The sequence below is a fragment of the Rutidosis leptorrhynchoides genome, chromosome 7, assembly GCF_046630445.1.
Source record: "Rutidosis leptorrhynchoides isolate AG116_Rl617_1_P2 chromosome 7, CSIRO_AGI_Rlap_v1, whole genome shotgun sequence".
Classification (NCBI taxonomy): Eukaryota; Viridiplantae; Streptophyta; class Magnoliopsida; order Asterales; family Asteraceae; genus Rutidosis; species Rutidosis leptorrhynchoides.
The window spans coordinates 304,644,211-304,716,299 of record NC_092339.1 but is presented as its reverse complement, the minus strand read 5'-3'; the positions used below and the strand labels follow the sequence as shown (position 1 = coordinate 304,716,299).

General features: G+C 31.6%; 1 non-coding gene across 1 annotated transcript; it reads right to left on the bottom strand.

Annotated features, from left to right (window-relative positions):
• Window positions 1-58,108: 58,108 nt before the first annotated feature.
• On the bottom strand, window positions 58,109-58,215 carry LOC139860772 (small nucleolar RNA R71). The gene has a single exon (XR_011763393.1). It is a non-coding gene; the product is annotated as a small nucleolar RNA R71 (small nucleolar RNA).
• Window positions 58,216-72,089: the final 13,874 nt, after the last annotated feature.

Below are 72,089 nucleotides of genomic sequence, written 5' to 3'. Positions count from 1 at the left end.
TACGGCACCTATATTGTCATTGCCTGAAGGGAATGATGATTTTGTGATTTATTGTGATGCATCAAAGCAAGGTCTCGGTTGTGTATTAATGCAACGAACGAAGGTGATTGCTTATGCGTCTAGACAATTGAAGATTCACGAACAAAATTATACGACGCATGATTTGGAATTAGGCGCGGTTGTTTTTGCATTAAAGACTTGGAGGCACTACTTATATGGGGTCAAAAGTATTATATATACCGACCACAAAAGTCTTCAACACATATTTAATCAGAAACAACTGAATATGAGGCAGCGTAGGTGGATTGAATTGTTGAATGATTACGACTTTGAGATTCGTTACCACCCGGGGAAGGCAAATGTGGTAGCCGATGCCTTGAGCAGGAAGGACAGAGAACCCATTCGAGTAAAATCTATGAATATAATGATTCATAATAACCTTACTACTCAAATAAAGGAGGCGCAACAAGGAGTTTTAAAAGAGGGAAATTTAAAGGATGAAATACCCAAAGGATCGGAGAAGCATCTTAATATTCGGGAAGACGGAACCCGGTATAGGGCTGAAAGGATTTGGGTACCAAAATTTGGAGATATGAGAGAAATGGTACTTAGAGAAGCTCATAAAACCAGATACTCAATACATTCTGGAACGGGGAAGATGTACAAGGATCTCAAGAAACATTTTTGGTGGCCGGGTATGAAAGCCGATGTTGCTAAATACGTAGGAGAATGTTTGACGTGTTCTAAGGTCAAAGCTGAGCATCAGAAACCATCAGGTCTACTTCAACAACCCGAAATCCCGGAATGGAAATGGGAAAACATTACCATGGATTTCATCACTAAATTGCCAAGGACTGCAAGTGGTTTTGATACTATTTGGGTAATAGTTGATCGTCTCACCAAATCAGCACACTTCTTGCCAATAAGAGAGGATGACAAGATGGAGAAGTTAGCACGACTGTATTTGAAGGAAGTCATCTCCAGACATGGAATACCAATCTCTATTATCTCTGATAGGGATGGCAGATTTATTTCAAGATTCTGGCAGACATTACAGCAAGCATTAGGAACTCGTCTAGACATGAGTACTGCCTATCATCCACAAACTGATGGGCAGAGCGAAAGTACGATACAAACGCTTGAAGACATGCTACGAGCATGTGTTATTGATTTCGGAAATAGTTGGGATCGACATCTACCATTAGCAGAATTTTCCTACAACAACAGCTACCATTCAAGCATTGAGATGGCGCCGTTTGAAGCACTTTATGGTAGAAAGTGCAGGTCTCCGATTTGTTGGAGTGAAGTGGGGGATAGACAGATTACGGGTCCGGAGATTATACAAGAAACTACCGAGAAGATCATCCAAATTCAACAACGGTTGAAAACCGCCCAAAGTCGACAAAAGAGCTACGCTGACATTAAAAGAAAAGATATAGAATTTGAAATTGGAGAGATGGTCATGCTTAAAGTTGCACCTTGGAAAGGCGTTGTTCGATTTGGTAAACGAGGGAAATTAAATCCAAGGTATATTGGACCATTCAAGATTATTGATCGTGTCGGACCAGTAGCTTACCGACTTGAGTTACCTCAACAACTCGCGGCTGTACATAACACTTTCCACGTCTCGAATTTGAAGAAATGTTTTGCTAAAGAAGATCTCACTATTCCGTTAGATGAAATCCAAATCAACGAAAAACTTCAATTCATCGAAGAACCCGTCGAAATAATGGATCGTGAGGTTAAAAGACTTAAGCAAAACAAGATACCAATTGTTAAGGTTCGATGGAATGCTCGTAGAGGACCCGAGTTCACCTGGGAGCGTGAAGATCAGATGAAGAAGAAATACCCGCATCTATTTCCAGAAGATTCGTCAACACCTTCAACAGCTTAAAATTTCGGGACGAAATTTATTTAACGGGTAGGTACTGTAGTGACCCGAACTTTTCCATGTTTATATATATTAATTGAGATTGATATTTACATGACTAAATGTTTCCAACTTGTTAAGCAATCAAACTTGTTAAGACTTGATTAATTGAAATAGGTTTCATATAGACAATTGACCACCCAAGTTGACCGGTGATTCACGAACGTTAAAACTTGTAAAAACTATATGATGACATATATATGGTTATATATATAGTTAACATGATATTATGATATGTAAACATATCATTAAGTATATTAACAATGAACTACATATGTAAAAACAAGACTACTAACTTAATGATTTTGAAACGAGACATATATGTAACGATTATCGTTGTAACGACATTTAATGTATATATATCATATTAAGAGATATTCGTACATCATAATATCATGATAATATAATAATTTAAAATCTCTTTTGATATTATAAACATTGGGTTAACAACATTTAACAAGATCGTTAACCTAAAGGTTTCAAAACAACATTTACATGTAACGACTAACGATGACTTAACGACTCAGTTAAAATGTATATACATGTAGTGTTTTAATATGTATTCATACACTTTTGAAAGACTTCAAGACACTTATCAAAATACTTCTACTTAACAAAAATGCTTACAATTACATCCTCGTTCAGTTTCATCAACAATTCTACTCGTATGCACCCGTATTCGTACTCGTACAATACACAGCTTTTAGATGTATGTACTATTGGTATATACACTCCAATGATCAGCTCTTAGCAGACCATGTGAGTCACCTAACACATGTGGGAACCATCATTTGGCAACTAGCATGAAATATCTCATAAAATTACAAAAATATGAGTAATCATTCATGACTTATTTACATGAAAACAAAATTACATATCCTTTATATCTAATCCATACACCAACGACCAAAAACACCTACAAACACTTTCATTCTTCAATTTTCTTCATCTAATTGATCTTTCTCAAGTTCTATCTTCAAGTTCTAAGTGTTCTTCATAAATTCCAAAAGTTCTAGTTTCATAAAATCAAGAATACTTTCAAGATTGCTAGCTCACTTCCAATCTTGTAAGGTGATCATCCAACCTCAAGAAATCTTTGTTTCTTACAGTAGGTTATCATTCTAATACAAGGTAATAATCATATTCAAACTTTGGTTCAATTTCTATAACTATAACAATCTTATTTCAAGTGATGATCTTACTTGAACTTGTTTTCGTGTCATGATTTTGCTTCAAGAACTTTGAGCCATCCAAGGATCCATTGAAGCTAGATCCATTTTTTCTCTTTTCCAGTAGGTTCATCCAAGGAACTTAAGGTAGTAATGATGTTCATAACATCATTCGATTCATACATATAAAGCTATCTTATTCGAAGGTTTAAACTTGTAATCACTAGAACATAGTTTAGTTAATTCTAAACTTGTTCGCAAACAAAAGTTAATCCTTCTAACTTGACTTTTAAAATCAACTAAACACATGTTCTATATCTATATGATATGCTAACTTAATGATTTAAAACCTGGAAACACGAAAAACACCGTAAAACCGGATTTACGCCGTCGTAGTAACACCGCGGGCTGTTTTGGGTTAGTTAATTAAAAACTATGATAAACTTTGATTTAAAAGTTGTTATTCTGAGAAAATGATTTTTATTATGAACATGAAACTATATCCAAAAATTATGGTTAAACTCAAAGTGGAAGTATGTTTTCTAAAATGGTCATCTAGACGTCGTTCTTTCGACTGAAATGACTACCTTTACAAAAACGACTTGTAACTTATTTTTCCGACTATAAACCTATACATTTTCTGTTTAGATTCATAAAATAGAGTTCAATATGAAATCATAGCAATTTGATTCACTCAAAACGGATTTAAAATGAAGAAGTTATGGGTAAAACAAGATTGGATAATTTTTCTCATTTTAGCTACGTGAAAATTGGTAACAAATCTATTCCAACCATAACTTAATCAACTTGTATTGTATATTATGTAATCTTGAGATACCATAGACACGTATACAATGTTTCGACCTATCATGTCGACACATCTATATATATTTCGGAACAACCATAGACACTCTATATGTGAATGTTGGAGTTAGCTATACAGGGTTGAGGTTGATTCCAAAATATATATAGTTTGAGTTGTGATCAATACTGAGATACGTATACACTGGGTCGTGGATTGATTCAAGATAATATTTATCGATTTATTTCTGTACATCTAACTGTGGACAACTAGTTGTAGGTTACTAACGAGGACAGCTGACTTAATAAACTTAAAACATCAAAATATATTAAAAGTGTTGTAAATATATTTTGAACATACTTTGATATATATGTATATATTGTTATAGGTTCGTGAATCAACCAGTGGCCAAGTCTTACTTCCCGACGAAGTAAAAATCTGTGAAAGTGAGTTATAGTCCCACTTTTAAAATCTAATATTTTTGGGATGAGAATACATGCAGGTTTTATAAATGATTTACAAAATAGACACAAGTACGTGAAACTACATTCTATGGTTGAATTATCGAAATTGAATATGCCCCTTTTTATTAAGTCTGGTAATCTAAGAATTAGGGAACAGACACCCTAATTGACGCGAATCCTAAAGATAGATCTATTGGGCCTAACAAACCCCATCCAACGTACCGGATGCTTTAGTACTTCGAAATTTATATCATATCCGAAGGGTGTCCCGGAATGATGGGGATATTCTTATATATGCATCTTGTTATTGTCGGTTACCAGGTGTTCACCATATGAATGATTTTTATCTCTATGTATGGGATGTGTATTGAAATATGAAATCTTGTGGTCTATTGTTACGATTTGATATATATAGGTTAAACCTATAACTCACCAACATTTTTGTTGACGTTTAAAGCATGTTTATTCTCAGGTGAATATTAAGAGCTTCCGCTATTGCATACTAAAATAAGGACAAGATTTGGAGTCCATGTTTGTATGATATTGTGTAAAAACTGCATTCAAGAAACTGATTTTGATGTAACATATTTGTATTGTAAACCATTATGTAATGGTCGTGTATAAACAGGATATTTTAGATTATCATTATTTGATAATCTACGTAAAGCTTTTTAAACCTTTATTTATGAAATAAAGGTTATGGTTTGTTTTAAAAATGAATGCAGTCTTTGAAAAACGTCTCATATAGAGGTCAAAACCTCGCAACGAAATCAATTAATATGGAACGTTTTTAATCAATAAGAACGGGACATTTCAACCGATATGAAAGTTAGAAGTATATCGAGAATCAGAACTGGATGGAGCATATTGATGAATACTTTAAAATATGAGTTGAGGGGGAAAGAATAGAAGGTGATGAAACATGACTAGGAACTTAGAAATCAATAGATTTAACTTACATAATGGCGGAATAAGTGAATCAAACCCTCTAGTGAATAGGTTAAGTTTTTTTTTTGATTAATTTAGTCAAACCACAACTAAATCAAGTGTGATTAGATCAACACCTAGAGCTATTATTCACCACCTGGGTGATTTGGACTGAGAGAGAATCGAAGGAGCTCACTAGATCTGAGTGTGTGTAACAAATGAGAGGCTTAACCTAAAATGAAGAACATAAGACTTTATATACCCCTGCTGTTGACTCACCCATACGATTCATTCATCACACGTACGAGTTGGCTTCATCAGCCGTACGGGTGATCACTCACTCGTGTCTTCTCATTTAGGTTGTAATTGTGACTTAGCTCAGCATCAACCGTGCGTATGAGCCTGTCAGCCGTACTAGTGAGGCTTCACTCGTACATCTGACTAAGTCTAACATAGTCAAACATCTAAATCTCGTTCCTGCAGTTCCTGTAACCACATACAAACACGGATAGGATAATAACGAGCAATCATGGTGGCCTGTAAACTGTTGTACCTGCAATGGACGTGGGTAGATGTCTAGGGAGTTGCATAAAATGCATCAACAGAAGGTGTGAGTAGTAAGGAAACGAAGGAGGTGAATTTATAAGAAAATCTCGATGTGAGTTGTAAGGAAACGAAGGAGGTGAATTTATAAGAAAATCTCCTACAGAACAATTAAAATGGACTATCGCATTTAAAGCGGATCCTAATTCCCTTGATTACCGGAGAGTCAAATCTTATTAAGAAGATTTTCTTCAAATCCCTTGAAATCTGGGAATCAATCATATCTACGTCAAATGATAAGATGAATCTACACTTACTCATTTCACTCTTATATGTTAGCTTCATTCGTACTCTTCATATAAATAGATTGTTTATCCAAATTATTCGCTGATGATAAAACTCTAATTTTCAGCCCGTATGCATCATGAAAACATACTTATTATCATTCACGACCTTTCCACTCAAATTTCGGGACGAAATTTTTTTTAACGGGTAGGTACTGTGACAACCCGGAAATTTCCAACCAAATTTAAACTTTAATCTTTATATGTTTCCGACACGATAAGCAATATTTGTTAAGTTAAATTGCAAGAATTTTAAACTATGTTCATACATTCATTCAACCTCGACCAAGTTCCAACGATTCACGAACCATTAAACGAATATGATTATATATGTATATGTGTATATATATTATAACTTGAAACGTAAACAAAATATTAGATTAAATACTTTATATGATTGTATCTGTTTCAAAATGTTTATCAATGGAATTAGAAGATAAGATCAAATGATTGAATTATCAGATATATTGAATTATGATTACAAGTCTCTGTTGAATTGCCCACGTTGATTTGAGAAATCTTTCCATTTTAACAATATTCGGAAAATGGTAAAGTGATTTATAAATAAGAACAAATTGTCAATCATTGAGAACTAGACAAAGGATAGTGGAAGATTGAATCTCATAAAGACTCGATTGATCTATTTAGTTTCAAACGTACAAAAACGTTTTCAGTTTAAAAAGAACTTTATTATTAAAACGTATATAACTTTTATAAATATCTAGAACCACTTTTGACAACTCATTACTTAACTAGTATGATAAAGATAACGATATTTATATTTTATTTTATTAAATATATATAACGATTTAAATTAATATTATATAAATTTATACGCGTATTATACGTACATAGTTTTATACTTTTACTATACTTAAACTTTACCTTTACTTTATTTTTACTTTACTTTAACTTTAATAATTTACTTTAATAATTCATACTTTAATAATTCACTTTAATAATTCATTCTTTAATAATTCACTTTAATAATTCATACTTTAATAATTCACTTTAATAATTCATACTTTAATAATTCACTTTAATAATTCATACATTAATAATTCACTTTAATAATTCAAAAATCTATTATAAATAGAATTCAATAGGTTTCATTATTTCATAGAAACTTGAAAATATTTTTCTCTAAACTCTCTCAATCGATTTACATATATATATTTACTCCCTATTATTTCAAGATATTATTAGTATATATAAAATATTACGACGGAGTGTTGTCCGAGTGATTTCGAAATTGTTTTTAGAGTAGGATAGGATTAAGGAAATTATGGGTTATAGCTATGGAGGTGATTGAGTATGGTTCATGGGTATGCTCGTGAGGTCAATATAGTGTTTATCATTTCTGTTGCGTATGCGTACCTTTCCTGCAATATTGAATCTCAATATTGATACTTGAGTACTCATAATTTAACTTTTACATACTAATAGTGTATCCCCGACTAGTGCTCGAGTATTTAGGATTATGCATGCTTGTACTTTTGATATTGCCCTTAGACAGGTTAGGTTGAATATTGAATTAGTTACACTTGCGGTTGAGATAAGGTATAAGATATGCATGTCCTTGGAAAGCTAGCGAAAAATTAAGAACTTTTCCTTTAGATATCGAATGGTTTCAATGAACGGATTAGAAGTTATAATCAATTGAATTTTCGATATTTTTATTAAAAATGATTATTATTATCGTCGTTTTTATCGTCGTTCTAGTTTTATCTTATTATTATAATTATTATTATCTTTATCAATAAAAGGGATTTATCATTAAAAATTGTTATTTTTTATTATTATTACTATCGTTATTATCGTTAAAGTTATAATTAGTATTATTATTATTATCCAATTATTATTATTATTATTATTATTATTATTATTATTATTATTATTATTATTAGTATTATTATTATTATTATTATCATTATTAATATATATATATATCATTATTTAAAAATGGTTATTGTTATTGTTATTATTATTACTATATTATCATTAAGATAATTATTAGTATTATCGTTAATAATGTTATAGTAACTATCATTATTAATATTAGTGTAATTAAAACAAATATTTGTAACACCTAATTATTTTGATTACTATTATTATCATTATTATGAACACGATATAAAAGACGATTAAAAGCTATTAAACGAAATGATTAGGAAATAATGAGTAAGAGTATCATGATGAAATTAAAATATTATAAGATATTGATTTAGATAAAATTGTCGTTCTTATTATTTTTATCATTACTATTATTATTAAAAGTATCGTTAGTATTAAAACTATCATTTTAACAAAAATTATCATTTTAATAGAAATGTCATTGTTACTATAAAATATCATTATTATTATTATTTTAAATAGAATTATTATTTTTAAGATAATATTAAAAATTATCATAAATATTAAAGTTATCATAATTAGAATTATCGTTTTATCATAATGTCATCTTAGTAATTATAAATATTGATATTTTTATAATAATAATTATTATATTATTACAAAATAATACAACTTTTACTTACTATCATTATAGATATTATTTTATCAAATAAATATGTGATACAAACATATTTTACTACGTGTAATAACTTACTTTAATAATACCTATCATATTATCTTTATGATATTAAATGAACCCTATAAATTTTATTACTTAATATATATAAAAGTATATTTTATTATATAAATTTAATATAAAATTTTAATTATTAATAAATAAATTATATTATTTACTCTAATAAATCTTTTAAAAATATTTAAAAATATAAAACGACGATATTTAAACTATATATTAATCATGTATAGATTTTTGGAAATTATTTTGAGTTAAATTTACTTTTGTTGACTTTTGCATATTAGTCTCGAGCATTAGGATTGTGGTACACAATGACTTGACCTAATTTGTTAGACAAATATTGACCAACACATAAATATATATAATTAATTTAGGTTCGTGAATCCGAGGCCAACCTTGCACTTGGTCAATGACGTTATATGTATTTTTACTACGAAATACAGTATGGTGAGTTTCATTTGCTCCCTTTTTAAATGCTTTTGCAATATATATTTTTGGGACTGAGAATACATGCGGTGCTTTATAAATGTTTGACGATATAGACACAAGTAATTGAAACTACATTCCATGGTTGAATTATCGAAATCGAATATGCCCCTTTTTATTAAAGTCTGGTAATCTAAGAATTAGGGAACAGACACCTTAATTGACGCGAATCCTAAAGATAGATCTATTGGGCCTAACAAACCCCATCCAAAGTACCGGATGCTTTAATACTTCGAAATTTATATCATGTCTGAAGGAGGATCCCGGAATGATAGGGGATATTCTTATATGTATCTAGTTAATGTCGGTTACCAGGTGTTCACCATATGAATGATTATTTTTGTCTCTATGCATGGGACGTATATTTATGAGAACTGGAAATGAAATTCTTGTGGTCTATTAAAATGATGGAAATAAATGATTATGATAAACTAATGAACTCACCAACCTTTTGGTTGACACTTTAAAGCATGTTTATTCTCAGGTGTTAAAGAAATCTTTCGCTGTGCATTTGCTCATTTTAAAGATATTACTTGGAGTCTTTCATAGCATATTTTGAAGAACGTTGCATTCTAGTCATTGAGTTCATCAAAGATTATTATTAAATCAATTTATAGTTGGATAGTGGATATTATGAAATGGTATGCATGCCTGTCAATTTTCGATGTAAAGAAAGTTTGTCTTTTAAAAACGAATGCAATGTTTGTAAAATGTATCATATAGAGGTCAAATACCTCGCAATGTAATCAACTATTGTGAATCGTTTATAATGTATATGAACGGGTCCTTTCAATGTAACGACCCTGGATTTTCCAACGTTTATCTATTAATAATTATAATTATTAATACTTGTGATTAAATGAATGTATGTTATTACATTTACATGTTGCCATGATTGCCCGTACTTGACTTTAAATGCCCGAAACGTCTTTGTGACACGCGTACATTACCCGAATAATATTTTTGAATATTATTTACATTCATGATTAAGTTTTATTAATCATTTTAATTAACTAAGATTACTAGTTAATTACTTGGGCCTTTATTAGTGTTAATGGACTTTTACTTGGATTAACTTGTTAATTACATACATAATTGGACTTTTAATTGTACATGGGCTTAGAAGCCCACCCTACTTCTTTTATGGACATGTTAGCCCACTCTACAACCTTATTGGATTAACTAGCCCACTAACACATGTAAGTATTATTTAGAACTAAACTAGATGGCTTAACTTGTATAGAATCTAGTTACTACATAATCCCCATGCATGCACCCATTTTAACCAACTTTAAAGGCTTTAACATACAAGTGACTAGTGTGCAAACTTCTTCCTCCTTATTCCCTCTAGGCCGTCGGACTTTGTTGGCTTTTAGAGGAGTTTCATCTTTTTTTTTTTACTACTTCATTACTTGTATTCTCACACACATTTCACTTCAAACTTACATCTTACTTTTCTCTCATATTTTCTCTCATCTTTCCTCTACATTTTGTAAGTAACAAGAACATTTTCTCTCTTCTTTCCTTGTCTTAAAACCGAAACCTTTTACGTATACAACGTCATCATTCACTTGTTTAATCACTTGTTGTTACTTAATCATTTACTTTGCTAGTTGTTGTTATTACTTACATGTTGTTAAGAACCAAACTATTTAGTTTGATTCTTCATTCTATCTTGTATTTACAAGAACACACAAGAACATAAACTTACTAGTTTATGATTCTACATTTATTATTTCAAAAATTGTAAGTTCATGTGTTAAGATCATACTTGAAGCTCATGAAGTAAACTTTAAAGTTTACTTTCTTAAAGATCAAGACTTAGGCTTGAATCTTTAAAGTATGAAAACCATGAACTTATTAACTTGTTTACTTAGTTTATTTCTTTATATTATGTGAAGACCCGTCCTAATCCATCCGGACGAAGTCCATATCGTTCATAAACAATTCCCAACAGTTGATTACATCGCGAGGTACTTGACCTCTATATGATACATTTTACAAACATTGCATTCGTTTTTAAAAGACAAACTTTCATTTACATCGACAGTTGACAGACATGCATACCATTTCATAATATATCCAAATATAATTGACTTAATAATAATCTTGATGAACTCAACGACTCGAATGCAACGTCTTTTGAAATATGTCATGAATGACTCCAAGTAATATCTTTAAAATGAGCAATTGTACAGCGGAAGACTTCTTTCATACCTGAGAATAAACATGCTTTAAAGTGTCAACCAAAAGGTTGGTGAGTTCATTAGTTTAACATAAATAATCATTTCATAATTTTAATAGACCACAAGATTTCATATTTCCATTTATCATAAACATACGTCCCATGCATAGAGATAAAACTATCATTCATATGGATTGAACACCTGGTAACCGACATTCACAATATACATATAAGAATATCCCCATCATTCCGGGATCCTCCTTCGGACATGATATAAATTTTGAAGTACTAAAGCATCTGGTACTTTGGATGGGGCTCGTTGGGCCCGATAGATCTATCTTTAGGATTCGCGTCAATTAGGGTGTCTGTTCCCTAATTCTTAGATTACCAGACTTAATAAAAAGGGGCATATTCGATTTCGATAATTCAACCATAGAATGTAGTTTCACGTACTTGTGTCTATTTTGTAAATTATTTATAAAACCTGCATGTATTCTCAGCCCAAAAATATATATTGCAAAAGCATTTAAAAAGGGACCAAATGAAACTCACTCATATAAATATTGTAAAACAGTTAATAAAGCATTTGCATGTATTCTCAGCCCAAAAACATAAAGAGTAAAAGGGGCAAATGAAACTCACGCATATAAATATTGTAAAATAGTTATTAAAATATTGCATGTATTCTCAGCCCAAAAATATATATAAAAAGGGAATAATGAAACTCACCTAATGTATTTTGTAGTAAAAATACATACGACGACATTGAACAACTAAACAATGCAGGGTTGGCCTCGGATTCACGAATCTATATCATTCATATATGTATTAAAACATATTCTTGTACTCGAATAAATATATATTATTATTAGTAATATAATTGTTATATTTATTACTTTATAAGTTTCATTATTTATTTATATGTTTTCACTATCGTACATAAAAATTTTAATATAATTAAGTTGTGTATATAAAAGATATCTTTATATACATAAACTTCAATCTTTATACATACATTCTTATCCATACCTTTTAAACTTTTATTTGCCTAATTATAATTAGTTTATTAATAATAGTATAGATAGTACTGATAATAATAAAAATGATAGTTTTTAAGGATTACAAAAATATAATTTTTGTATAACTAATATAAATGATAATAACTTTTAGTGGTAACAATACCTATAATGAAAATTCATAATAATAATAATATAAATGATATTGTTTACAATAATAATGATATGGGCAGTAATAATACAATAATAGTAGCACTAATAATAATATTATTAGTAATGATAATACAAGTAATTTTTAAGATTTTAACAAAATCTATACTTATTGATTTCTATATAAATAACAATAATAGTAATAACAATATTAACGAATAACGATACATTTAATCGTAATCATGTTAATAATAATGATAATACATAAGAATGATAAGATTATGACGATAATAATTTTAGTAATAACATTAACATTAATAATAATAATAGTCATGTTTATAATGATAATTATGATAATAACAATAAATGATAACTACTACTTATTTTTGTAAAAATAGTAATAATAATTTTGATAATTGTAATGGTAACACTAACAATCATCAATAATAACAATAACAATAATAATAATAATAATAATAATAATAATAATAATAATAATAATAATAATAATAATAATAATAATAATAATAATAATAATAATAATAATAATAATAATAATAATAATAATAATAATAAAATAATAATACTAGTTGTATTAACAATAATAATAATTTTTGTTCTAATATTACAATTTAAAATATTTGATGATACCTATAATAATAATAATAATCATAATCACAATAATAATAGTAATAAAAATGAAGGAGAATGTATACCCTTTAGAAAAGTTTTTCCAAAAAAAAAATATCCCTGGACCGGGCTCGAACCCGTGACCTCCAGCTCACACGAACCAACACTTAACCACTCGTCCGAAACTTTTTTTACTGATTTAAACCCCCTCAGATTTAATATAACCCGTAATTAGTTATTTTGTTCATCTTCTTCATCAAAACATTAATTGATCCACAACATTATACACTCGCTAATATTTACAGAATTGATTCAAGACTTTTTAACCAATACGAAAAAACAACTAATTGTGATAATTTTGAAATAACAAAACAAAAAAATTTAAACAGAATCTGGCTACTGTTCGAAACAGTGAAGAACAAAAAAAAAATATAATCTTGATTTTTAACGCGTTTTTAAACAAACACTCCAACACGAATTGTTTTTCAATAGACTTCTATAACCTAACTGACTTCTCAATTAATCCTCAAACATAACAGAAAGATCGAATTTTTCTCAAGAACATGAAGTTTGACTTTTGCAAATAAAGTTTGACTCAAAAATTGAAGCTTGATACAAAGAGTTGGGAGCTAAGATTCTACAGAAAGTTTTATTGGATGATTCCTAACAAGACTACATATAAGGATTTTAGAATTTCATTTGCAATCGAATTATGAATAAAAAGCTGAAGGTACAGAACAGGGACGGTTTTTATGGAGTTTTTAGTTTTATAAATCAAATTTACAGTAGATAAATATATAGCATAAGTTATGGATGAAAGCTGTAACAATAATCGATCACCTTTGTTGTTTAATTACAATGATATCGACATATAACCAAATATAGACAAGAAGTACAGATATATTTTCAATCAGAGAGAAAAAAAAATATAAAGTAGATTGGTATCTTAACAACTAATTTGGAGTTTATCTGTTATTGAGAGCTGGTACGATTCACCAACTATCTACAGAATGAAAGTGAAAGGGAACTGAATTGGGTCCTTAATTACAAGTATGAATTATATAAATTTTTTTTATTAATATTTATAATCATATTAATTATAATCTAAATAAATTTAAAAATAATAATAATAATAATAATAATAATTAATAATAAATAATAATGATACTAATAATCATATAAATGATAATAATTATATTATTAATAATAATTATATGTTGTATTATTTTCTATGATATTAATAATAATATTGATGAAGATAATACGATAATGTAACAATAAATAATAATCATAATAATACTAATAATTACATGTAACAAGTTTCATATTATAATTTGAATAATACTTATAGTAATAACAATGATAAGAGTAATAATAATGATCAATCACAATAATAATAATTTTAGTGAAACTGATAATAATAATAATATTATTATTAATGATAATTCTAATAATAATAATATAACAACTCGTACATATCAACTGTATATATATATATATATGTATCTCACAAGATATTCGATAATATTAATAGTTTAAATATTACTATTAATAATAACATTAATAATAATAATGAACGTAGTGCTAGTTGTATCCATATATGTATAATTATATGTATGGATTCATTATAATATATGTGTAATTATATTTGTATCTATATGTATAAATTTTTAATATTAACTTATTTATTCTAAATATTATTTTTCATTAAGAATCCACTTAACTATATTATATTTAAACATAATTATATTTATATTTATATTTTTACATATATATACAGGTTATCTACACACAATTGTTCATGAATCATCGGGAATAGTCAAAGGTTAAATGATATATGAAACAGTTCAAACTTTTTGAGACTTAACATTACAGACTTTTGCTTATCGTCTCGAAAACATATAAAGATTAAAGTTTAAATTTGGTCGAAAATTCCAGGGTCATCACAGTACCTACCCGTTAAAGAAATTTCGTCCCGAAATTTGAGTGAGATCGTCATGGTTAACAATAAAAATGTTTTCTTGATGAAAATTGAGTTGATAAATAGAGTTTTATCATCATCGAGTAATATGGATAAAACATTTCATTTTTACGAAGGGTACGAATGAATCTATCATGAAAGAGTGAAATGAGTAAATGTAGATTCGTCATATCTTTTGACGTAGACAGGATTGAATTTAGAAAATAATGTGCGTCTTAACTATTGACGTTGTATTGGTTGAATTCCGGAATTCAAGGGATTTAAAGATACTCTTCAAAATCTAAAAGATTTGATTCTTCGGCGAGTAAGAAAATTAGGCTTCTTTAATTAAATGCGGAGATCTGCCTTGATTTTTTTTTTCTATCAGATATGTTGCTATAAATTAACTTCTTCCGTTCCGTTACTTTTACCATTCCTATACCCAATTCCCAAATTCAAAACTTTATAAAAAATGCTTAATCCGGCTATGATCCTTGTCCTTTTTCTTACTATCTTAACATTCATTCTCCTTTTCCAACTTCCACCTGAAGAATCTGTTTATTTCTATTATGCTCTAGGGATTATTGTATTTATAATCCTCCCGTGTCTTTATATTGCTATACGTACTGATATACACGGTTTGTAATTTCGGTGTTGTCATTGGGATTTATATTCTCCCTTATATTTTAAAGCTCTATGCTTTTGTTTTTCTCTTCCCGACTTCAAGTCAAGCGAATAATGGTCCATAATTCGTAGATATAGTGTTTCAAATGATTATAATGTTCTAAGCAGGAAGGAACGTGATAGCGTGATTTGATTTTCAAATTTATCAACATCACGGAAGATAGAACCATCAAGAATACAGTTTCTTGATTTGTTCAGGAGTTAAGTAGAATGAAAGAGTTATATAACATGGCACATGATGACGTTATGATCAGTGAATCATCACGTTCCAATAGAAGCTCAGCATAACTTACTGTAATATAATCACGTTGATCAAGTGTCATTATATTATACTAACTCATGCATCAGTTCCCACCACTACTTCAATAACATTCATATTTTAAGCTCGAATGTTTACAGAATATAGAAACTGATAGTTTCTATATGATGTAACACTGATAGCACGAAGAGATTAATGATTTCAGATAAGAATAGTTATGAAAATATCTTCAGAAATATGAAGGATATTTATAATGAAAGATACGATGATATCTTGGAATTTCTAACATCGATGGATGATGAAGAAGATTTATCCGTAAAGGTTTAGATTCGGAAGCAAGGTATTTATTATAGATTTCATTAGAAACGGAATCATTTGGATTCTTTGAAGTCAAACTTATTCTTTGCGATTTGCCCACGGCGTCCTTCATAGTTTCGCATAATCTGCTTTTCGGTACTAAATTTTCTATTGAATGTTTCCAATATAATGATACACAGGAAGCATGAAGAGGTATATAATTTCGGACGAGAATATTTATGAAAATATCCTCAGAAATATCGAAGATATTGATGATGATATTTTGGAATTTCTAAGTTCGATGGTTGATGGAGAAAGATTTTTAGCAAAATTTTAACATGACTTCGGAGCAAGATATTCTCTAAAGATTTCAACGGATCTAGATTTATCTGGGTTCTATGAATTTAGGGTATGTTACTTGTATTTCTCCTTGGTTTCCTTTATGGTTAGCTTAATCCGCTTTTCAGTTCCAACTTTTCTGAGCTTTTCCAACATACTAATCTTTATCATTAAACTTTCTATGATTATGGTCGTTTACGGTTATCTACAGTTTCTGCTGCTTCATTCAGCTTTTTCAACATTCAGAGTATTGATTTGTGACTGAGTGCTTTTCAGAATTTCAGAATGAGAGATCATAATTCTAAGAGATAAATGTCATATATATAACTGTTGATGTAGATATGCTGTGAGTTTTCAAAGTACTGATTACTGATTCCCGGTAATTGTTATGGCAGTTCTCGTTATAAGATGCGGACGAGTATATGATAGAGTTTCAATGAATAAATATAATGATTTATCAGAGAGATTTACGCCAAAAAGCAACGAGGTTGCTGGTACGTCTGCTGGTAATATGGTGGAATATAAAAGAATTCTCCAGTATCAAAAGGGTAATTGTATATATCAGGATTATAGTAAGGCTACTTCGAATAAAAAGTCTAAGTTGACTTGCTGGAGCTGTGACAAAATTGGCTACTTTAAAAAGGAATCGCAAAGTTATTTTTGCTAATAAATGTCAAAGGATCTGACGCGGCTACATGTTAAAATTTTACTCAGTTGCCGAGAGTTTCTCAGGTGCATAATTATATGCATAAATCTTTCTTTCCGTAGATGAAGTGCGGTTGATTCATCCTATCGATTGAGGTGTTTTCAAAAATCATGAAAGGTTTGAACGTAGATTTGTAATTGTCAAGATACAAATGAGGTTTAAGATGAAATCAAGTGGAAAATTTGAAGAATTGTTTAGTTTCATATGTTATAGTCAGTATTTTAATTCATTTTAATTGTCGAATGTTATCAGTCTACAGTCGGTAGTCCACAGTTGACAGTCCAATAATTCATTTTTCATATATAATATTCGAATTAATTAATACGTGTCGTGACCCGTATACGTCTCAGACTCGATCACAACTCAAAGTATATATATTATTATAGAATCAACCTCAACCCTGTATAGAGAACTCGATCATTACTACATATAGAGTATCTATGGTGATTCCAAATAATATATATAGATGCGTCGATATGATATGTCAAAACCTTGTATACGTGTCCCGATATTTAAAGGGCGTAAAATAAATACAGAAATTAAATGACGATAAATAAAATGCGTAAATTAAATAACAGAAATTAAATAACGATATATAAAATTGCGAGAATTAAAATTGCGATAAAATAAATTGAGATAATTAAATTGCAATAAATAAAATGTAATATGGAATTAACAGTTAGCTAGGAACAGTTAGCTAGGATTTTGTTAGCGTGGTTTCTTAACAAAATTTCATATTGTCAATTTGTCTGTTTCTAATCAATTTTTATTGTGTCCATTATTTCTTCATTATGCCACTTGTTGGATTCTAATAGATCAAAATCCAAATATGAAATTGGATGAATATAGTTATTCTGTTGAGAACGGATTTGTATATCGTGGATGTAAGTAGGATAGTAAACGACTGTTGAATCAGCTTCGAAGAATGTACAGTGTAATTTATTATTGTGAAATCTAAATATTCTTCGGGTATTACCTACCCGTTAAAATATTTTCACAATTAACACTTTGTACGAAAGAATTTTTAATTACAATCTTTATGAAAACATATATACATATATATTTTCTTCAGATGTAATCATGGATTCATTGAGTTAATATGATATTAAACTCATTTGGTTTACCGTTAGAACTAGAATACATAATCTCTAAAACATTTAGAGATCACTTAATCGCCATGAAGAACGAAGATAATCGATGTAGAGCGATACGTAAAACGATGATTATGCTTGAGGTATAGATTGTGACGTGTGATGATGTTGTTGTTGTTGGTTCTAGTTATGTTGCTGGTGCTGCTGATGATGATACTGTTGGTGCCGGTGATGTTGCTGAAGCTGGTACATTTTGCACCATATTCTCCGAATTGATTATTCGAGCGCGAAGTTCGTTGAATTATTACTCCAGGATGATTGTCAGTTGGAACGAGCGGATGAATAAGGTTCAGAATTGTGGATAGAATATAATCTTGTCGAGTTACCCTGGAAATGAGACTGAAAATGGTGTCTCGAACAGGTTCGCCGGTAAACGCTTCAGGTTCTTTGTCAAGAGGTGATTTCGGTTGGTGGAAGGGATTGCCTTCTGCGCGTTTCCATTAATTAAGTCGACTACGAACCCATCAGATGAATTGATAATTTCTGATTGGTCCATTCATGCCGATGACGCTGTTTTCGGAGCTTAGGTGAAACTTCATGTCGGAATAGTTGTCTGAATATCTATCGGAATAGCTATCGAAATCCGAGGAACTGGAACTGGTTGCAGGATTCATCTCGTACGATCAGATGAAGGATTTTTGATAAGAAATAAATTATAGGATGTAGATTAGTACCCTGTTAATACATAATTTACATATGCATATAATACTAGAATCCCATAAGTTACGGAGGAAACTACTGAATATGTTAGGCAAAGTTTACAGTAACAGATATGCTAAGATATGAATTAGTAGATACGCTAAGATATGAATTTGTCTATACACTATTCATGCAATCAATGCAGTAAGATGTGTCTAGACTAGGAATGATAAGCAGGTAATTTTCTAAGGATGATAAGCAGATGATTTTCGACAAAAATGATAAGCAAAATTTTGACATGCAGACACGGTCGAAGTGCAGACTCACTAATGCATCCTAACGACTTATCAGTTATACACACTAATGCAGACCTGGTTCACTAAGACCACCGTTCTGATACCAACTGTGAAGACCCATCCTAATCCATCCGGACGAAGTCCATATCGTTCATAAACAATTCCCAACAGTTGATTACATCGCGAGGTACTTGACCTCTATATGATACATTTTACAAACATTGCATTCTTTTTTAAAAGATAAACTTTCATTTACATCGATAGTTGACAGACATGCATACCATTTCATAATATATCCAAATATAATTGACTTAATAATAATCTTGATGAACTCAACGACTCGAATGCAACGTCTTTTGAAATATGTCATGAATGACTCCAAGTAATATCTTTAAAATGAGCAATTGTACAGCGGAAGACTTCTTTCATACCTGAGAATAAACATGCTTTAAAGTGTCAACCAAAAGGTTGGTGAGTTCATTAGTTTAACATAAATAATCATTTCATAATTTTAATAGACCACAAGATTTCATATTTCCATTTATCATAAACATACGTCCCATGCATAGAGATAAAACTATCATTCATATGGATTGAACACCTGGTAACCGACATTCACAATATACATATAAGAATATCCCCATCATTCCGGGATCCTCCTTCGGACATGATATAAATTTCGAAGTACTAAAGCATCAGGTACTTTGGATGGGGCTCGTTGGGCCTGATAGATCTATCTTTAGGATTCGCGTCAATTAGGGTGTCTGTTCCCTAATTCTTGGATTACCAGACTTAATAAAAAGGAGCATATTCGATTTCGATAATTCAACCATCGAATGTAGTTTCACGTACTTGTGTCTATTTTGTAAATTATTTATAAAACCTGCATGTATTCTCAGCCCAAAAATATATATTGCAAAAGCATTTAAAAAGGGAGCAAATGAAACTCACTCATATAAATATTGTAAAACAGTTAATAAAGCATTTGCATGTATTCTCAGCCCAAAAACATAAAGAGTAAAAGGGGCAAATGAAACTCACGCATATAAATATTGTAAAATAGTTATTAAAACATTGCATGTATTCTCAGCCTAAAAATATATATAAAAAGGGGATTAATGAAACTCACCTAATATATTTTGTAGTAAAAATACATACGACGACATTGAACAACTAAACAATGCAGGGTTGGCCTCGGATTCACGAACCTATATCATTCATATATGTATTAAAACATATTTTTGTACTCGAATAAATATATATTATTATTAGTAATATAATTGTTATATTTATTACTTTATAAGTTTCATTATTTATTTATATGTTTTCACTATCGTACATAAAAATTTTAATATAATTAAGTTGTGTATATAAAAGATATCTTTATATACATAAACTTCAATCTTTATACATACATTCTTATCCATACCTTTTAAACTTTTATTTTCCTAATTATAATTAGTTTATTAATAATAGTATAGATAGTACTGATAATAATAAAAATGATAGTTTTTAAGGATTAAAAAAATATAATTTTTGTATAACTAATATAAATGATAATAACTTTTAGTGGTAACAATACCTATAATGAAAATTCATAATAATAATAATATAAATGATATTGTTTACAATAATAATGATACGGGCAGTAATAATACAATAATAGTAGCACTAATAATAATATTATTAGTAATGATAATACAAGTAATTTTTAAGATTTTAACAAAATCTATACTTATTGATTTCTATATAAATAACAATAATAGTAATAACAATATTAACGAATAACGATACATTTAATCGTAATCATGTTAATAATAATGATAATACATAAGAATGATAAGATTATGACGATAATAATTTTAGTAATAACATTAATAATAATAATAATAGTCATGTTTATAATGATAATTATGATAATAACAATAAATGATAACTACTACTTATTTTTGTAAAAATAATAATAATAATTTTGATAATTGTAATGGTAACACTAACAATCATCAATAATAACAATAACAATAATAATAATAATAATAATAATAATAATAATAATAATAATAATAATAATAATAATAATAATAATAATAATAATAATAAAATAATAATAATACTAGTTGTATTAACAATAATAATAATTTTTGTTCTAATATTACAATTTACAATATTTGATGATACCCATAATAATAATAATAATCATAATCACAATAATAAAAGTAATAAAAATGAAGGAGAATGTATACCCTTTAGAAAAGTTTTTCCAAAAAAAAAAATAGCCCTGGACCGGGCTCGAACTCGTGACCTCCAGCTCACACGAACCAACACTTAACCACTCGTCCGAAACCTTTTTTACTGATTTAAACCCCCTCAGATTTAATATAACCCGTAATTAGTTATTTTGTTCATCTTCTTCATCAAAACATTAATTGATCCACAACATTATACACTCTCTAATATTTACAGAATTGATTCAAGACTTTTTAACCAATACGAAAAAACAACTAATTGTGATAATTTTGAAATTACAAAACAAAAAAATTTAAACAGAATCTGGCTGCTGTTCGAAATAGCGAAGAACAAAAAAAAATATAATCTTGATTTTTAACGCGTTTTTGAACAAACACTCCAGCACGAATTGTTTTTCAATAGACTTCTATAACCTAACTGACTTCTCAATTAATCCTCAAACATAACAGAAAGATCGAATTTTTCTCAAGAACATGAAGTTTGACTTTTGCAAATAAAGTTTGACTCAAAAATTGAAGCTTGATACAAAGAGTTGGGAGCTAAGATTCTACAGAAAGTTTTATTGGATGATTCCTAACAAGACTACATATAAGGATTTTAGAATTTCATTTGTAATCGAATTATGAATAAAAAGCTGAAGGTACAGAACAGGGACGGTTTTTATGGAGTTTTTAGTTTTATAAATCAAATTTACAGTAGATAAATATATAGCATAAGTTATGGATGAAAGCTGTAACAATAATCGATCACCTTTATTTTTTAATTACAATGATATCGACATATAACCAAATATAGACAAGAAGTACAGATATATTTTCAATCAGAGAGAAAAAAATATAAAGTAGATTGGTATCTTAACAACTAATTTGGAGTTTATCTGTTATTGAGAGCTGGTACGATTCACCAACTATCTACAGAATGAAAGTGAAAGGGAACTGAATTGGGTCCTTAATTACAAGTATGAATTATATAAATTTTTTTTTATTAATATTTATAATCATATTAATTATAATCTAAATAAATTTAAAAATAATAATAATAATAATAATAATAATTAATAATAAATAATAATGATACTAATAATCATATAAATGATAATAATTATATTATTAATAATAATTATATGTTGTATTATTTTCTATGATATTAATAATAATATTGATGAAGATAATACGATAATGTAACAATAAATAATAATCATAATAATACTAATAATTACATGTAACAAGTTTCATATTATAATTTGAATAATACTTATAGTAATAACAATGATAAGAGTAATAATAATGATCAGTCACAATAATAATAATTTTAGTGAAATTGATAATAATAATAATATTATTATTAATGATAATTCTAATAATAATAATATAACAACTCGTACATATCAACTGTATATATATATATATATATATATGTATCTCACAAGAGATTCGATAATATTAATAGTTTAAATATTACTATTAATAATAACATTAATAATAATAATGAACGTAGTGCTAGTTGTATCTATATATGTATAATTATATGTATGGATTCATTATAATATATGTGTAATTATATTTGTATCTATATGTATAAATTTTTAATATTAACTTATTTATTCTAAATATTATGTTTCATTAAGAATCCACTTAACTATATTATATTTAAACATAATTATATTTATATTTATATTTTTACATATATACAGGTTATCTACACACAATTGTTCATGAATCATCGGGAATAGTCAAAGGTTAAATGATATATGAAACAGTTCAAACTTTTTGAGACTTAACATTACAGACTTTTGCTTATCGTCTCGGAAACATATAAAGATTAAAGTTTAAATTTGATCGGAAATTCCCGGGTCATCACATATTATGCACTTTAATTTCATGTTTGTTGGTTTAAATGGTTAAGTATTACAAGTTAGTCTTGATCTCATTAATCTTGAACTAAAAGTTAACTTTGAAAGTTCTAGAACATGTAAGTAAGCTTTCTTTATTTATAACTTGGTACACTTATGTTAGATCTAGACTTTTGGGTCTACGATCTTCAAGATCAAACTAAGAACTATGTTCTACATCTTAAGATCTTGATTAGTTAGTTTATTTTCAAGTTTATAGTTCTACATTACTTTTACATTTCATGTATGTGTTGAATCTAAGACTTTGATGTAACTTTAGTTCATCAAAACACTTGCAACACTTAAGTGAGTTGTGTTTCATGTCTTAGACTTACACTTGGGTTATGATGGTCAAACCTTGGTGAAAATGATGCAAACACATCAATGAGTTGTACACTTGAAGCTATATGCATCAAGGATGAGAACCATGATAAGCATCGAGCACCAATAACCACCGGAACCTACTGACGCTACTGTTTTACTATTTCTGTGTCTGATCAGTACGACCTGGGCTACTGTAATTATGATTTTCAGATATCTATGTTCGAGTAGATAACTTTTCATATAGGACTCGTCTTAATCCGAGTTACGGTTTAGGATTTATGGCCCTCCGATCGTAACTATGTCCATTTAATGTTGTGCTGAAAATTCTGACCTACTCGCACTTAGACCGTCGCCACGGTCAAACGAAGACGAGATTGCTTATGTAATTTTTACCACAACTTAAGGACTCATATATGGAGCCATGTCCACTAGTCTCACCTTATTTCAGTAGGTATAGAGGCCGTGGTGACTGACCGAACTCAGCCTTTGTTTTAAACTCTTTTCATGAACGAAACTTACTTTACACCTTTTGTTTGATGATGAATGATGATGACCTTTAAGACCTTATTTACATACTTTTAAACCTGTTCGGACGATTTACTAACTTAGTACTATTTGACTTAGGTTGAGGACTTTCCGCACCTACACACTTGCTTATTTCCCGCGTCATACTTTACCGCTACTTTATCATTGTGAGTTATAGCATTCCCTTTTTACTTTAACTTATTTTGGGAACAGAGAATACATGCGGTTTTATGTTTTACATACTAGGCACGAGTACTTAAACTTATATATGTGTGGGTTATACAACGGCATAAACATTCCCTTTAGCTCGGTAACGTTTAATCATTGGTTTTTGAACCGTGAGCGCGAATCTTAGATATGGATCCATATGGTTTGACATCCCCACTCGGGCTAGTAGCGCTAGCATTTAACGAGTGTTTAATACTTCGTAAACATACGCACTTGCCAAGTGTACTTTCAGGGGGTATAAATGTTAAGTTAGTTACCAAGTGCCCACGGTTAACATATACTTTATCATACTGTTTTGAAACGCTCTTTGTAGCACTGAAATCTCATGGCCTACCTTACATACTGTTATACTTAAACTATAGCTCACCAACCTTTGTGTTGACGTTTTTAAGCATGTTTTTCTCAGGTGCTTAAGGTTATTTGCTCCCGCTGTCGTGCTAGTCTTGCCGTAGACACCTGCTGCTCTAGTGTTATCACCGCATGAACTGTTTATCTTGCATTCAAACTTTAATACATTTGAAACTATGTTTTGTAACGACCTAAGGGTCACATACATTTATTCATGCTTGCTATTCGTAGAAGTATACTGTTGGTGTAAAACTTTTGATGTCGATTATGACGTCATCTTTCTATCGTGAATGCAACTTCTTTTATTGCAGCATACAGTACTTAACCTTGTAATGATCCTGTTGTTGATGATTCGTGCACGATGGTTTTTTACGGGGCATCACAGACACATTGCTAAAGATTGTACGGTGCTTATGCCTGGTACTACTACTCCTGCTGCAAGTGGTGGTAATAATGCTGGTAATAATGATGGTAATGGTAATGGTAATGGGAAGCCGAGAAATGGTGGTAATCAGAGGGTTTGTTATGAATGTGGTAAACCGAGGCATTTCCATCATGCCTGCCCTAACAAGAAGACTACTGAGAATGCACGTGGAAGAGCATTTAACATTAATGCCAGGGATGCTGAGGAAGATCCTAAACTTGTTACGGGTGCGTTCTCGGTCAACGATTTATCAGTTTATGTACTATTTGATTCAGGGGCTGATTTGAGTTTTGTGTCGAGTAAATTAAGTCCAAAAATCAAAACACCGTTAACTCCTTTAGACAATACTTATATTGTTAAGATAGCTAATGGTAAAGTGCTTACTGCTAAGACTGTGTATTGTAAATGTAACATTAATTTGGCTGGTAGAGACTTTGAGATAGATTTGATACCGATTGAACTTGGTAGTTTTGATGTTGTTATTGGTATGGATTAGTTGTCTGCGAATCGTGCAGAGATTGTGTGTTATGATAAAGCTATTCGTATTACTAATGTGGATGGAGAGCCGCTGATGGTTTTTGGGGATAAGAAATGCAGACAGTTAAATCTTATTAGCTGTTTGAAAGTTCATAAACATCTTCGCAAAGGCTGTCATGCTATTCTAGCCCATGTTGTTGATTCTGGTAGAGAATAGAAGAACATTGATGACGTTCATATTGTTACAGATTTTCCCGAGGTATTTCCCGAAGATTTACCTGGCCTTTCGCCGCAACGCGCGGTAGAATTTCAAATCGATCTTGTTCCCGGTGCTGCTCCTGTAGCACGTGCTCCTTATCGACTTGCGCCTTCCGAACTTCAAGAATTGTCGAGTCAACTCCGTGAGTTGTTAGACAAAGGTTTCATTCATCCCAGTTCATCCCCTTGGGGAGCTCCTGTTCTGTTTGTTAAGAAGAAAGATGGTTCGTTTTGTTTGTGCATTGATTATCGTGAATTGAACAAGCTTACTGTTAAAAACTGTTACCCTCTTCCTAGAATTGATGATCTGTTCAATCAGCTTCAGGGTTCGTCTGTTTATTCTAAAATCGATCTTCGTTCCGGCTATCATCAGTTGCGTGTTAAAGAATCTGATGTTTCGAAAGCTGCTTTTCGCACCCGTTATGGTCACTTTGAATTCCTTGTTATGCCGTTCGGATTGATAAATGCACCTGCTGTGTTCATAGACCTCATGAACCGTGTGTGTATACCATATCTGGACAAATTCATTATTGTTTTCATCGACGACATCCTTATTTATTCTAAGAGTGATGAAGAGCACGAAGAACATTTGAAGTTAGTGCTTGATTTATTGAGAAAAGAAGAATTGTACGCTAAGTTCTCTAAGTGTGCTTTCTGGTTAAGAGAAGTTCAATTCATTGGACATATTGTTAGTAAACAGGGAATACAAGTTGATCATGCCAAGATTGAGGCGATTGAAAGGTGCGAAATTCTGAAAACTCCTACTCAGGTTCATCAGTTCCTAGGGTTGGCAGGTTATTATCGAAGGTTCATTCAGGATTTATCTCGTATAGCGAAACCTCTGACTGCTTTAACGCACAAGGGGAAGAAGTATGAGTGGAAGGATGAACAAGAGACTGCTTTTCAGATTTTGAAGAAGAAGTTGACTACCGCTCTGATATTGTCACTACCTGAGGGTAATGATGATTTTGTTATTTATTGTGATGCTTCACGTCAAGGCCTTGGTTGTGTTTTGATGCAACGAAAGAAAGTTATTGCGTACGCATCACGTCAGTTGAAGATTCACGAGCAGAATTATACAACGTATGATTTAGAGTTGGGAGCTGTTGTGTTTGCGCTTAAGATTTGGAGACATTATATTTATGGGGTTAAAAGTACGGTGTACACAGATCACAAAAGTCTTCAACATATCCTCGATCAGAAACAGTTGAATATGAGGCAACGAAGATGGGTTGAGACATTGAATGATTATGATTGTGAACTTTTATATCATCCGGGAAAAGCCAATGTTGTGGCCGATGCTTTAAGTCGTAAAGAAAGGGCTGAACCTCGTAGGTTTAGGGCCTTGAATATGACAATTAGAACAAACCTCGCAAGGCAGATTCTTGAGGCACAACAAGAAGCCTTAAAGGAGGAGAATTTTGTGAATGAGAACGTAAGAGGCATGGCTAAGAAGTTTGAGGTATGAGCAGATGGTACTAGATACTTTGCGGGACGTCTTTGGGTTCCGAAGTTTGGTGACCTGCGACAACTTGTTTTGGATGAGGCTCATAAGTCTAGGTACTCTATTCATCTTGGTTCAGGAAAGATGTATCATGATCTTAAGGAGCTGTATTGGTGGCCTAATTTGAAAGGTGATGTGGCTACGTATGTGGCTAAGTGCTTGACCTGCGCCAAGGTTAAAGCTGAACATCAGAAACCGTCAGGACTGTTGGTGCAACCTGAGATTCCCGAATGAAAATAGGAAGGTATTACGATGGATTTTATTACGAAATTACCGAGAGTTGCGGGTGGCTATGACACCATTTAGGTGATTGTAGATCGACTTACTAAGTAAGCTCACTTTTTGCCAATTATGGAAACAGATTCGATGGAGAAGTTTACTCGTTTGTATTTGAAGGAGATTATTTCTAGACATGGTGTTCCTGTATCTATTATATCAGACCGAGACAGTCGATTTGTATCGAGGTTTTGGCGATCCTTACAGGAAGCTTTGGGAACTAAGTTAGATATGGGCACCGCTTATCATCCTCAGACGGATGGTCAGAGTGAAAGGACTATTCAAACGTTAGAAGATATTTTACGAGCGTGTGTTATTGATTTTGATAATGGGTGGGATAAATATTTGCCGCTAGCTGAATTTTCTTATAAGAACAGTTACCATGCAAGTATTGAAGCCGCACCGTTCCAAGCTCTGTATGGTAGAAAGTGTAGGTCTCCTGTCTGTTGTAATGAGGTTGGGGATGCTCAACTCACAGGCCCAGAAATTATTCATGAGACTACCGAGAAGATCGTACAGATTAAGGAAAGGTTAAGAACTGCCAGAAGTCGGCAAAAGAGTTATGCCGACAAGGGAAGGAAAGATATAAAATTTCAAGTTAGTGACCGTGTTATGTTGAAGGTTTCACCTTGGAAGGGTGTGATACGTTTTGGTAAAAGGAGAAAGTTGAGTCCTCGTTTTGTTGGACCATTTGAGATTATTGAGAGAGTTGGACCAGTGGCTTATCGTTTCAAATTGCCACAAGAACTCAGTGCTGTTCACGATGTTTTTCATGTAATGAATTTGAAGAAGTATTTGGTCGAGGCCAATAAGACTATTCCTCTGGAGGAACTTCATGTTGATAAGCAACTACATTTTATTGAGGAACCTGTTGAAATTATGGACCGAGAGTTTAAGACTCTCAAGCAGAGTAGAATTCCTATTGTTCGGGTTAGATGGAACGCCAGACGCGGTCCTGCGTTCACTTGGGAGCGTGAAGATCAGATGAAGCAGAAGTACACGCATTTGTTCCCAGATGCTGAGTCAACCCCTGAACCTGCTTAAATTTCGGGACGAAATTTCCGTAACGGGAAGGTACTGTAACGACCCTACTTTTTTCGTTATCTTTGACCGTTAATTATTTAACGACCGTTAATTATTATTCATGCCACGTTATTTCTATGACCTATATTATTATTTTTGTAATAATATATATATTAATTATTAAGTGTTATGAGAATATTTGTATTCGTATTTTAAGTTATACGTTTCTACGTGTCGCGGATTTCTATCCGGCGAATCTTTTCAGTTTTCAAACCAATGGTCGAGCTTTTGGGATTTTTAAGTCCTAATTATTTTAAATATGATATTTTAATGTCATATGATTATATATAGTATTTATATTTATTTTTCGTCGCGTATTTGTTATCGCACCGAATTTTCAATCGCGTAGACGTGTTTTCGCGTTTCGGGTTTCGTTCGAGCGTTCGGGCTAAGTGGGGCCCACCCCACTACAATTTTTGGCCGAAGCCTCATGGGGGGAGGGAGTAAACTCCCTTGATTCTTCCATTTTGAAATTTCATTTTTCATTTACACATTTTTACACTACAAGCTAATCTCTAATTTTTGTGCTTTCTCCCTCTTGCTCCCCCTTTGGCCGTCGCCTACACCACACCCCAACATCATCATCATCAATCAAAAAGTTTGCTTGGATCATCAATTAATATACATAAACGCGTTCTACACGATATCCTCTACACATCTACATCACTTGATTCTCGATTAGGGTATAAACCCTAACCCTAGATTTTTAATTTTTATAAAATTTTCTGTATTTTGATGTTATATTGATAGTATGATGCTTACATGTTATTGTATTGATAATTGTATGCGTAGAAATGCTCTATTGAATATGTTTTCGGTTTGATTAATTTGGGACAGCAGCCTTTTCGTTCATTTCTGATTATGTAACTGTTATAAAAGTGAAAATAAAGTGTCTAGATGAGTTCCTCTCATCAAAACATTAATTTTAGACTCCGGATTCATGTCATTTCGATTCCCGGAGCTCTAGTTATGATTAAAATGGTCTTTTGTTGAGATTAAATTATGAAAACGAAATGAACCAGGTTGGGTCCAACTTTGTGACCATATTTGGTGTCTTTAGGGTGTACTAGTGTGTTAGGATTGATGATGGGATGAACTTTCATGTTCGGGCCATCGAAATCCGAGCCACGGATCACCCGTAATGATTAAAACATGATTTTGAATGAATTAAAGTTCCAAGTTGTTAAATGGCTGATCATCGTGACTTGGTTACTATTCTTGGTGTGTTCTTGAGTGCACCAATGTGTCGGGTGATTTTTTTAGGCGGAGATATATATAAGGCTCGCCGAAAACCGACACCCGGGGCTCAAGATATGACCCGATGAACTTTTAATTAAAACTTATGGTTAATTATTAAAACTTATGATATAAATAATGATTTTCATTATTATTAAATTACTTATGATATAAAAAGTAATTATTATAATTTAAGACTTATGATATATATTTATTATATCATTATTTAATTACTTATGATTTAATTAAACTTTTAATTAAACTTATGATTAATAGTACTTTTATTATTAATGGAAAATACTTATGATAAGTATTAAACTTATATTATGAAATTATTATTATAAGACTTATAATAAAGATTAATTAATTATTTAATTATTATAAGACTTAGTTATTATTTAATTAAAATTTAATTATTAAATACTTATGATTTAATAATTATAATTAGAAACTTATGATATGATTAATAATTCATTATTAATTAATAATACTTATGATATGATTTAAAATTTATTATTAATTAATAATACTTATATTATGACTAATATTTAATTAATTAATTAAATACTTATGTTATATTAATTATATCATTTAAACTTATGTTAACTTTAATAATTCAATTTAATTTAATTAGACTTATGTTATGACATAATTATACATATATGACTTTAATTAACATTATAACCTATATTAATATTATAACTTATACTTTTAAAAATTAACGTTGACTATGTTTGACCAAGGTTGACTTTTGAGTTAACTTTCGATTGACTTTGACTTTCAGTTGACTTTTGTTGACTTTCTAATTAAGGAAACTTTCCTAACTTAATAACTTTCCAAAAATAGCAACTTTCCTAAAATAGAAACTTCCCTAAAATAGAAACTTTTCTAAAATAGAAACTTTCCTAAAATGGAAACCTGCTAAAAATAGAAACTTTCTAAAAATAGAAAGTGTGTGTCCGTACGCTGTTCTGATCAAACCGATGCATGTTGAGTATTGTTCTATGTCTACTTGAAACATGTACAATAGGTATCATACTAAGACTTGACCTAAGTTAGTTATTTATATCGATCTGCTTTATTTATAGGTCGGCGTTGTGATCATTCCTGATCACTTTACTTCATTTGCTGTTCGCTTATTTGTGTGGTTTCTGCATTTGCTATTAAGGTGAGTTATAATCCCGTTTTTACATACTTTTCAAAGTATATTTTTTGGATGTGATTACATGCAATTTATTTCACGTTTAGACACAAGTGGCAATTAAATTTAAATTATTCGTTATGAGTTGAACAAAAACATTCCCTAGTCTGGTAACTGTAATCACTGGTTTCTACTGGTGAACGCGAATCATACAGATAGATCTATCGGGTTTGACAAACCCATTTCGAGCTAGTCGCGCTAGCAATTTATAATCGGAATGTTTAGTACTTCGTATTTTGTTGTAGATACACTGTTCGGTGTATATTATTTATTGTGTTTGGAAAGGGTAAATAAAGGGTTAAGTGGTTACCAGGTGACTCATTGATAATGGAATAATGATTTATGTTTTCTAACATTTTAAATCTTGTGGTCTAAAGTTTATTCGACTATTTAAACCTATAATTCACTCAACATTTTTGTTGACAGTTTACTCGCATGTTTTCACAGGTACTTGAGTTTATTTGATGCTTCCGCTGTGTTAGAAGAGTCTGCATGCATTTGGGCAGATTTTATTAAACAATTATGAAACATTGAACTTGCATTCTGTTTTTGAATAATTTAAACTTGTGGGTTTGTTGACAATGTGTTATGTCAACTTTGGCTATTTAATATGTTGGGATATTTAAACTACATATTTTGGTATGCTTTCCTTTTTGGGAAAACTTTTGAAATAAAAGAATGCAATGTCGTTTATTAAATTCATTTAAGTTCGATCAAGCTGTGGGACCAAGTGACGGAGCCGTTAAGTGTTTTGACGGGGCCATCACACCAACTTTATACTATTCCACGATCGGGTACACTGCCCATTAGTATGTAGTAATCTTTTAACCGGTGTTTTCCATTATAAATTATAGACACGATTTCACACATCAAGTTTTTGGCGCCGCTGCCGGGGACAGTTGTGCTGAAAATTAAGATTGTCATCTAATTGTTCTTAGTTAAGTTTAATTGTGTTTAGATTATTTTTGTTTTTATTTTACTCTTGTGGAGTCGGTGCATTTAATTGGTTTGTTAGTTGTGTTCTTGTAGTTCACAGGTTGTTTATTCCAGATACTCGTTCATCGAACTCTGAATTGATTACGCCTTATTCAGAACCTAAAAGAGTCATTTAGAGTCGTAATTCAGGCGAGTCAGACGGTTTAGACGAGTTTGATACGCTGGATTCTCATACTAGTATTTCGGATCCAACAACAAGGAGCCCTGCGGTTAATTTAGGAAGTCAATCTGATACGGTTCTGGAAGAAACAATAGAGCAGCCAGTTATTCTTTAGACACCAGTGATAACTAATCCTCGAGCTGTTCCTAATATTCCGGTTATTCCTAATATTCCGGTTGTACCAAAAGTTCCATTGATTCGTCAAATGGCACAACAAGGTCAGAGTATGGAAGACAGGATGAAGGCCTCCCGAGTAGGCCAGGGTAACGCTATCAGGGTTCCGGAAGTTACGAATGATTTTGAGATCAAAGGACCCATCATCAGTCTAATTGGGTCAAAATGTCAGTTTGGAGGTGAACCACACGAGGATGCTAAAGAGTATATTCGAATTTTTTTGCAGATTTGGGGGCTATTCAAGTTCAGTAATGGCCACGATCAGGTCATCCACTTGAAGCTTTTCCCATGGTCTTTAAAAGGGGAAGCTAGAGTTTGGTTAGACAGCCTACCTGAGGCCACGATCGAGGATTGGGATACTTTGATGGAGAAATTCTCGAGCAAGTACTTTCCTGCATCCAAAGCCACTCGTCTTCAACAGGAAATTTCTCAGTTTCGTCAAAAGCCTAACGAGACTCTTTATGATGCTTGGAATCGCTTCAGCCGTTTGTTGCGATCTTTTCCTCAACACGGGCTAGATACTTTCGCCAAGGTGCAAACCTTTTACAAGGGATGTACCATCAGTACTCGTGTTACTATTGATCAAGCAGCAGGGGGTAGTATCATGAACAAAACCCAAGAGGAGGCGTATGAGATAATTGAGAAACAAGCTAAGAATTCTCATGAGTGGCATGAGGATACTGATTTGGGTCGTTCTTCTTCATCAGTCGCAAGCGCTGGTGCTTATGATGATTTTTCTTCTATCAATGTTAAGTTAGATAAGTTTAGGAGACATTTAGAAAAGCTGGACAAAGACATCCACGGGATGAAGGTTGGTTGTGAATTCTGTGATAGGCTTCATTTGGCTAAAGATTGTGATGCATGGTTGATTATGAACCAGAAAGAAGAGGTCAATTTTATTAGTCAACAGAACAACAATCAGTTTCAAGGACGGGCTCAGTTTAACAGAAATTACAATAATCCTTATAATCCTCAAGGTAATCAGGGTTCCAGGTTCCAACCAAGTTCTAGTGGGGGTTTCAACAGCAAGCTCCAGGGTATTTCCAAAAACCCCAAGTCGAAGAGAAAAAGTCTAATCTTGAAGCTATGATAGAAAAGCTTGTGATATCTCAAACTCAGCTTGTTACTACTGTTAATCAAACCAATGAAAAGAATTATCAAATGTTTCGAAATCAGCAAGCCACTATTCAGAATTTAGAGAAACAGATTGGTCAGCTTGCTAATCAGAGGAATGAAAGGAAACCGGGGGAGTCGCCGAGTAACACGGATACTAACTCGAAGAATGGGCACGTTAATGCGATCACCACCCAAAGTGGTTTAGCATATGATCCACCGAGGAAGCCTGATGAGTATAATTTGCGAGTTCCGTTAGTTAAGGAAAGTGAACCAGTTGTTGTCAGTGAACCAGAGGAGGAAAAGGAGCCGGAACAGGTGGCTGAGAAAGTTGTTAAGGAACCGGTTACTGTTGCTATTAAACCGGTAGTTAAATAGTATCAACCACCGCTCCCATTCCCGAGGAAGTAGAGATTGGAGAAGCTAGAGGCAGAAAAGTCCAAGTTCATGGACTTGATTAAAAAAGTTAACATAAATATGCCTTTTATTGATGTAATTACAGGTATGCCTAAGTATGCAAGGTTTCTTAAGGATTTGCTAACTAACAGAAAGAAGCTGGAGAACGTGTCTTCAGTCAGGTTGAATTCCGCATGTTCAGAGGTAGTTGCAAATAAGTTCCTCGAGAAGCTTGAGGATCCTAGGAGTTTCACCATCCTTTGTTTACTTGGTAACTTAGATTGTATGAGGGCATTGGCAGATTTGGGGGCTAGCATAAATTTAATGCCTTATTCTATCTATCTTAATCTAGACCCAGGGGAGTTAAAACCCACTCGTATGGTTATTCAGCTAGCTGACCGCTCTATTAAATTCCCTCGAGGAATCATAGAGAATATGCTAGTTAAGACCGGGTCGTTAGTTTTCCCGGCCGATTTTGTGGTGTTGGATATGGAAGTGGATGAACGGATTCCACTTATTTTGGGTCGGCCATTTTTGAATACTTGTAGATGTATCATCGATGTTTATGGCCAAAAGTTGACCCTTAGGATAGATAACATGAGTGCAACATTCTCAATCAACCATGCTTTAAATTACCCTGCGTATACCGATTATACATGTTATTTTCTTAACACTGTGGATGTCTAGTCTAAGTTTTTGCAGGAATTCCCAGAGTTACAGGGTTCAGGAGAATGTACTTTGGTTGAAACTGATGAGGAGTTGCAGGTTGAGGAGGTGGATATTTTGACCACCTTGAAGGAAAACGACTATGAGCCAACTGAGGAAGAGTTCAAAGAACTCAATCGTGATGTTGATTACCGGAGCAAGTCTTCAATTGAAGAACCTCCCGAGTTAGAATTGAAGCTACTTCCAGATCATTTGGAATATGCTTATTTGCAGGAGGAATCTAACCTCCCAGTAATTATTTCTTCTTCTCTTACATCAGGTTAGAAAACTGAGATGGTAACCATGCTAAAGGCCCATAAACCAGCCATTACGTGGAAAATTCACGACATCAAGGGTATTAGCCCCTCCTATTGTACCCACAAAATCCTAATGGAGGATAACTCCAAACCTGTGGTGCAACGTCAAAGGAGATTGAATCCTCACATGCAAGATGTCATGAAGAAAGAGATCATTAAGCTCCTCGATGCAGTTCTTATTTACCCGATTTATGACAGTCCATGGATAAGCCCGGTACACTGTGTACCTAAGAAAGGTGGTATGACTGTTACCACCAATGATAGAAATGACTTAATTTCCACTCAGACGGTCACATGGTGGCGTGTTTGTATTGACTACCGTAAGTTGAACGACGCCACACGCAAAGACCACTTCCCGTTACCTTTCATGTACCAAATGCTAGAGAAGTTAGCAGAAAACAGCTTTTATTATTTTCTTGATGGTTTTTTGGGCTATTTCCAAATTCCTATCTCGCCCGAGGACCAAGAGAAAACCACTTTCACGTGCCCGTATGGCACATTCTCATACCGTCGCATGCCCTTTGGCCTTTGTAACGCTCCGACCACTTTTCAAAGGTGCATGATGGCCATATTCCATGATATCATAGAAGATTGCATGGAGGTGTTCATGGATGACTTTTCGGTCTTCGGTGACACTTTAGATTCATGCCTTCTGAATTTCGAAAGGATGTTGGTAAGGTGTGAGAAATCCAATCTTGTGCTCAACTGGGAAAAGTGCCATTTCATGATACAAGAGGGCATAGTCCTCGGGCACAAGATTTCTAAGAATGGTATTGAGGTGGATCCCGTGAAGGTAACTGCTATTAAAAACCTTCCACCTCCTACCAATATTAAGGGTGTTCAAAGTTTTCTCGGGGACGCCGGTTTTTAACGGCGGTTCATTAAGGATTTTTCCAAAATCGCTAACCCGATGAACAAACTCCTCGAAAAGGACACACCTTGGAACTTCTCTGAAGAGTGCCAAAAGGTATTCGAACTTCTTAAGGAGAAACTCGTCAATGCACCTATCATAATTGCTCCGAATTGGTTCCTTCCGTTCGAGCTTATGTATGATGCATCCGATTTTGCTGTTGGCCCTGTTTTGGGCCAAAGGGTCGAGAAACACTTCCGACCCATCTATTATGCAAGCAAGACCTTGCAAGGAGCACAGTTGAATTACACTACCACTGAAAAGGAGCTCCTTGCAGTGGTCTTTTCATTTGATAAGTTCCGGTCCTATTTGGTCTTGTCTAAAACTATTGTTTTTACGGACCATTCTGCTCTAAAGAACCTCTTTTCGAAACCGGATGCCAAACCTCGATTGCTTAGATGGATCTTGATTTTGCAAGAATTTGATATCGAGATCCGGGACAAGAAGGGTGCTGAAAATCTTGCGGCCGATCACTTGTCTAGACTCGAGAATCCGAATCTCGAAGTCCTTTATGAGTCGAGTATTCATGATGATTTTCCCGACGAGTATCTCATGAAGGTGGACAAGGTGGACGAGCCATGGTATGTGGACATAGCTAATTATCTTGTTGGGGGATTCTTGGAGAAAGGGTGGTCACATCAAAAGAGGAAGAAATTCTTCAATGACCTTAAACACTATTTCTGGGAAGATCCTTATCTTTTTCGTTGGTTTCCAGATGGAGTCATTCGAAGGTGTATTTCCGGTGAGGAATGCACTCGTATTTTGTTGGAATGTCATCGTGGCCTTACGGTGGGCATTTTGGTCCCCAAATAACGGGGAATAAGGTGTATGAGGCCGATTTTTATTGGCCTAGTATTTTTAAGGATGCCCATGCCATTTGTAACTCATGTGACGCTTGTCAATGGGCCGGACAAATCACCCAACGTGACGAAATACCACAATAAAGAATCCAATTATATGAGGTGTTTGACGTTTGGGGAATTGATTCTATGGGCCCGTTTCCAAAATCCCATAACTATCTCTACATACTCGTTGCAATTGATTATGTGTCTAAATGGGTGGAGGCAAAGCCTCTCCCTACTAACGATGCACGAGTTGTAATCACGTTCTTGATGGGGCTATTTGCCCGTTTTGGTACTCCGAAGGCCCTCATTAGTGATAGGGGCACCAACTTTTGCAATGCGCAAATGGAAAAGGTTTTGAAACGATAAGGAGTAATCCATAAGATTTCTACCTCATATCACCCGCAAACTAGTGGGCAAGTTGAAAACACCAATCGGTTGCTTAAAAGCATTCTTGAAAAGACCGTTGGTTCGAATCCTAAGGAATGGTCCAATAAACTCGATGATGCATTGTGGGCATTTCGTACGACCTACAAAACTCCTATCGGGACCACTCCTTTTCGCTTGGTTTATGGCAAAGCATGTCATCTTCCTTTGGAGATTGAGCACAAAGCACATTGGGCTCTTAGGACATGCAATCTTGATTATCATGAGGCGGGTCGTCTTAGGTTGACCCAATTGAATGAATTAGATGAGTTGAGGCACGATGCCTGATAATGCTAAAAACGAACATATATTTCATAGCATTATCCCTCAAGAAAGACAAGCTTTTGGTTGCAATTGTTCTATTTACAAGTGATATTCGTTTAAATAATAAAAGGTGAAGACAAAAGGCAGATTTGACGAATTGAAGACGCAAATGACCAAAATGCCAAAAAGTACAAAGTACAATCAAAGAGGTTCAAATTATTGATGAGAAACGCCTAAAAATGACTAGAGTACAAGCCGTGAAACATAAAGTACAAGATATTAAATTGTACGAAAAGGCGTTCGAAAATTCGGAACCGAGACATGAACCAACTTTCAATGCACGACGCAACGGGCCTAAAATTACAAGTCAACTATGCACATAAATATAAAATAATATATAATTAATTATGTAAATTATATATATATATATATATATATATATATATATATATATATATATATATATATATATATATATATATATATATATATATATATTATATTTATATATTATAAAAATAAACGTCGGTAGCCTAGGATCCAATTTGTGTGAGCTGGAATGCAAACCTCCGCACTCGCGGAGTTTGGAAGAACAAAAGCTCCGCACTCGCGGAGCTGCACAGTAAAATGTGGGCCTATAAAGCCATCGAATTCTGCACGAAAAAACCACCTTTTTCTAATCTATCTCTCAATCTCTACTATATAAGGGTATGTTAGCGAATGTGGTAAGGGTGTAAGTCAAAATTCTGTCCGTGTAATGCTACGCTATTATTAATCATTGTAAGTTATGTTCAACCTTTTTAAATTAATGTCTCGTAGCTAAGTTATTATTATGCTTATTTAAATCGAAGTAATCGTGATGTTGGGCTAAATATTAAGATGGGGTTATTGGATTTTGTACCATAATTTGGGTTTGGACAAAAGACCGACACTTGTGGACATTGGACTATGACTATTAATAGATGGGGGGTATTGTCTAATTGAGCGACAACTCATTGGAATCTGTCGAACCTATCTTCAAATTAGTTAATCTAATAATTATTAAAATGATTACGAATGTCCTATTTAGTGACGTTTATACGACATCCTTTACAATCATTTAATTAATTATTCGGGTTGGGTAATTGATTATTCAAACTGATCAATTGGATAAATTAATATTCATATCTCATTAAAACAAGAGTGGATTACATACAACGATAATTGGTGTAATTGTTAACAAAGTATTAAAACCTTAGATTCCACGCAGTCGTTAACCTGGTGTATTCATTAAACTAAGTATTAAAACCTTGTTATAGTTCGAATCCCCAATTAGTTGGAATATTTGACTTCGGGTATAAGATTAATTTGACGAGGACACTCGCACTTTATATTTATGATCGATGGACCGTTATGGACAAAAACCATATGGACATATCGAATAAACTAGGACAAAGGACAATTAACCCATGATAATAAATTAAAATCAACACGTCGAACATCATGATTACGGAAGTTTTAATAAGCATAATACTTTTATTTCATATTTCATCGTACTTTTATTTACCGTCATTTATTACTCGCAATTTTATATATCGCATTTTATTTATCGTTATTTATTTTACGCACTTTAATTATTGTCATTTATCTTTACACTTAAAAATATAAAATCGACAAACCGGTCATTAAACGGTAAAACCCCCTTTTTATTTTTATAATAATAATAATACTACCTATATATAATTATATATTTATATAAATATAGTTGTATAAAAATATAGTACATTTTCAATTAGCTCCCTGTGGAACGAACCGGACTTAGTAAAAACTACACTACTCTATGATTAGGTACACTGCCTATAAGTGTTGTAGCAAGGTTTAGGTATATCCATTCTTTAAATAAATAAATAACTTGTGTAAACTTGTATCATATTTTATATTATTTCGTAGTAAAATATAAGCTATTTCGTATACACCTCGCAACACATCAAGTTTTTGGTGCCGCTGCCGGAGACGCCGAAGCAAAACGCTATATTTTTGTAAACAATATTTTTGTAAAAATATATTATTTCGTATGTAGTAAAAATATTTTATATTTATAATAAGTGTTAAAAACATTAAAAAAATATATATATATATATATATATATATATATATATATATATATATATAATTTATATAAAGTATAAAAGTATTTTTTTATTCTTAAAAACATAAGTTTACTTTAATAAATATTACTTATATTAATTTTGTAAAGATTATAAAGTAAAAAAAAAATCTTTACCTGCGTAATTTGGGCCTGCAGCTCGTTTGAATCTGCATCCTCTGCACTCGCAGAGTTTTTGGGCAGCAGACCTCCACACTCGCGGAGCTGCCTGACACGCCTGAACCTCAGACTGCATTAATTACGTTTTAGGGTTTAATTTAATTATTATTTTTATTAATTAATCTAATTAGGGTTTATATTTAATATTAATTAGTCATAGTTTAATTAAAGTTGTATTTTAAGTTTTAAGTGTTAATTAGTTTTATAAATACTTTTATACAATAATAAAAATAATATTTTTTTAAAAATTGTATTTTCTTAACTTTAAGTATTATTTCTATATTTCGTATCTTTTTAATCGTTTATTCGTAATATTTATATTTTTCGCTCGTAATTAGTTTAAGTTATAGTTTTTGCCGTAGTTATTTTTATACTTTTAGATTTTTAGGATTTGCCGTAAAATCCCTTAATTACTTTTTCTTTAGACTAAAATTTAGGCGCTTTAGAATTTTACGACGTCGCTTATCGTTTTAGTATTTAATAAAATTTAGTGCCTAATTAAGATATTGTCGTTTTGGATATAGAATTTCTTTTAAGTTTTAATACCTTTAGACGCAACTTTTAATATTTAATTTTTAGAATTTTAAGTTTCGACGCGCTACTTTCTTATTTTATTTTTCAATTTTTTATTTTTCGTCGTTTTTCGACGCTACTCTTTTTCTTTCTTATTTCTCGCCGCTCTAGTTTTTAGGACTTAGAATTTTCTCTATTTCTTCTCTAATAATTCAAAACGAAAAATTATTTTAAGCGGTTAAATTGATAGACATCCAAATTTTCTGCTTCGTAGTAATAGTTGGATTTGTTAGTGGCTGAGTTGTGAGCTTCCGATTTAAAGGGTTCTGGCTCCCTGCTACATCTTTTGGCTATTCGAAACGTGGGCAAAAGTAGAAAAGTCTATTAATTTGATGACTTATATAATTTTTCTATCTTTTTATAACTAATAAGATATTCTGTGAATGCACCGAGCAAAACGTTCACCACATTTCATACGTTCACCACCTGTAACTCGATCAAGACATTTAACCAACATTGTCGCCTGTGATTTTTCTTTAGAATCGTCATCTAGTCGACCAAGTACTCCAACTCAAATTTCCGATAATCCATTTTTTGAACCCGACTTCAAAATTGAAAACCTGGAGGATATTCAAGGACAATTCAGAGATCCTGAACCACAAATCATTTAGCCAGAGATTGTCGAGGAAGAAACCATTAAATCAGAATCCTCTAGTGATTCAGATTCAACAAATTCAATTATGGAAGTAACAGAACCTCTAAGTATGGAAGACTGATAATGCTAAAAACGAACATATATTTCATAGCATTATTCCTCAAGAAAGACAAGCTTTTAGTTGCAATTGTTCTATTTACAAGTGATATTCGTTTAAATAATAAAAGGTGAAGACAAAAGGAAGATTCGGCGAATTGAAGACGCAAACGACCAAAAAGCTCAAAAGTACAAAATATAAACAATGAGGTTCCAATTATTGATAAGAAACGTCTCAAAATTACAAGAGTACAAGATTCAAAACGTAAAGTACAAGATATTAAATTATTCGCAAGGACGTTCGAAAATTCGGAACCGGGACCAGAGTCAACTCTCAACGCTCGACGCAACGGACTAAAAATTACAAGTCAACTATGCATATGAATATAATATAATATATAATTAATTCTTAAAATTAATATATATATTATATTATATTTAAATAAACGTCGGCAGAAGAAAACAACCAAATTTGGCTCTCCCCAGCTGGCCATGCGATCGCATGGCCTGGAAGGCATAAATCCATGCGATCGCATGGTGCACAGTTCCAGCCCACATGCCTATAAAAATCGAGCTTTGGTGCACCATAAAAACACATCTTTTTCTATCTCAATATATCTATACGTAATATTTATATTTATATTTTAATTTTAATTTTAATTTTAATTTTAATTTCTAATAATAAGGGTATGTTAGCAAATGTTGTAAGGGTGTAAGTCGCAATTCTGTCCGTGTAACGCTACGCTATTTTTAATCATTGTAAGTTATGTTCAACCTTTTTAATTTAATGTCTCGTAGCTAAGTTATTATTATGCTTATTTAAAACGAAGTAATCATGATGTTGGACTAATTACTAAAATTGGGTAATTGGGCTTTGTACCATAATTGAGGTTTGGACAAAAGAACGACACTTGTGGAAATTAGACTATGGGCTATTAATGGGCTTTATATTTGTTTAACTAAATGATAATTTGTTAATGTTAATATAGAGATTTACAATTGGACGTCCCTATAAATAACCATATACACTCGATCGGATACGATGGGCGGGGTATTTATATGTACGAATAATCGTTCATTTAACCGGACAAGGGAATGGATTAATAGTCACTAGAATTATTAAAACAGGGGTGAAATTATGTACAAGGACACTTGGCATAATTGTTAACAAAGTATTAAAACCTTGGGTTACACGCAGTCGATAATCTGGTGTAATTATTAAACAAAGTATTAAAATCTTGTAACAGTTTAAGTCCCCAATTAGTTGGAATATTTAACTTCGGGTATAAGGATAATTTGACGAGGACACTCGCACTTTATATTTATGACTGATGGACTGTTATGGACAAAAACTAGACGGACATATTAAATAATCCAGGACAAAGGACAATTAACCCATGGGCATAAAACTAAAATCAACACGTCAAACATCATGATTACGGAAGTTTAAATAAGCATAATTCTTTTATTTCATATTTAATTTCCTTTATTTTATATTTAATTGCACTTCTAATTATCGCACTTTTATTTATTGTTATTGTATTTAATTGTACTTTTAATTATCGTACTTTTTAATTATCACAAGTTAATTTTATCGCACTTTTATTTATCGTAATTTCATTATCGTTATTTACTTTACGCTTTAAATTAAGTCTTTTATTTATTTAATATTTTTACATTTTGTTTTAACTGCAACTAAAGTTTTAAAATCGACAAACCGGTCATTAAACGGTAAAAACTGAAAGGACCCGTTCATATACATTATAAACGATTCACAATAGTTGATTACATTGCGAGGTATTTGACCTCTATATGATACATTTTACAAACATTGCATTCATTTTTAAAAGACAAACTTTCTTTACATCGAAAATTGATAGGCATGCATACCATTTCATAATATCCACTATCCAACTATAAATTGATTTAATAATAATCTTCGATGAACTCAATGACTCGAATGCAACGTTCTTCAAAATATGCTATGAAAGACTTCAAGTAATATCTTTAAAATGATCAAATGCACAGCGGAAGATTTCTTTAACACCTGAGAATAAACATGCTTTAAAGTGTCAACCAAAAGGTTGGTGAGTTCATTAGTTTATCATAATCATTTATTTCCATCATTTTAATAGACCACAAGAATTTCATTTTCAGTTCTCATAAATATACGTCCCATGCATAGAGACAAAAATAATCATTCATATGGTGAATACCTGGTAACCGACATTAACTAGATACATATAAGAATATCCCCTATCATTCCGAGATCCTCCTTCGGACATGATATAAATTTCGAAGTACTAAAGCATCGGTACTTTGGATGGGATTTGTTAGGCCCAATAGATCTATCTTTAGGATTCGCGTCAATTAGGGTGTCTGTTCCCTAATTCTTAGATTACCAGACTTAATAAAAAGGGGCATATTCAATTTCGATAATTCAACCATAGAATGTAGTTTCACGTACTTGTGTCTATTTCGTAAAACATTTATAAAAGTTGCGCATGTATTCTCAGCCCAAAAATATAAAGGGTAAAAAGGCAAATGAAACTCACCATACTGTATTTCGTAGTAAAAATACATATAACGTCATTGAACAAGTGCAAGGTTGGCCTCGGATTCACGAACCTAAATTAATTATATATATTTATATGTTGGTCAATATTTGTCTAAAAAATTAGGTCAAGTCATAGTGTACCACAATCCTAATGCTCGAGACTAATATGCAAAAGTCAACAAAAGTAAATTTGACTCAAAATAATTTCTAAAAATCTATACATGATTAATATATAGTTTAAATATCGTCGTTTTATATTTTTAAATATTTTAAAAAGATTTATTAGAGTAAATAATATAATTTTTTTATTAATAAATAAAATTTTATATTAAATTTATATAATAAAATATACTTTTATATATATTAAGTAATAAAATTTATAGGGTTCATTTAATATCATAAAGATAATATGATAGGTATTATTAAAGTAAGTTATTACACGTAGTAAAATATGTTTGTATCACATATTTATTTTATAAAATAATATCTATAATGATAGTAAGTAAAAGTTGTATTATTTTGTAATAATAATTATTATTATAAAAATATCAATATTTATAATTACTAAGATGACATTATGATAAAACGATAATTCTAATTATGATACCTTTAATATTTACGATAATTTTTAATATTATCTTTAAAATAATAATTCTATTTAAAATAATAATAATAATGATATTTTATAGTAACAATGACATTTCTATTAAAATGATAATTTTTGTTAAAATGATAGTTTTAATACTAACGATACTTTTAATAATAATAGTAATGATAAAAATAATAAGAACGATAATTTTATCTAAATTAATATCTTATAATATTTTAATTTCATCATGATACTCTTACTCATTATTTCCTAATCGTTTCGTTTAATAGCTTTTAATCGTCTTTTATATCGTGTTCATAATAATGATAATAATAGTAATCAAAATATTTAGGTGTTACAATTATTTGTTTTAATTACACTAATATTAATAATGATAGTTACTATAATATTATTAACGATAATACTAATAATTATCTTAATGATAATATAGTAATAATAATAATAACAATAACAATAACCATTTTTAAATAATGATATATATATATTAATAATGATAATAATAATACTAATAATAATAATAATAATAATAATAATAATAATGATAATTGGATAATAATAATAATAATACTAATTATAACTTTAACGATAATAACGATAGTAATAAAAAAAACAATTTTTTATGATAAATCCCTTTTATTGATAAAGATAATAATAATGATAATAATAAGATAAAACTAGAACGACGATAAAAACGACGATAATAATAATCATTTTTAATAAAAATATCGAAAATTCAATTGATTATAACTTCTAATCCGTTCATCGAAACCATTCGATATCTAAAGGAAAAGTTCTTAATTTTTCGCTAGCTTTCCAAGGACATGCATATCTTATACCTTATCTCAACCGCAAGTGTAACTAATTCAAGATTAAACCTAACCTGTCTAAGGGCAACATCAAAAGTACAAGCATGCATAATCCTAAATACTCGAGCACTAGTCAGGGATACACTATTAGTATGTAAAAGTAAAATTATGAGTACTCACGTATCAATATTGAGATTCAATATTGCATGAAAGGTACGTAGACGCAACGGAAATGATAAACACTATATTGACCTCACGAGCATACCCATGAACCATACTCAATCACCTCCATAGCTATAACCTATAATTTCCTTAATCCTATCCTACTCGAAAAACAATTTCGAAATCACTCGGACAACACTCCGTCGTAATATTTTATGTATACTAATAATATCTTGAAATAATACGGAGTAAATATATATATGTAAATCGATTGAGAGAGTTTAGAGAAAAATATTTTCAAGTTTCTATGAAATAATGAAACCTATTGAATTCTATTTATAATAGATTTTTGAATTATTAAAATGAATTATTAAAGTATGAATTATTAAAGTGAATTATTAAAGTATGAATTATTAAAGTGAATTATTAAAGTGAATTATTAAAGTATAAATTATTAAAGTATGAATTATTAAAGTGAATTATTAAAGTTAAAGTAAAGTAAAAATAAAGTAAAGGTAAAGTTTAAGTATAGTAAAAGTATAAAACTATGTACGTATTATACGCGTATAAATATATATAATATTAATTTAAATCGTTATATATATTTAATAAAATAAAATATAAATATCGTTATCTTTATCATACTAGTTAAGTAATGAGTTGTCAAAAGTGGTTCTAGATATTTATAAAAGTTATATACGTTTTAATAATAAAGTTCTTTTTAAACTGAAAACGTTTTTGTACGTTTGAAACTAAATAGATCAATCGAGTCTTTATGAGATTCAATCTTCCACAATCCTTTGTCTAGTTCTCAATGATTGACAATTTGTTCTTATTTATAAATTACTTTACCATTTTCCGAATATTGTTAAAATGGAAAGATTTCTCAAATCAACGTGGGCCTTTCAACAGAGACTTGTAATCATAATTTAATATATCTGATAATTCAATCAGTTGATCTTATCTTCTAATTCCATTGATAAACATTTTGAAACAGATACAATCATATAAAGTATTTAATCTAATATTTCGTTTACGTTTCAAGTTATAATATATATACACATATACATATATAATCATATTCGTTTAATGGTTCGTGAATCGTTGGAACTTGGTCGAGGTTGAATGAATGTATGAACATAGTTTAAAATTCTTGAAATTTAACTTAACAAATATTGCTTATTGTGTCGGAAACATATAAAGATTAAAGTTTAAATTTGGTTGGAAATTTCCGGGTTGTCACAGTACCTACCCGTTAAAGAAATTTCGTCCCGAAATTTAAGTGGAAAGGTCGTGAATGATAATAAGTATGTTTTCATGATACATACGGGCTGAAAATTAGAGTTTTATCATCAGCATATAATTTGGATAAACAATCCATTTATATGAAGAGTACGAATGAAGCTAACATAGAAGAGTGAAATGAGTAAGTGTAGATTCATCTTATCATTTGACGTAGATATGATTGATTCCCAGATTTCAAGGGATTTGAAGAAAATCTTCTTAATAAGATTTGACTCTCTAGTAATCAAGGAAATTAGGATCCGCTTTAAATGCGATCGTCCATTTTAATTATTCTGTCGGAGATTTTCTTATAAATTCACCTCCTTCGTTTCCTTACAACTCACACCTTCTGTTGATGCATTTTATGCAAGTCCCTAGACATCTACCCACGTCCATTGCAGGTACAACAGTTTACAGGCCACCATGATTGCTCATTATTATCCTGTGTTTGTATGTGGTTACAGGAACTGCAGGAACGAGATTTAGATGTTTGACTATGTTAGACTTAGTCAGACGTACGAGTGAAGCCTCACTAGTACGGCTAACAGGCTCATACGCACGGTTGATGCTGAGCTAAGTCACAATTACAACCTAAATGAGAAGACACGAGTGAGTGATCACCCGTACGGCTGATGAAGCCAACTCGTACGTGTGATGAATGAATCGTATGGGTGAGTCAACAGCAGGGGTATATAAAGTCTTATGTTCTTCATTTTAGGTTAAGCCTCTTATTTGTTACACACACTCAGATCTAGTGAGCTCCTCCGATTCTCTCTCAGTCCAAATCACCCATGTGGTGAATAATAGCTCTAGGTGTTGATCTAATCACACTTGATTTAGTTGTGGTTTGACTAAATTAATCAAAAAAAAAACTTAACCTATTCACTAGAGGGTTTGATTCACTTATTCTGCCATTGTGTGAGTTAAATCTGTTGATTTCTAAGTTCCTAGTCATGTTTCATCACCTTCTATTCTTTCCCCCTCAACTCATATTTTAAAGTATTCATCAATATGCTCCATCCAGCTCTGATTCTCGATATACTTTTAACTTTCATATCGGTCATTCTTCTTTTTCATCTACCGCCGGAAGAATCTACTACTTCTACTATACTCTTGGGTTTATAGTGTTTCTAGTTCTCCCGTGTCTTTATATTACTATATGCATCGATATATGGTTTATAATTTCTGGTTTGTCGTTGAGCTTTATATGTTCCCTTATATTTCAAAGTCTCTGCTTCTGTCTTCTATAATCATTATCATTCACAGTTAATGCTCTCTTTTATTTGCTGCAATTTATACCCCAATTTCTATTTCGGAGTTTTGTCCTTTCGTTTCTTCTTCTTGCGATTAAGCACCGCTTGTAATGGTCCAGAATTCACAGATATGAATTTCGGAATGAACATTGTTAATGTTCTAGGAAGGAAATTGTGATGGCACGATCTTGACTTGTCAAATTACTAGAATACCTTGGAAAAGGCCGAATCATCAAGAAATATTTTCTTGATATTTTAGAGGTTAAATAGAATACAAGAGTCGTATAACATGGCACATGATGATGTTATGATCTGTGAATCATCACGTTCCATTTAGAAACTCAGCATGACTTACTGTAATATAGTCACATTGATCAATTGTCATTATATTATACTAATTAATGCTTTAGTTCTCAACACTACTTCAAAATATTCCTATTTTAAACTTGAATCTTTCAGAATTTAGAAACTAAAATAGTTTCTTTTATGATGTAATACAGATAGCGCGAAGAGGTAAATGATTTCAAATAAGAAAAATTAAGAAAATATCTTCAGAAATATGGAGGATATTTATAATGAAAGATATGATGATATTTTAGAATTTCTAATATCAGAGGATGATGAAGAATATTATCCGCAGGGGTTTAGAGTTAGGAGCAAGGTATTTGTTAATGACTTCAGTAGGTACTGAATCATTTGGATCCTTTAAAGTCAGGTTCAGTCTTTGTAATTTGTCCACAGCCTCCTTCCTACTTTGCTCAATCCGTTTTCCAGTTCCAAAACTTCTCTTTTTCTGCGCTTTGCCAGCACACTTCATCATTATCATCCAGCTTTTACCATTTAAAGTCGTTTATAGTTTTTGCTGCTTCATCAGCATTTTTTCCATTTTCGGAGAACCAATTCGTAGTTCGGAGTGTTTTTCAGAAACTTCACATTCAAATTAAGTCCAGAAGATAGACGTTATATATACACATATAACTGTTGGCGCAGACATGCTGCAAGATTTCAAAATACTGATTGCTAATTCCCAATGATTCGTATGGCAATTCTGATTACAAGATGCGAATGAGTAAATGATGGGGTTTCAATGAATGATTATGATGACTTTTTGGAGAGGCTAAAGTCAAAGGGTAATGAAGTTGTTGGTACATCTGCTAATAATATGGTGGAATGTAAAAGGTTCCCTGGTAACGATGGTGTATATCTCAAGGTTATAATAAGGTTAGTCTGACTGAAAAGTCGAAGTTGACTTGCTGGAGCTGTGACAAAACTGGCTACTTTGAATAGGAGTCGCAAAGTTATTTTTGCTAATAAATGCCAAAGAATCTGACGCGGATACGTTGTTTAAACTTTTACTTTGGTTTCAAGAGTTTTTCGGGTACATAACTGTGGGTAACATGTGGTTGGATCATCATCTCGATTGCTCATCATTCGAAGTGTCTTCAGAAATTTTCGAAGGGTTTGAACACAGATTGTAATCGTTAACATACATTTGATGTTCTAACACAGTTTTGAAGTCAAAATATAGCTTATGAAAGATGTAAGGATCTAAGAGTGATGATTTTGGTCATATCTCAAGTTAAATTTTGAGATTTCAAAATCAGAATATGTAATTAAATTTTGAATGAGTATGGTTGTTTTGATTTCTATAAAAAAAATGTATATTGTTGTGAAAGTAGGGAGTATAATGGATGATTTGCTGAATCAGATTCGAAGAATGTAACATATTAATTGTGAATTTATATATCTCTCGGGTATTACCTACCCGTTAAAAAAATTTCACAATTAATATTTTGTACAAAAGAATTTTATTACAGTCTTTATGAAAATATATATATGTATATTTTCTTCAGATGTAACATAGATTTAATGAGTTAATGTTAAATTAAACTCATTTAATTTACGGTTGAAACTAGAATTGAATAATCCCTAAAGGCTTTAAAAAGTACATAACTTTTACGCAGTATTTCTTTAATGACATTGAAATTATGAATCAATACTTCATTATTTGTTGATGTATGGTGTTCGGTTCGTGGAATTCTTGTGAATTTCGCAAAGTACGAATGATGTTATCTGAAAAGTTTCGGGTACATTGATGATGAAAGTGTAAAATCAAATATATACTTGATTTATTATGAATTGGAATTTGTTGAATTCCGACAGAGATTATAGTTAACGCTGGTTAAGTTGCGGCCGAAGGACGTACATTATTGCATATTTGTAATATGAATTAACCGAGTAGTTAAGATTCACACACAATATCTTAGCACTGAAAGATTTATTTCAATATATATATATATATATATATATATATATATATATATATATATATATATATATATATATATATATATATATATATATATATATATATAATATACATATAATTTCTTCAGAGGAAATGAGTTAATTCTTCATAACTCATTGATACAATATAAACGTTATTGATTCGTAATGATGTCCACAGTGATTCTTGAACTGACGGAGTTTGTGATGTTATCGGTGTTGTTGATTCGGATGTTGACTGTACTGACGATGCTGGTAACGCTGATGGTACTATTGATGTTGTTGGTAAAGCAAGTTTAGCTTGTTAATCACACACCATTTTTGTCAGGGTTTCTACTCTTCCTTCCATCATTTTGGTTCGCTTAACTGATTTATGGTTAGGGCTAGATTAGATAATCTCTAAGACTTTAGAGATTACATAATCGCCGCGGAATGTTTCTCCAATGAAGTTATGAATTAATACTTCGTCAGTTATTGTTGTTGGTACTCCTTGGTATCTATGGTGCGTATGACGTTGATGCTCGTGGGACAGATTGTGAAGTTGAGGTTTACGACGCGGTTGTGGTTGGAGGTGGTAATGGTACTGTTGGTGTTGATGATGGTGGTACTGGTTATGCTGCTGATGCTGCTGCTGGTGTTTGTAATCTCTGCACCATATTCTCCAAAGCCACTACCCGAGCGCGAAGCTCGTTGACTTCTTCTATTACACCGGGGTGATTGTCGGTTCGGACGAGCGGATAAATAAAATCTAAAATTTGATGTAATATATAATCGTGATGAGATACTCTGGAAATGAGCGAGAAAATGGTGTTTCGGACAGGTTCGCCGGTAAGTGCTTCAGGTTCTTCATCAAGAGGGCAATGTGGTGGATGGAAGGGATCACCTTCTTCTTGTCTCCAATGATTGAGGAGGCTACGAACCCATCCCCAATTCATCCAGAATAGGTGATGACTGATTGGTTGATCTATTCCGGTCACACTGCTTTCGGAGCTTGAATGGGATTCCATTTCGAAATCTGAGTGACTTGAACTGATGACGAATTCCATTTCGTACAATTGGATAAAGGATTTTTTTTTTCGATATGAAATGATTTTGGCTAACGGATGGTATTCTAATTACATAGAATATATATATATATATATATATATATATATATATATATATATATATATATATATATATATATATATATATATATATATATATATATATAGATCAAAAGATTTCGTAGATTACGGAGGACTTTGCGGGATATGTCAGGCAAAGTTTAAAGTAACAGATACGATAAGATATGATTTAGCAGATATGCTAAGATATGAATTTTTGTCTATACACTATTCATGCAATCAATACAGCAAGACGTGTCTTAGACTAAAAATGATAAGCAGGTAATTTTATGAGGATGATAAGTAGTTAATTTTCGACACAAAATGATAAGCAAAACTTTTGACATGCAGATACGGTCGAAGTCCAGACTCACTAATGCATCCTATCGACTTATCAGTTAGACACACTAATGCCGACCTGGTTCGCTAAGACCACCGCTCTGATACCAACTGAAAGGACCCGTTCATATACATTATAAACGATTCACAATAGTTGATTACATTGCGAGGTATTTGACCTCTATATGATACATTTTACAAACATTGCATTCATTTTTAAAAGACAAACTTTCTTTACATCGAAAATTGACAGGCATGCATACCATTTCATAATATCCACTATCCAACTATAAATTGATTTAATAATAATCTTTGATGAACTCAATGACTCGAATGCAACGTTCTTCAAAATATGCTATGAAAGACTCCAAGTAATATCTTTAAAATGAGCAAATGCACAGCGGAAGATTTCTTTAACACCTGAGAATAAACATGCTTTAAAGTGTCAACCAAAAGGTTGGTGAGTTCATTAGTTTATCATAATCATTTATTTCCATCATTTTAATAGACCACAAGAATTTCATTTTCAGTTCTCATAAATATACATCCCATGCATAGAGACAAAAATAATCATTCATATGGTGAATACCTGGTAACCGACATTAACTAGATACATATAAGAATATCCCCTATCATTCCGAGATCCTCCTTCGGACATGATATAAATTTCGAAGTACTAAAGCATCGGTACTTTGGATGGGATTTGTTAGGCCCAATAGATCTATCTTTAGGATTCGCGTCAATTAGGGTGTCTGTTCCCTAATTCTTAGATTACCAGACTTAATAAAAAGGGGCATATTCAATTTCGATAATTCAACCATAGAATGTAGTTTCACGTACTTGTGTCTATTTCGTAAAACATTTATAAAAGTTGCGCATGTATTCTCAGCCCAAAAATATAAAGGGTAAAAAGGCAAATGAAACTCACCATACTGTATTTCGTAGTAAAAATACATATAACGTCATTGAACAAGTGCAAGGTTGGCCTCGGATTCACGAACCTAAATTAATTATATATATTTATATGTTGGTCAATATTTGTCTAAAAAATTAGGTCAAGTCATAGTGTACCACAATCCTAATGCTCGAGACTAATATGCAAAAGTCAACAAAAGTAAATTTGACTCAAAATAATTTCTAAAAATCTATACATGATTAATATATAGTTTAAATATCGTCGTTTTATATTTTTAAATATTTTAAAAAGATTTATTAGAGTAAATAATATAATTTTTTTATTAATAAATAAAATTTTATATTAAATTTATATAATAAAATATACTTTTATATATATTAAGTAATAAAATTTATAGGGTTCATTTAATATCATAAAGATAATATGATAGGTATTATTAAAGTAAGTTATTACACGTAGTAAAATATGTTTGTATCACATATTTATTTTATAAAATAATATCTATAATGATAGTAAGTAAAAGTTGTATTATTTTGTAATAATAATTATTATTATAAAAATATCAATATTTATAATTACTAAGATGACATTATGATAAAACGATAATTCTAATTATGATAACTTTAATATTTACGATAATTTTTAATATTATCTTTAAAATAATAATTCTATTTAAAATAATAATAATAATGATATTTTATAGTAACAATGACATTTCTATTAAAATGATAATTTTTGTTAAAATGATAGTTTTAATACTAACGATACTTTTAATAATAATAGTAATGATAAAAATAATAAGAACGATAATTTTATCTAAATTAATATCTTATAATATTTTAATTTCATCATGATACTCTTACTCATTATTTCCTAATCGTTTCGTTTAATAGCTTTTAATCGTCTTTTATATCGTGTTCATAATAATGATAATAATAGTAATCAAAATATTTAGGTGTTACAATTATTTGTTTTAATTACACTAATATTAATAATGATAGTTACTATAATATTATTAACGATAATACTAATAGTTATCTTAATGATAATATAGTAATAATAATAATAAAAATAACCATTTTTAAATAATGATATATATATATTAATAATGATAATAATAATACTAATACTAATAATAATAATAATAATAATAATAATAATAATAATAATAATAATAATAATAATAATAATAATAATAATAATAATAATAATAATAATAATAATAATAATAATAATAATAATAATAATAATAATAATGATAATTGGATAATAATAATAATAATACTAATTATAACTTTAACGATAATAACGATAGAAAAAAAAACAATTTTTAATGATAAATCCGTTTTATTGATAAAGATAATAATAATGATAATAATAAGATAAAACTAGAACGACGATAAAAACGACGATAATAATAATCATTTTTAATAAAAATATCGAAAATTCAATTGATTATAACTTCTAATCCGTTCATCGAAACCATTCGATATCTAAAGGAAAAGTTCTTAATTTTTCGCTAGCTTTCCAAGGACATGCATATCTTATACCTTATCTCAACCGCAAGTGTAACTAATTCAAGATTCAACCTAACCTGTCTAAGGGCAATATCAAAAGTACAAGCATGCATAATCCTAAATACTCGAGCACTAGTCAGGGATACATTATTAGTATGTAAAAGTTAAATTATGGGTACTCACGTATCAATATTGAGATTCAATATTGCAGGAAAGGTACGTAGACGCAACGGAAATGATAAACACTATATTGACCTCACGAGCATACCCATGAACCATACTCAATCACCTCCATAGCTATAACCTATAATTTCCTTAATCCTATCCTACTCGAAAAACAATTTCGAAATCACTCGGACAACACTCCGTTGTAATATTTTATGTATACTAATAATATCTTGAAATAATACGGAGTAAATATATATATGTAAATCGATTGAGAGAGTTTAGAGAAAAATATTTTCAAGTTTCTATGAAATAATGAAACCTATTGAATTCTATTTATAATAGATTTTTGAATTATTAAAATGAATTATTAAAGTATGAATTATTAAAGTGAATTATTAAAGTATGAATTATTAAAGTGAATTATTAAAGTATGAATTATTAAAGTGAATTATTAAAGTATAAATTATTAAAGTATGAATTATTAAAGTGAATTATTAAAATTAAAGTAAAGTAAAAATAAAGTAAAGGTAAAGTTTAAGTATAGTAAAAGTATAAAACTATGTACGTATTATACGCGTATAAATATATATAATATTAATTTAAATAGTTATATATATTTAATAAAATAAAATATAAATATCGTTATCTTTATCATACTAGTTAAGTAATGAGTTGTCAAAAGTGGTTCTAGATATTTATAAAAGTTATATACGTTTTAATAATAAAGTTCTTTTTAAACTGAAAACGTTTTTGTACGTTTGAAACTAAATAGATCAATCGAGTCTTTATGAGATTCAATCTTCCACTATCCTTTGTCTAGTTCTCAATGATTGACAATTTGTTCTTATTTATAAATTACTTTACCATTTTCCGAATATTGTTAAAATGGAAAGATTTCTCAAATCAACGTGGGCCTTTCAACAGAGACTTGTAATCATAATTTAATATATCTGATAATTCAATCAGTTGATCTTATCTTCTAATTCGATTGATAAACATTTTGAAACAGATACAATCATATAAATTATTTAATCTAATATTTCGTTTACGTTTCAAGTTATAATATATATACACATATACATATATAATCATATTCGTTTAATGGTTCGTGAATCGTTGGAACTTGGTCGAGGTTGAATGAATGTATGAACATAGTTTAAAATTCTTGAAATTTAACTTAACAAATATTGCTTATTGTGTCGGAAACATATAAAGATTAAAGTTTAAATTTGGTTGGAAATTTCTGGGTTGTCATAAAAACCCCCCTTTATAATAATAATATTACTTATATATATTTGTATTTTTATAAATTTAAACTAATATAGTGTTAAGCTTTGTTTAAAGATTTTCCCTGTGGAACGAACCGGACTTACTAAAAACTACACTACTGTACGATTAGGTACACTGCCTATAAGTGTTGTAGCAAGGTTTAAGTATATCCGTTCTATAAATAAATAAATATCTTGTGTAAAATTGTATCGTATTTAATAGTATTTCCTAGTAAAATTAATAGTATTTTATACCCCTTAGCTTTAACGTCAAGTATTTTTGGCGCCGCTGCCGGGGACAATCTAGCTTAAAAGCCGGAAGCGCAACGCTAATATATATAAAAAAAGATTTTTCTTTTTAGTTTACTTTTATAAAAAATACGCTTTTGTAAAAATACGTTTTAAATATTCAAAAATATAAAAAAAAACAAAAATATAAATATTTTTAAGAGTTTGGTAAATATTTAAGTTTTATAAAGTTTCTTTATTTCTATTTTTTAGTTTGTAAAAATATAAGTTTTATTTAATTTATAAATATATTTTATAAATATATTTTACAGCAAAAACAGAAAATAAAAAAAAAATATATTAAAACTCGAGTCCGGTACTGTAGTAGCCCACTCTGTGGCCCGAAACCCTAGCCCATGCGATCGCATGGCCGGGTAGCTTAGGACTCATGCGATCGCATGAGCCCGTCTGACACGCCACAGTTGGCTGCAGCCAGCATTTATTACGGGTAATTATTATTATTATTAAACAAACCCTAATTAGGGTTGTATTATTATAATATTTAAGTTTTAATTTTACTATTTTGTATTATTTAAGTTTAATTAATTTAATTAATTTATAAAATTAATAGTTTTATAAAATAAATAATATAAAAATAATATTTTTATAAAAATTGTAATTTTTACAACTATTAGTATATTTTTATATTTTGTCCCTTTTTATTTGTTTTTAGCGTAATATTTGTATTTTTCGCTCGTATTTAGTTATTAATTCATAGTTTTTGCCATAGTTATTTTTTTTTTATTTAGATTTTTAGACTTTGCCGTAAAATCCCTTAAGTGCTTTTTCATTAGACTAAGATTAAAGTGCTTTAGAATTTTGCGACGTCTTTTTAAGTTTTAGTACCTTTTTAAGTTATTTCCATTTGGGATATAGTTTTACTTGTAAGCTTTAATATTTTTAGACACCTTTTACCTATGTATCAATTATCTGTCCAATTAGTAATCTCAATTTGCGATTATAATTTTAAGTTAGTGGTAGTAATAAGGTTGGGTTAGTCGAGTGTTTTTAAGTTTTATAGTCATTCTCTGTTTCTTTCCTTTTTCGACGCGCTCTTTTTCTTTCTTATTTCTCGCTATTCTAGTTTCTAGGACATAGATTTTTATTCTACTTCTTATCTAAAATTTCTTAAAATTACGAAAATTTATTTTAAGTGGTTAAATTGATAGATATCAAAATTTTCTGGTTCGTAGTAATAGTTGGATTTGTATGTGGACCGGGTTATTGGAGCCAAACAGTCCTCAATTATATTGAGACCAAACGAATCCTGCCCCTCTGCTGCATCTTTTGGCTATTCGAAACGTGGGCAAAATCAGAAAAGTCTATTAATTGGATAACTTATATAATTTTTCTTTCCTTTTAAAAACTAATAGGATATTCAGTGAATGCACCGAGCAAGACGTTCACCACCTTTTGTACGTTCACCACCTGTAACTAGATCAAGACATTTAACAAATATTACCGCCGTTGATTTTCCTTTAGAATCGTCATCCAGTCGACCAAGTACTCCAAGTCAAATTTCCGATAATCCATTTTTTGAACCCGACCTCACAATTGAGAATCCGGAGAATATTCAGGGATAATTCATAGATCCTGAACCATTAGATTTTCCTCCGGAGCCACCAATCATTCAAACAGAGATTGTTGAGGAACGAACCATTAAATCAGAATCCTCTAGTGATTCAGATTCAACAAATTCAATTATGGAGAATCTGGAACCTTTAAGTATGGAAGACCGAATGAGAGCTAAACGCACTGGCCAAGGTCACGCAATTACTCATCCTGACATTAATGCGCCAGATTATGAAATCAAAGGACAAATTCTATACATGGTGACTAATCAATGCCAATTTAGTGGTGCGCCGAAGGAAGATCCAAATGAACATCTTCGTACCTTTAATAAGATCTGCACACTATTTAAAATCCGAGAAGTGGAGGATGAACAGATATATCTCATGTTATTTCCCTGGACTTTAAAGGGAGAAGCCAAAGATTGGTTGGAATCGTTACCTGAAGGGGCGATTGATACATGAGATGTTTTAGTTGAAAAATTTCTTAAACAATTCTTTTCGGCATCTAAAGCCGTAAGACTTCAAGGAGAAATTGTTACGTTCACACAGAAACCGAATGAAACTCTATATGAGGCGTGGACTAGATTTGGAAAATTATTAAGCGGATGTCCTCAACATGGTTTAGACACCTGTCAAATAGTACAAATATTCTACCAAGGATGCGACATCACTACAAGGAAAGACATCGATATAGCAGCTGGTGGTTCTATTATGAAGAAAACAGAAACTGATGCTTACAAAATTATTGATAACACTGCTTCCCAATCACATGAGTGGCACCAAGAAAAAGATATTGTTAGATCATCTAAAGCAGCTAGAGCTGATTCTAGCCATGACTTAGATTCCATTTCCGCAAAGATAGATGCTGTCGAGAGACGAATGGAAAAGATGACTAAAGATATCCACTCAATACAAATTAGTTGTGAGCAGTGTGGAGGACCACATTTGACAAAAGATTGTCTCAGTATTGAATTAACAATAGAACAAAGAGAGAATATTTAATACATAAACCAAAGGCCTGGAAATAATTATTAGAATAATTATCAACCGCCAAGACCGATTTACAATCAAAACCAGAATTATAACCGAAATGTTCTATACAACAACCAACAAGGTCCTAGCAATCAACAAGTATCCAATAATACTTACAATCAGCAAAGACCTAATTTTCAAAACAAACCACCACAAACCGATGATAAAAAGCCGAATTTAGAAGATATGATGACGAAGCTAGTTGAAACTCAAACGCAGTTTTTCACATCTCAAAAACAAACCAATGAACAAAATGCTCAAGCATTTAGAAATCAACAAGCTTCTATTCAAAATTTGGAACAAGAAGTAAGTAACCTAGCAAGGTTAATAGGTGAAAGAAAACCGGGAAGTTTACCTAGTGATACAAATGCTAACTCCCGGAATGAAACAGCTAAAGCCATTACCACAAGAAGTGGTACAACACTTAAACCACCTGAAATATCTGTAACTTCTGATGAAGCTATTCCTACTCCACAAGAACCACAACCTGATCAAGATAAGAAAAAAGAACCGGTAGTTGAAAAGGTTAATGAAGATAACATAGTTAAGGCTAAACCTTATGTTAAACCATACCAACCACCACTTCCTTACCCGAGTAAAATGAAAAAAGAAAAACTTGAAGTCGAGCAATCCAAATTCTTGGATATGTTTAAACAGATAAATGTAAATCTTCCTTTCATTGATGTGATTTCAGGAATGCCTAGATATGCTAAATTTCTGAAAGATCTAATCACGAATAGAAAGAAAATGGAAGAACTCTCGGCTGTTACTATGAATGCTAATTGTTCAGCAGTGCTGTTGAATAAGATACCAGAAAAACTATCTGATCCAGGAAGTTTCACAATTCCATGTTTTCTGGGTAGTCTTAGTTCAATAGAAGCATTGGCAGACTTAGGTGCTAGTATAAATCTAATGCCGTATTCACAATACACTAAACTAGACCTTGGAGAATTGAAACCAACCAGAATAAGTATACAACTAGCCAATAGATCAATAAAATATCCTAGAGGGATAATAGAGAACATGCTAGTTAAAGTTGGTACTTTAGTATTTTCAGTAGATTTTGTTGTTCTAGACATGGAAGAAGATTCTCAAGTTCCTCTCATATTAGGAAGACCATTCTTAAACACGGCTAAAGCAATGATAGATGTGTTGGGTAAGAAACTGACCCTAAGTATAGAGGACGAGAGTGTTACCTTTTCAGTTGATAGAGCAATGCAACAACCGCAATCTGCAGATGATACATGTTATTATATCCAAACTATAGATTCACATGCAGAATTATTAGAAGAATTTCCAGAATTACAAGAAACAGGAGAATGTTCTTTAGGAGAAGGAACTGAACCAATTGATGAAGCTGAAATGTTAGCTACACTAATGGCTAATGGATATGAACCAACAACAGAAGAAATTCAAATGCTAAAAGAAGAAGACAGATATCGATATAAATCATCGATAGAAGAACCTCCGAAATTAGAGTTAAAACCACTTCCAAACCATTTGGAATACGCTTATTTACATAGTGAATCTGAATTACCTGTAATAACATCGTCTTCTCTTACTGAAAATGAGAAATCACAACTCATTTCTGTGTTGAAAGCTCATAAACCAGCCATTGCATGGAAGATTCATGATATTAAAGGAATAAGTCCTTCGTATGGCACACATAAAATCCTTATGGAAGAAGGTCATAAAACGTATGTGCAACGCCAACGAAGACTAAATCCTAATATGCAAGATGTAGTTAAAAAATAAATTATTAAACTGCTAGATGCAGGTTTAATTTATCCAATTTCTGATAGTCCATGAGTAAGCCCCGTTCAATGCGTGCCTAAGAAGGGTGGCATGACTGTCATCACAAATGAGAAAAATAAGCTTATTCCTACTAGGACTGTAACAGGATGGCATGTGTGTATTGATTATAGAAAATTAAATGACGCCACCAGAAAAGATCACTTTCCCTTACCTTTTATTGATCAAATGTTGGAAAGATTAGCCGGAAACAGTTACTATTGTTTTCTAGATGGGTTTTCCGGATATTTTCAAATTCTAATAGCACCCGAAGACCAAGAAAAAATCACATTCACGTGCCCTTATGGTACTTTTGCTTACAAACGCATGCCATTTGGACTTTGCAACGCCCCTGCAACCTTTCAAAGGTGCATGATGGCGATTTTTCACTACATGATAGAAGAATGCATGGAAGTTTTCATGGATGACTTTTCAGTTTTCGGTGATACATTTGAATCATGTCTAGTTAATCTGGAACGAATGCTTATTAGATGCGAAAAATCAAATCTAGTACTTAATTGGGAGAAATGCCATTTCATGGTTAAAGAAGGCATCGTTCTTGGTCATAAAATTTCAAAGGAAGGAATTGAAGTGGATAGAGCTAAAGTAGATGTAATTGCTAAACTTCCACATCCCACCAATGTTAGAGGAGTTAGGAGTTTTCTAGGGCATGCCGGTTTTTACCGACGTTTCATAAAATATTTTTCTAAAATTGCCACTCCTATGAATAAACTCCTAGAAAAAGATGCTCTATTCATCTTTTCAGATGAATGCATCAAATCTTTTAATATTCTTAAAGAGAAACTCACAAATGCGTCGATCATGATAACACCAAATTGGAATCTACCGTTTGAACTTATGTGCGATGCAAGTGATTTTGCAATGGGAGCCGTTTTAGGACAAAGGATTGAAAAACGATTTCAACCTATATATTATGCTAGTAAGACGTTACAAGGAGCACAAACTAATTACACAACTACTCAAAAAGAACTCCTTGCTATTGTCTTTGCTTTTGACAAATTTCGATCATATCTCGTTCTAGCAAAAACGGTGGTCTATACCGACCATTCTGCTCTTAGATACCTATTTTCGAAACAAGATGCCAAACCAAGATTAATTCGTTGGATCTTACCCTTACAAGAGTTCGATATTGAAATCCGAGATAAAAGAGGAGCAGAAAATCTCGCCGCTAATCATCTTTCTCGTCTTGAAAATCCCGAATTAGAAGTTCTAAATGAATCGGCCATACAAGACAACTTTCATGATGAATATCTATTGAAAATAGATTATAATGAAATTCCATGGTTTGCAGACTATGCAAACTACTTAGTATGTGGATTCCTTGAAAAAGGATTATCGTACCAAAAACGAAAGAAATTCTTTAGTGATATAAAACACTATTTCTGGGAAGATCCACATCTGTTTAAAAGTTGTCCCGATGGAATAATACGCCGATGTGTATTCGGAGATGAAGCTAGTAAAATTTTAAACCATTGTCACACAGGACCAACAGGAGGGCATTATGGGCCTCAACTAACAGCAAGAAAAGTTTATGATGCTGGATTCTATTGGCCTACAATTTACAAAGACGCTCACCTTCTTTGCAAATCCTGTGATGCTTGTCAAAGGGCCGGAAAAATAAGTCAACGTGATGAAATGCCACAAAATGTCATTCAAGTATGTGAAGTATTTGACATTTGGGGTATTGACTTTATGGGTCCATTTCCAAAATCTCATAATAATCTCTACATTCTCGTTGCCATTGATTATGTATCTAAATGGGCGGAAGCACAAGCTCTCCCAACTAACGATGCACGAGTTGTAGTCAACTTTTTAAAACGTCTTTTTGCAAGGTTTGGAACACCGAAAGCTTTAATAAATGATCGGGGTACTCATTTCTGTAACAATCAACTTGAGAAAGTTCTCAAAAGATATGGAGTAACTCATAAAATCTCCACCGCATATCATCCACAAACAAGTGGACAAGTTGAAAATACCAACCGAGCTTTAAAACGTATTCTAGAGAAAACCGTAGGATCAAATCCGAAGGAATGGTCCATTATATTGGAGGATGCACTCTGGGCTTTTAGAACAGCCTACAAAACTCCAATTGGAACCACACCTTTTAAACTCGTCTACGGAAAAGCATGTCATCTTCCAGTAGAAATTGAACCCAAAGCATTTTGGGCTTTGAAGACATGTAATCTTGATTTACATGAAGTTGGACGTCTACTATTAAGTCACCTAAACGGATTAGAAGAATTAAGACAAGAAGCATATGAAAATTCGTTAATCTATAAGGAAAGAACGAAGAAATGGCATGATAAAAGAATCAGAAGTTCAAAAGAATTTAAAGAAGGAGACAGAGTTCTTCTTTTCAATTCACGATTCAAGCTATTTCCTGGAAAATTGAAATCGAGATGGTCTGGACCATTCATAGTCAAAAGAGTTTTCCCATACGGAACGATAGAATTAATAAATTCAAATGGAATTGAATTTAAAGTTAATGGTCACAGAGTTAAACATTACATAGATAGTCCGATGGTAATCGACAATGAAGTTAATCACAATTTCGATACCACAGCTAACTAAGTGTGAGGAGAATCAAGTCTTTAAGGGATAATATGTATTTCTGTTAGAGTTAGATTTTCTGTTTTCGTGTAGTTCTCGAAAATGGAACCCGAATGGTCTTTCCCTAGCAGACCCTAAAGAACTAGTCTTCTCCCCCCATTCTGAATTTTTTTTTTTTTAGGTTTTTAGGAAATGAAGACTGCATGTGAACTAAACCATGGTCTAATGCTACACGCTTTGATCACTAAACGTAATAATGACACACTTCCAAGTGAAATAATATCAGTAATCAGAGAAAGATTGGACGGAGTAAGAAAAGAATCCAGATGCGAAGATAATAAGTTACAATTTGGTAAAGGAAAATCAAAATCCGCAGCGAAAAGAAGAGCACGACACCTAGAAAGATGTCACAAATGCGGAAAATGGTCACATGGAGGTAAATGTTCAAATAATCAAACCTATTCAAACACCGAATTTGTTACTTTATGCAGAGACGGACCGTTGATATGTTTAGAAGAAAAAACACTGAATGCTCGAGGTTACGCCTATGTAGCCATGGAAAATCAATTAAACCGACTATCTTATGAATGGGATAGATCATATCACTAAGAATACTATCTCACAGGTAAGTCTGTACTGTTTTTATTTTTTATTTTTAACCTTTTGATAATAAACGCTAATTTGTTCGCTATAAAGTATTAAATTGGTATTGAATAAAATTAGGTTTGGCGACCGAAATTATTGATATCATACAAAAATTTATTACATCACTGCGAAATTTAACGTTTATTCTTAAGGTATAAATATCTTTAATCAATCAACCCAAAATATTTCAAAAATTCATCATGAGTTAAATTAGGTCATGGAACCGAAATTACTTTACCGAAAAGAGGGGCGTATATTTTTGATAATATTTGATTGATTAAAGTGGGATAAAAGCCAAAAAGATTTTTAATTTTATTTTTTACCATGTTTTTAAAATTAATATTTAAAAATTAAATTAATATTTTGAACTTTGTAAAATCAATATATTTAAGTTTGTCAATATTTGAAAAATTAATAAATTTAAATTTAAGTTTGGTGTAAATTTATAATATGAATTTTTAATTAAGTTTGGTGTGAATTTTTAATTTTATGAATTTTTTTTATTTAAGTTTGGTGGGAATTTAAAAACAAAAATTTACTTTATTTCGCTAAGTTAAAAATATGATTTTTAAAATTCGTCTTGAGTTGAAGACTAGGTCGTTGAACCGAAATTGCTTTACCCGAGGGAGGGACGAGAACTTTTATTATCATTATTTTTAATCTTATTGAATTAAAGTATGTCAAAAACATTAAAAAACCCAAAAATCTTTACTTTTAAAACCACGCTTTGATTTGACAAATTTTAAAATTTTGTCGAGGGACGGATTAGGACATCGATCTGAAACACCCTCGCTCCTAAAGGAAAACAACTTTTTAAAATTTAATTAATTATAAGTTTTATAAAGTATAAGGTTTAAAAAAAAAAAGGTCAAAACACTGTAGCCGGGTACCCATGCGATCGCATGGGAATCACCTTATACCTCCATGCGATCGCATGGAGGCAAAAATCTGGCCTGATACATACAGACAGCGAGTCTGTCTTCCTCACCACAACACACACACACAAAAACGAAACTCTCTCAAATCTTCACCAAATTTCATCATTTTTCCACCGTAATTCGTTATTTTTCTTGCTCTAATCATGCCTAAATTCTCATTCTTCAGCAAAATGGTAAAAATTACACCCCTAAACTCTATAAATTCCTAGTTTTTGTGATAATTACCAATTTTTTTACCTAATGCAATTTTGTTAATTTCTAGTGTAATTAGTGTTAAATTGTTAGTATTTTATGCATGTATAACCTAGATTGATGCTATTTAACATGATTTGAAGCCAAAAACTTCAAAATTTTTAGAAATCTAGGGTTTGTGTTCTTGAACAATTTGGGGTTTTTTGATATAAACAGGTTATGGCCAATTTTTGTCATGAATTATTGCTAAATTGAGTAGTGTAACATGTTTAGACAGTTAAATGATCCAAACATTGATCCTAAACATGATTTTTAGAGATTAAAGTGGACTTTTTAAGTCCAAAATTCATGAACTTGATTAATTTGATATATTTGCCATTTGAGACTTGTTTAATTACTAGTAATGACTATTTTGACATGTTATTTGAGTTAAATGCTTATGAACTTTGTATACATTTTAATATGTGCTTATTTGAGAAGTGTAGAATTGTGAAAAATTGTGAAAATGTGTATAAGTTTAATTTTGATTTAACATGTTATAGTGATTGTTTTAAGTTGTTATTTTGCTAACACTAATGCATATTTGGATGCACAAATTTTGTGTTTAATGTGTTTTGCAGAAAGCCGAAACTGGAGGTTCAGGAGCATCATCATCTAGACGACCAGCACCAGCACCAGAACCAGAACCAGAAATGCAACACGAACAAGAACCACAACAACAGCCTGATCAGCACATACCTTATTATGATCCGGTACAGTTTGTTGATGAATTCATAGTATTCCCAATGAGGCCACCAGTAGAATTCCCAACGATTCCTGAGCACACTCTGCATCCTAATCTGAGATTTGATAGGAGATGGAGAGATTACGAGACATATCAAAGGAACAAATTCAAATTGGTAACAAAAAATGTAGAGGTGCCAAGGGTAATCGATTGGGTTCCTTTGGAAACGGTCCATCTAGCTGACCGTGTTAGACAGCTTTTAGTTCAAAGGTATGGCAGTTCTTCTTTTACAGATTGGGAACGTCTTTTCACCATTCGGAGACCTGTATATAAGGAATGGTGTGTTGAGTTGATGAGTACTGTATCAATTGATACAAATATAGTTAGAATAGATCATAGAAGATTTCTTAGGTTTATCCTTGGCAGTAGGATGTACAGAATGTCCATGCTGGACATGGCCAGGGCCTTACAGATATATACTCCTGGTGAGTTGCTATTACCCGATTGTACAAATTTGATTCATTATGGTGAAAGGGTAGATAGTAACTTTGACGCTGACGCCATTTGGAGGCGTATGTCACATTTTGATGTTTTTACACGAGCAGGAGGACACTCCTATACACATATTGACATAGCTGAGCTTCGTATTATTCATAGATTTTTGGCTAACTCGATTACACAGAGAGGTCACAATAAAGAAAAAATTACCTTACATGATTTATTCTACCTAAAGTGTATTCGGGATCCTAGAATCTTTGTCAATATCCCTTACTGTGTTGCTTTTTATTTATCTAAAATGGTAGAGGGAATGCAGGACGGGAGTATAATAGGAGGAGGTATTTTTGTTACTCTCATTGGAGAGTATTTAGGTGTTGATAGGAACCAAGGAGGTCCATTACAGCTTTGTAGAGAACAGGTTGAGCCCTTAGGATTGAAAGTTTATGTGGGTGCTAAGGCATTGAAAAGTAGACGTAACCAGGCAGTACCCTATGAGGGATCTCATCCTCAGGTAGAGAGAGGCTCAGACGAGGAAATGGAGGAGGCGGAAGACATTAGGGATGTCTTTCGAGATGCTATTCTTGACGTCCACGTTCGTATAGATGAGGAAGCAATGACGAACGCGGCCAGACATAGTATGTATGAGCAGTGGAACTCCGAGCGAGTATACGAGGATTATAGGCGACACCAACACGATAGCTGGTTAGTTCATCAGCACCAAATCAAGAGCCAGCTATCATATCAGGTACCAAATAACTATGTACCTACTCGACTTGCTCATTTTCCGCCAAACAGCCCCGATATCCGACCACCCTTTAACCGGTATGACTATAACCAAGCCTATCAGAACACCTATAACCAACAATGGAACCCACCTGATGAGATGAACTGGAACCCATATCCAGACTGATTTAGTTCCATTTGGTTATTTATATGATTTTTATGTTTCTATCTTTTTACTTATTCATGTTTAAACTTATGTTATTGAAAATACTTATGTAATCTTTATCATTTTTATTATTATTGTGTACTAATATTTCACATTTAGGATTTTAAAGTGGGATATTAAGTCCCATTTCAAATTGCCATGCATGTTTATATTTGTATGTATGTATATTGTAAATTGTATAAAACAGGGTAAAACAGCGCATTTTCAAAGACTGGCATTAAGTTCAGCAAAAGCTACTAATTTTGACGACAAGATGACAAATAAATGTGATGTAACAACAGACGGAATGAACAAATGATATGCACCATTTATCATTCAGAAAACAAACGCCAATATGTTTGGAAACTTTGGTAAAATTTAATCATTTTTACGCTAATCACCCTCAATAATTTAAATTGTTACTGATTTCTTGCAAATGAGGGCATTGCAAGATCTTAAGTGTGGGAAGGGGTTAAATTCTTTCGGATTTTAAAATTTTTACTTTATACACTTGGTTACCATTAGAAATACTAGTAAAGTAGTAGTTGTATTAGAATCTAGTGCTCTCTGATAATAAAGAACAGCCCTAGTCTTATATACTGACTACCCAATTCTAGTAAAAATTTTCAAAATTTTCAATTAAATGAACTCAAAATCATGTTTATACATATTTATGAACGATAAAACTAGGTGTTAACACCGAAATTATTGTTACCTCGGAAAGGACATAAATTGAGAAACAAACCAAAATGTTAAAATTCATTTAAAATGGAATAGTGGATAATAAAAAGGAAAATAAAAGCCAAGTGTGGGAAATTTTCACCGAGTTATTCAAAATATATATCACATATTTTTGTACAAATAATTGAAAATACTTTTGTTTTGGACGATAATTAACTGTTTTACCCGATGAAAGAAAAGAAAAGATGGATCTACACGATGAATCAATTCCATCATTAAAAGGAAGTAAAATCTTCCGAAAAAGACACGCGCTTCTTGATTTAGGTCATGAAGTTGTCGTCCAGACCAGCTGTAGGTTGACGAAAAACCTAGAAAAGTCATCACTAAAATCAGCAGGAAATCCACGAACCTCAGCATAAAACAGGGTCGCCAAGTGGTCAGATTTATCCTAACCATGAGAAGGATTTATCTCGTACAATGGGGGGGGGGCACCGTGCAAATTAGCTTGATAAGACTAATGAATCAGATCCCCAGAAAGGATTATCTCCTTAAAAGATCAAAAATCAGCTTTTAAGCCTGATATTACTCAATCCTAGAGATTGACCTTAAAGATTGAGAATTACAAACTCATGGAACTCAATGATATCTAAACTCGAGCTTGAACAAGAAAATATTTTGATCAAAATTACAAACCGATTTGTTTTCTGAAAACCCATTTTCAATGCGTTCATTACCATTGAACGTAAAATCCTAGGAATTCATCTGGAATTCATTAGGTCATCTGAACCAAATCGGGTGTCAATCGTAAGAACGGTGGTTGCATAGCATGGTCAAAGACAGGACCTTGTGCCAGACCGAAAAATTATAAGGGTGAGCTTTACTATTGCTCTTACAAAGGATAGTAATTGCGTCCGACACGTTATAGACCATAATCAAAAGCATGTCAGGGGACATTGCCTTAACAGTTGCTTGTTCAACGCTTTCCTTTACAACCGGACGGTAGTTTACCGAAAGGTAATATACGGAGCAAGTATACTGGACGTGTTGCTTTCCTAATACAAGGTTAGCAAGTGGGTGACACAAAACCATAAGTTTTGAGCCAAAATTTTCAAATCTAAAACCCACCAAACCCACAAAAAAAAAGAATTTGCAAATACCGGTGAAGGGTTATTTCGGAAAACTTATCTAGGGTAAAAGCTAGATTTAATTTTCAAAAGATCAAATGTTTTCATAAAGATCCAATTTTCTTAATGGATCTAAATTTTTATAGTCATGTGGGACTGTAAACCATATCGTTACTACCATTGTTTATACCGCCGTAAAGAAATCACTGATGTACAAAGTGTGAAGAATAAAGAAGTGATTCTTGTATTTCAAGACTATATTGCTTGAGGACAAGCAACGCTCAAGTGTGAGAATATTTGATAATGCTAAAAACGAACATATATTTCATAGCATTATTCCTCAAGAAAGACAAACTTTTAGTTGCAATTGTTCTATTTACAAGTGATATTCGTTTAAATAATAAAAGGTGAAGACAAAAGGAAGATTCGACGAATTGAAGACGCAAACGACCAAAAAGCTCAAAAGTACAAAATACAATCAATGAGGTTCCAATTATTGATAAGAAATGTTTCAAAATTACAAGAGTACAAGATTCAAAACGCAAAGTACAAGATATTAAATTATTCGCAAGGACGTTCGAAAATCCGGAACCGGGACCAGAGTCAACTCTCAACGCTCGACGCAACGGACTAAAAATTACAAGTCAACTATGCATATGAATATAATATAATATATAATTAATTCTTAAAATTAATATATATATTATATTATATTTAAATAAACGTCGGCAGAAGAAAACAACCAAATTTGGCTCTCCCCAGCTGGCCATGCGATCGCATGGCCTGGAAGGCATAAATCCATGCGATCGCATGGTGCACAATTCCAGCCCACATGCCTATAAAAATCGAGCTTTGGTGCACCACAAAAACACATCTTTTTCTATCTCAATATATCTATACGTAATATTTATATATATATTTTAATTTTAATTTTAATTTTAATTTTAATTTCTAATAATAAGGGTATGTTAGTAAATGTTGTAAGGGTGTAAGTCGCAATTCTGTCCGTGTAACGCTACGCTATTTTTAATCATTGTAAGTTATGTTCAACCTTTTTAATTTAATGTCTCGTAGCTAAGTTATTATTATACTTATTTAAAACGAAGTAATCATGATGTTGGACTAATTACTAAAATTGGGTAATTGGGCTTTGTACCATAATTGGGGTTTGGACAAAAGAACGACACTTGTGGAAATTAGACTATGGGCTATTAATGGGCTTTATATTTGTTTAACTAAATGATAATTTGTTAATGTTAATATAAAGATTTACAATTGGACGTCCTTATAAATAACCATATACACTCGATCGGATACGATGGGCGGGGTATTTATATGTACGAATAATCGTTCATTTAACCGGACACAGGAATGGATTAATAGTCACTAGAATTATTAAAACATGGGTGAAATTATGTACAAGGACACTTGGCATAATTGTTAACAAAATATTAAAACTTTGGGTTACACGCAGTCGATAATCTGGTGTAATTATTAAACAAAGTATTAAAATCTTGTTACAGTTTAAGTCCCCAATTAGTTGGAATATTTAACTTCGGGTATAAGGATAATTTGACGAGGACACTCGCACTTTATATTTATGACTGATGGACTGTTATGGACAAAAACCAGACGGACATATTAAATAATCCAGGACAAAGGACAATTAACCCATGTGCATAAAACTAAAATCAACACGTCAAACATCATGATTACGGAAGTTTAAATAAGCATAATTCTTTTATTTCATATTTAATTTCCTTTATTTTATATTTAATTGCACTTCTAATTATCGTACTTTTATTTATTGTTATTGTATTTAATTGCACTTTTAATTATCGTACTTTTTAATTATTGCAAGTTTATTTTATCGCACTTTTATTTATCGTAATTTCATTATCGTTATTTACTTTACGCTTTAAATTAAGTCTTTTATTTATTTAATATTTTTACATTTTGTTTTAACTGCAACTAAAGTTTTAAAATCGACAAACCGGTCATGAAACGGTAAAAACCCCCCTTTATAATAATAATATTACTTATATATATATTTGTATTTTTATAAATTTAAACTAATATAGTGTTAAGCTTTGTTTAAAGATTTTCCCTGTAGAACGAACCGGACTTACTAAAAACTACACTACTGTATGATTAGGTACACTGCCTATAAGTGTTATAGCAAGGTTTAAGTATATCCATTCTATAAATAAATAAATATCTTGTGTAAAATTGTATCGTATTTAATAGTATTTCCTAGTAAAATTAATAGTATTTTATACCCCTTAGCTTTGCCGTCAAAGACCGAATGAGAGCCACACGCACGGGCCAAGGTCACGCCATTATTAAGCCAGATATTAATGCGCCAGATTATGAAATTAAGGGACAAATCCTACACATGGTAACTAATCAATGCCAATTTAGTGGTGCGCTAAAGGAAGATCCAAACGAACATCTTCGTACCTTTAATATGATTTGTACTCTATTTAAAATTCGAGAAGTGGAGGATGAACAGATATATCTCATGTTATTTTCCTGGACTTTAAAGGGAGAAACCAAAGATTGGTTAGAGTCGTTACCTGAAGGGGCGATTGACACATGGGATGTCTTAGTTGAAAAATTTCTTAAACAATTCTTTCCGGCATCTAAAGCCGTGAGACTTCAAGGAGAAATAGTTACGTTCACGCAAAAGCCAAATGAAACTCTATATGAGGCGTGGACAAGGTTCGGAAAATTGTTGAGAGGATGTCCTCAACATGGTTTAGATACTTATCAAATAGTACAAATATTCTACCAAGGTATCGACATTGCTACACGAAAAGACATCGACATAGCAGCTGGTGGTTCCATTATGAAGAAAATCGCAACTGAAGCTTACAAAATCATTGATAACACAGCCTCCCACTCACATGAGTGGCACCAGGAAAAATATATCTTTCGTTCATCTAAAGCAGCTAGAGCCGATTCTAGCCATGACTTTGATTCTGTTTCCGCAAAAATAGATGCTTTCAAAAGACGAATGGAAAAGATGAATAAAGATATTCACGCAATACGAATCAGTTGTGAGCAATGCGGTGGACCACACTTAACGAAAGATTGTCACATTGAGCAAACGATGGAACAACGTGAGAATGTTTCCTACATGAACCAAAGGTCGGGAAATAATTATCAACCGCCAAGGCCAAACTTCAATCGAAATCAAAAAATTCTTTACAATCCAAATGGACCCAACAATAACTCGTACGACCAGCAAGGTCCAAATAACCAACCAACTCAAAACAATACTTTCAATCAACAAAGACCTGGCTTGTATAAACCACCACAACAAATCGAAGAGAAAAAGTCAAATCTAGAAGAAATGATGGCAAAGCTAATG